The sequence below is a fragment of the Quercus robur genome, chromosome 1, assembly GCF_932294415.1.
Source record: "Quercus robur chromosome 1, dhQueRobu3.1, whole genome shotgun sequence".
Lineage (NCBI taxonomy): Eukaryota > Viridiplantae > Streptophyta > Magnoliopsida > Fagales > Fagaceae > Quercus > Quercus robur.
Genome location: NC_065534.1, coordinates 20,480,863 through 20,552,951, shown reverse-complemented (window position 1 = coordinate 20,552,951; position 72,089 = coordinate 20,480,863). Strand labels below are relative to the sequence as shown.

At 39.1% G+C, this 72,089-nt stretch overlaps 3 protein-coding genes across 3 annotated transcripts; 2 read left to right on the top strand and 1 right to left on the bottom strand.

Moving 5' to 3' along the window:
* Positions 1-23,288: 23,288 nt before the first annotated feature.
* LOC126724951 (E3 ubiquitin-protein ligase PUB24-like) lies at positions 23,289-24,760 on the top strand. Its single transcript, XM_050429400.1, has one exon. The coding sequence runs from the start codon at positions 23,417-23,419 to the stop codon at positions 24,650-24,652; it is 1,236 nt and encodes a 411-aa protein (XP_050285357.1). The 5' UTR covers positions 23,289-23,416; the 3' UTR covers positions 24,653-24,760.
* A 21,160-nt stretch (positions 24,761-45,920) lies between these two features.
* On the top strand, positions 45,921-50,326 carry LOC126730847 (uncharacterized). Its single transcript, XM_050435006.1, has 7 exons — positions 45,921-45,929; positions 46,713-46,964; positions 48,388-48,500; positions 48,666-48,732; positions 49,299-49,430; positions 49,617-49,722; positions 50,026-50,326. The coding sequence occupies exons 1-6, from the start codon at positions 45,921-45,923 to the stop codon at positions 49,719-49,721; spliced, it is 678 nt and encodes a 225-aa protein (XP_050290963.1). The 3' UTR covers position 49,722; positions 50,026-50,326.
* A 19,372-nt stretch (positions 50,327-69,698) lies between these two features.
* LOC126724950 (E3 ubiquitin-protein ligase PUB23-like) lies at positions 69,699-71,465 on the bottom strand. The gene has a single exon (XM_050429384.1). The coding sequence runs from the start codon at positions 71,189-71,191 to the stop codon at positions 69,977-69,979; it is 1,215 nt and encodes a 404-aa protein (XP_050285341.1). The 5' UTR covers positions 71,192-71,465; the 3' UTR covers positions 69,699-69,976.
* Between the last annotated feature and the right edge of the window lie 624 nt (positions 71,466-72,089).

Below are 72,089 nucleotides of genomic sequence, written 5' to 3'. Positions count from 1 at the left end.
AGTAATCCTTGCGTAAATAGGCCTCAAAAGTTTCAAAACTTTGTATTATTCATTAGCTGCACTTTGTTGTGCTACAGGCCATGGTCAATTGAGGAATCCTGGTTTTTCTATTTTCATCTATATTGATTGTTGTTCTAGTAGTAATAGCTTTCCATAAGTGAGAGACCCAAATATTCTTGGAAAAATTACTATTTATCTCCTTGTGTAGCCAAATTTCAATTTACCTAAACTTTTAGAAACTGACAATAAACCTCCTTGTGTTTTTGAATAAATTGAACCTATCAACTCTTTCATTTAAACTAGATTTAGTTGTGACAAACAACTTAATTAGCCAATAATAAAGTAGTGACGTTTGAACTTATAAAATCATCATCATAAACTATCTTTCATATATCTTCTTAAGAACTACGACATCTATTCTTATATGAGGATATTTTTATGAACCGCCACATAATGAGTTCGATGAGATTCCTCGAATCAAGTTTGAAGGAAAACTTTGTCCACACAAACAAGGTAGATGATCAGATGCCATCTGAGGATGGTCCAAATTGTAGCGTCTAACAACATTTACATTTGGGGTCTGTTTGGAAATAGCTTATCTAATTTTTTGCTAAAAGTGTGCTGAAGTATACTTAGACTTTGAAAATTTTTGAAAAAGAGAAAAAAAAGAGGAAAAAAAATGAGATTTTAAAAAACTGTACATAAACGCTAAAGGTAAAAACTTAAAACTGATGCCAAACTCATCTTTAACGTGTCTCTTTGCCAGCCAACACCTGTTACTTTCTCATTTAGGAATCCCAAATTCCAAATAGCAATAGCAACAAGAACTAAAACAAGGAAAACATATTAGCATTCCTAAAAAGCGCGGGTCTTCCTTGATTTTGTTCGCATTCTTCACGGGTTTTGCTGTGATGGTCTACAAGCAATAAACTTGTAATCAGTCATGTTATTGTGACCCTTTTGTTTTTCAGGCTTCCATCTTGTGTTCTACGTCAAGGTTTTGTGCTCTACGTCAAGTGCTTGTTTTGCTTTTGATGTTTTGGTCTTTGATTTTGTGTTCCACAGATCTTGTTTCTTTGTGTTGTGGTTTTAGTTTTGTGATTGCATGTGTAATTTTGGGGCTTTTCGCAAATCAAGTTTTACTCTTGTAAACTTTATTTTCTTTACAAGTTTTTTGTTCTTTCTTTGGGAAGTTTATTACATTTCTAGCCAATTTATGCTTGGCTGCTTCGAGAGGTGTTAAGTGCAAATTTAGGCAGAGGGCGTGTTGACCATAATTCTCCAATTTGCTTGACGGACCCAAATCTGACTGCGATCACCAGTTTGGGTCAGATAGTTGTTCTCATATGATGAATTTAAAGCACAACCAATCTGTGGGGGCAAGGAATATAATGTACTTTAAAGCACAACCAATCTGTGAATTTAAAGCAAAATTAATAGGTTATTGAAATAGTGAGAATTTATCTGTATCAGATGAAGTGGGAAAAGAATATAATGTACTTTGTCCTATTGGCCTACATCTGTAGCCCGATAATGCTTGACTGGCGGTCATTGTTTCAAGAAAGCATAGGGAAGATTGAAGATCTTGTGTAATTTGATCTAGAGAGGAGCAATGGTAGAATTATTGTCAAGACTCCGTAGGTAGCATTGGAGGAAGGTAATTGCTAATGGTCAACAAGCTTGGCAGGACAATTCTTGGACAAAACTTTAGAGGAACTAGGTGAAATATTTCCCATTTTATTTTGTTAGTTAAGAGTTGTACTTGTTAAAGATATCAATCTAAGGTTTAACCTCGGAGAAATGTCCTACTACGAGTTTGTTGTAATACGGGGTCCTAAATAATAAATGAAAGCTCGGATTTGTGTTAAAACACAAGAGCTTATTCAAACCCCCCATAAAAAATTTTAGCTAGATCGCTTTTACTCTTAACTTAAACTAAGTGCGAAATAAGAGTAAATAAAAGTAAAGCACAAGAGTAAGGGAAGAGATGCAAACACAAATAACACCAAGACATGTTATCGAAGAGGAAACTGAAAAACTTGGCAAAAAACCTCTCTGTGACCCTCCAAGTCGAAATTGATCCACTAGAAAATAAAGTTGGAGTACATGAATAACAAAAGACCCTCCAAGCCTAGTCTACTCAATGTACTTGAACCCTCCAAGCTCCTGTTACCAACGAACTTCTCAGAGTTATGTCTTCTTTAACTTTTTGAATCCCGCAATACGCCCGATTGCATCCACCAAGCCTCACCGGCTTCTTTTGGCATCTCCCCAAGCTTTCCAAGCTCCAAAACACTCTCTACACTCTAAAAAGGTGTGAGTTGTGTTTAGGTATGTTGAGGGCCATTTGTGGAAGCCCAGCAAACAGAAGAGCCCAACGATGAGGGCCACAAAGAATTGACAAGATGAATAGCAAAAAAGCCCATTAGGCCCAAGCGGCAGGAATAATGGGTCACTGGCCCAACAAATATATAAATGGGTCTTGAAAAGGTAAGCGGGCTCAAAGAAGTCAAGAAAGAAAGAAATAGCATCCCATGGGCAGAGTATGAGTTAGAAAAGTGAGAAAGGGCCGCCGCAGGCCTAAAGTAGTGCAAACTAAGAGAGTAAGAGCTTTATGGCAGGCTCATGAATCCCAAAGATAAGGATAAGGTTATTGGGCCGAGGAAGCCCAATGAAGTTAGTAAAAAGCCCATGGGAGTGTGGAATTAGCAAATGGGCCGAGGAAGCCCAAAGAAAGCAATCGAGCTGTGGATGCCCAGAGGGAAGCCCAAAGGGACATAGGAGCCCATGAGTAGAAAGCAAAACAGTGCCCATAATAGGCCATTGAGAAAAGGGATAAACGGTTGGCCCAAAAGGAGGTCCAGTAGGATTAAGTTATTACGGCAGGAATAACAATTCAACGTAGCAGGCAATAGAGAAAATCAAAAGTGGGCCAAGGAAATGTGAAACCCATTATCATACGAGGCCCAGCTCCTGAATGGAGCGAAAAACTAAAGGAAAACCCACATGAAAGGCCAGGAAAGGCAAATGGAGAGTCTCCAGGTCACGGCAGACGCATAAGTAGCAGGCAGACTCTTGGACAAACTTGAAAGGGAAGTACGCGTAAGGCCCAAGCACCACCAGCCTGTACCCAGCCAATATAGGATATGGTGGGGCCATGGCGCAGAGGTAAGAGGTAAAGGGGGTGTGGTTTGGTGGTGGGGAGAGGGGAAAAGATCTATTTACGGCTCCTGCCCAAGCCTCTTTTGGGAGGTACGTCCTGCTGGGATGATAGACCACCCAAAAGAGGCAAGTTTGAGGGGGAACCGTTGATGCATGCTCTGAGAGTAGAGAGAGAAAGCATTTATACCGTGACAGGAAAGAAGTGCTACGGCAGGGGGAGAACTAAAACCTGCCTCTGTCTGGCAAGGGTGAGTGGCACACACCTCTGGTGGTCGGCAAGTACGCCCAGACCAGACAGAGGCGGTTAAGGGGCAAAATGGTAAAACCATGGTCGCGGCAGACACTATAAAAAGGCTCTTGTCGTGCCCTGTAAAGGGGGATCGAAAACAGAGCATATTTTCGGAAGAAAAGGAAAAAACAGAGCAAGAGGAAAAGAAAAAAGATTAGAAAGAAAACAGAAAAGAAAAGAAAGAAAAACTAAGAAAAAGGAGAGTTAGTTCAATAGGGCATGCACCCATAGATCAGTTTCTCTCTCTCCCCTTTCAAATCTTACCTTCTTCCAGAAGTGCAAACAAGGACTTTTTTCTTTTGGGCAACAACTATTCAGGTCCGACTCCCTCAAAGCCATTAATCCCCATGGCAGGATTCTTTTCCTGAGGGGGTTATTTGCATTGAGAAGAGGTGTTCTCTCCTCTTTGGCTTTGCTGCGGCAGACTAAGTTTAAAACTTAATTTATGCCCATTTAAATTAGCCAGTATTATTTTCTTTGTTCTTCTCTATGATTGATATCATTATGACTATAATCATGCTTTATTAATAGGAAATACATAGCCGTTTATTTAAATAAGTCAAAATACTCTGTATAGTTCTTATTGTATCTGTCTGCCGTAACTTGTCTGCAACAGTTCTGTTTGCCGTAAACTCGCTCCTGGCAGACAAGGCATAAGTTTGTGCACAAAAAGGCCCAAGTTGAGTTACAATTGGACCGGCCCCAGCTCCCTTACTTAAAAACACTAGGCCCTATCACTGCAGAAGGCAGCCCAACCCATTACCGTAGGAGGCAGCCCAATATATCATATCATACAAAAAAGGCCCTTACATTAAATTGGCGACTTCACTGGGAAGTTGGGAAGCAGACAGGGGTAAAGGAAAAGAAAACAGAGCCCCTCGCGAACAATGCCACCCAAGTCCAGGACGACACGGAATATGAGTGTCGTACTCTCACATGCAAAATCCAGGCCGACGACGCCTCACCAAGAGCAACTTAACCAAATGGAAGGTGCCAACAGAACGGGGGCTGATCCTCAGCCTCAGACAAGAGTCCCTGTGGACAATGTTAACACCTTTGTCGAAGTATTGCAATCATTGCAGCACTCGCAGCAACAAATGATGGAAGAGATCCGTCAACTGAAGGCAGACAAAACAAAAGAGAAAGGCAGCCAGCATGACCCGGATCATGCGGCAGACAGAGAAGAGACATTGGCAGGAGGTGTCCCGCGGAACGCAGGACAGCGTTTCATCACCACGGCTGAGGTAGCGGCTCTCTTGGAGTAAGAGAGAGCTAGAATACCAAAGGAGAGATTTTAGGCATGGAGACCTCCCTATCCTCTAAAAGTACTCAGCAAGCCGTATCCCAAGAGGTATGAACCAAGGGCCTTTGCCCAGTACGATGGCAGGAAGGGAAGTGCAGTAGAGCACGTGAGCAAATTCATTGACACCCTTGGCCCTTACGCAGCAGACGAAGACTTATGTCTGCAGGAGTTTTCAAAGTCACTATGTGACTGGGCATACACCTGGTATATTGGTTTAAAACCAGGGTCAATCCCAACCTGGGATGACATGGTGAACGTATTTTGCACTAAATACTTTCACGAGGAAGAAACGGTGACGCTTGCAACTCTACAGGCGACGAAGCAAAGGAATGGAGAGGATTTAATGGAGTACATCAAACGATTCAGGGACATAGCACTTGATTGCTATGATCACTGTGAGGAGAGGACGTTGGTAGAAATGTGCATGACCAATATGATTCGGGAGTTCAGAGCTGTCCTGGAGAATCTGGAGATTTCCCAATTTGCACAGCTATTACAAAAAGCTAGAAAGACAGCTCAGTTCGTGAAATCCAGTTCAGATAAGAGGAACGCACCGCAGGCTATGGCGGTGTCCACCAGAAACCAGAGAAGGAAAACAGAGGGGAGGGAGTATGATACACCCCCACCCCTACCATACACTCCTAAGGAGCTGGAAGTGCTACTTGACAAATGGATAGCGGACGGGATCTTTAAACCCAACCAGGTTTCTAGAGAGCCTATGGAGGAAGAAAGGAGAGATCCTCGCTTCTGCCGCTTGCACAACTATGTACAACACCCTACCGCAGAATGCTGGGCGCTTTGCAGGCTGGTGCACCGCAGGATCAAAGAAGGCACATTAGAGCTAACCCAGTAGGAAGTCCAAAGAAACCCACTCCCTAACCACAAGGGAAAGGGTGTAGCAGCAGTAGTGATATGTGCAGACCCGGGAGAAGACGAGGAAGAAAACTTGGCCCTGCCTGCCGCGACGATTACGACTCTTCAGCAGAGTGCCAAGTTCAAAAATCTACTTGACCAGTTGGGACTTACAGCAAAAAAAAGAAAAATAGCTACAAAGGCTTTGGTAAGCATCGCCTCAGGAGCAGGGGTGGAATGCCTGTCAGGGGAGATGCCAAAAGACAGGGCCCTCCTGCAGGAATCAACATAAATCACATTTAGCAGTGAAGATATGGAAGTGGGGCACCCAGATCATAGGAGGCCTCTCTATTTAGCAGCATCTATCAATCAAATCCCCATTAAGAGGGCCCTGGTGGATATAGGTGCTTCCGTAAATCTCATTCCATTGAGCACCCTGCAAGCCGCAGGAATTTCAGAGAAAAAGATCCAAGGATGCCCGATGGAAGTAACGGGATTCGGTGGGAGAGGTGAGTACACCGCAGGCCACATTCAGTTATGGTTAAAAGTAGGCCCTATAGCCTCTCTAGCTCGCTTCCACGTGGTCAGAACGGAAGTATCTTACCATGTGCTTTTGGGAAGGCCTTGGTTACACAAACACCGACTAGTCCCGTCCACCTATCACCAATGTGTGAAGGGAAGATTGAATGGCAGGATGATACGCATAGCGGCGAACCCTTCGCCGTTCAAGCAGGCAGAAGCCCACTTGGTGGAAACCATGTTTTATGATCAATGGGCTCCATCTGGAGAAAATGTGGTCGCAAAGCCACGAGGCACCTTTGTGCCTAGGTGGGAAGATGTTCAAGATGACCCAGAACCTGATTTAAGAGAGCTACTGGCGAGAAAGAAGAAAAGGAAAGAAGCGCCTGCCGCAGAGCCAGACGAAGTACCTCAGTGCGTCAAGGTCCGGGGCCTTGATGGTAAGATTGTCTATAAACTATGAAGGTGTGTGGGGCCCACGGGTGAGATGCAAGTGGGTCCCACCCAAAAAGGGCAACATAAGAGTTTGGCGTGTTGCGTTGCTGAAGGAAGTTTGGGAAAAGAAGAAGAAAAGGATGAGGCAGTTATGACAGAAAAGGACATCCAGGTTATGGCAGACGAAGAATTGGAAGAGGTCGAGTTAGGGTCTAACCCGCAAGAACCAAGGCCCATCTCAATTAGTGCAAGCCTGACAGAAAAGGAGAAGTCAGAGCTCATACTGTTACTAAAAGAATTCAAAGACGTTTTTGCTTGGGATTATAATGAAATGTCAGGGCTCGATCCCGAGCTTATTGCGCATACGTTGAATGTAGACCCAGAGGCTAAACTGGTGGCTCAGCCTGCCAGGATATTTCACACAGAAATAGAAGGGCAAATAGTCAAAGAAGTACAGAAGTTGCTAGCCGCAGGATTCATCAAGCCTATCCAGCATCCCCGCTGGCTATCCAACATAGTACCAGTAAAAAAGAAAAACGGGCAGATAAGATGCTGTGTAGATTTCAGGAATCTCAACAAAGCTTGTCCAAAAGATGAATTTCCACTGCCAAACATGGATTTACTGATAGATTCTGCGGCAGGAAACGCCATGTTCTCATTCATGGACAGTTTCAGTGGGTACAATCAAATCAAGATGGCACTAAAGGATGCGGAGAAAACTACCTTCAGAACACCCATGGGCAATTTCTATTATACTGTGATACCCTTCGGGTTGAAAAATGCGGGCGCAACTTATCAACGAGTAATGACGGCCATATTTCACGACATGATGCACCAGGAGCTAGAAGACTATGTGGATGACATAGTGGTTAAGTCAAGGAAAAGGGAAGAACACTTTCGGGTGTTAAAAAGAGTATTTGAAAGATGCAGAGCTTTTAAGTTAAGAATGAATCCCCTCAAGTGCGCATTTGGAGTATCCTCTGGGAAATTTTTGGGTTTCCTGGTTCACAGCAGAGGCATAGACGTGGATCCGGCCAAAGCCACGGCCATAGCAACTATGAGACCTCCTGCCACAGTAAAAGAATTGAAGAGCTTCTTAGGGAAAGTCTCATATATCCGGAGATTCATCCCTGGGTTGGCATCAATTACCTTTGCTTTCACCAAGTTGCTTAAGAAGGGGCAAAGTTTTGAATGGGGGGAAGCGCAGCAGACGGCCTTCAAGAGGCTGCAGCAGATAATGATGAAGCTCCCCACGGTGCAGGCCCCTATTCACAAAAAACCATTGCTACTCTATCTGGCCACCAACTTGTACGCCATTGGCGCACTAATCACTCAAGAAGACGGAGGTGGTACTGAGCAGCCAATATACTATATCAGTCGCGCCTTAAAAGATGCAGAAACTCGTTACCCAAGGGCAGAGAGAGCGTGCCTAGCCATTGTGTACGCTTCGCAGAGGTTGCATCACTATTTCTTGGCATACGAAGTGTGGCTGATGACTAAGTCACATGCCATTAAAGCTCTGTTACAACAGCCGATTCTCTCCGACAGGATATCCCAGTGGTTGCTACAATTATCACAATACGACTTGAGAATGGGGACACCTAGGGCAGTGAAAAGTCAGGCTATAGCGGATTTATTGGCGCAGTTTCCAGGAGAGAAAGAATTCCTGCTGGATGATGAAGTTCTAGGGGAAGTAGCTGTGACAGAGGAGGTCAGGGAACAGTGGGTAATGAAATTTGATGGGTCTTCTACTACCCACTCCGGAGGGGTGGGTGTAGTTCTGTATCATGAAGAAGACAAGGCAATGGCACTGTCATTTAAGTTGGAATTCCCCTGTTCAAACAAAACAGCAGAATACGAGGCCTATCTAACTGGGCTTGCCACAGCTCTCGAAATGGGAGTCAAACATTTAAAGGTACTAGGAGACTCCAACTTGGTCGTCTGCCAGGCCAATGGAAGTTTTTTCTTGAAGTAGCCCAGCCTAGCTCCGTACAGAGCAATGGCCCAAAAGATGGAAGAGAAATTCTCAACCTTTGAGATGGAACATGCCCCGAGAAACGAAAATCGATTTGTGGAAGCTTTGGCCGCATCGGGTTCGCAAATAATCTTTGAAGAGAGTAGCACTAATATAGAAGTCAGCAAGAGGGAAGAATCCATCATTGAGGTGTTGAAGGAAAAGTTCCGGGAGGAACAGGGCGAAGGGGATTGGCGAATCCCCATAAAAGAAACCTTGGTGAAGGGAGATGACGCGGCAGAATTGAAGATGTTAAAAGACTATGCCCTAGTGAAAGAAGAGTTGTACCGCAGGATGCCAGGTGGGATTTTATCCAGATGCGTGGACCAGGAGGAAGCTCAAAGAAAATTGAAGGAAATACATGACAAGACTTGCGGGTCCTGTGGTGAAGTTAGTCTCTACCGCAGACTCCAGAGGGTAGGCTTTTATTGGCCAAGCATGGGTAAGGATGCAGATCAAGTCCAAACCCAGTGTGAGACCTGCCAGCTTGCGGCAGACAGGGAGGAGAGTTATGCTGTGTTCATCAGCGAGGACTAGAGAAGCCCTTTCGTGCAGTACCTGGCAGAAGGCGTCCTGCCACAACGGCACAGTGAAAGGTACAAGCTTAAAAGGTTGGCAACACGTTACTTCTTGCATAACACAGTCCTTTTCAAAAAAGGATATGATGGAGACCCTTTGAGGTGTTTGGGTCCTAAAGAGGCTAAAGAAATGATAAAAGAAGTACATTCCGGGGAATGTGGTGAACATAAGGGGAAGAAAAAGCTTTACAGGTGCCTTTGCAGATGGGCTACTATTGGCCAACCATGAAGAAAGATGTTGTAAAGAAGTGTCACAGTTGTTAGGTACAAGCCAACTTAATTCATACCCATCCACAAGGCTTACACAGCATGGTCACCCCATGGCCCTTCCACACTTGGGGGCTAGATTTGGTAGGGCCAATCAACCCGTCATCACGTGGGTACATATGGATATTGGTAGCTACAGAATATTTTACCAAGTGGGCGGAAGCAGTACCACTCCGCAAGGCCACAGGAGGAACAGTGGCAAACTTCATCAAAGAAAATATAATTGTAAGGTTTGGGGTGCCCCACAAGATCATCAGCGACAATGGCACACCGTTTGTCAACAATGATGTGAGGAGAATGTTAGAGTTCTACCAAGTCAAGCACCACAAGTCATCACCCTATTACCCTCAAGGGAACGGGCAGGCAGAGGCAACAAATAAAGTTCTCATAAAGATCATCAGAAAGATGAGCCAAGAGTACGCGGGAGGATGGGCAATGCACCTGCCAAATGCTCTCTGGGCATACAGAAAATCACCAAAGTCAGCCACAGGCTTTTCACCCTTTTCCTTAGTCTACGGAACTGAAGTAGTGAGTCCGGCAGAAATAATGACACCGTCCCTAAGGGTGATGCAGATGCAAGAAAAAGAAAATGAGGGAGAAGTCTTCATGGTAGAAAGGTTTGAAGACCTGGAAGAACTTGATGAAAAGAGGGAAGAAGCCCAGGAACGCAGCCGGAGATACAGGCAGAAGATGACTGAAGCCTACGGTAGGATGACCAAGGAAAGAGTGTTTGCGGAAGGACAATTGGTGTTAAAAGTGGCAGACTACGTCAGGCGAGGTCTGGCAGGACCATCCAAGTTTGCACCTAAATGGGAGGGGCCCCTTGTGATAAGAGAAGCGCATCAAAGTGGGTATTATCGCCTAACTCAAATGGGCGGCAAGGACTTGATGGACCCCATCAATGAAAAATGGCTGAAGCGTTATTTTGTTTAGAGAAGAAAGTTGTGTGGTTGACCCCCTTTCCTTAGTTGTTTGTCTATGTTTCCTTTACTAAACTTTTTCTTTTGTTCCTCCAAGTGATTATGTCACAAAAGAAATTGTAACGTGCTTTCATGAGTATGTAATGAAAAAGTACGAAGTATTAGCATCATGTCATAGCAATAGTAAAGAAAAAGTAGCAAAGTGTAGCATTATTACAAACTCAAACTGTGGCAAACACAAGCCAAGTAACTACGGCAGGAAACATAAAAGTGTTCTGTATGACATAACAAAAACAGAGAAACAAAGAAAAGGAAAGGAAACAGTGCTCTCATCAATGAAGTCCAGTAATGAGACTCTGATCTCCAAAGCAACTGAGTCCACCAACGCCGGAAAGAAGACGTTCACGGCGACCCTCCAAATCAGCCACCTCCTTCTTCAAAAGCTCAATGCGAGCGTCTATGGCCTCAATAGCTGGCTGGACTCTCCTCATGAAAAGGGCCAGGGCAATCTCACGTAGATGCTCAAGAATAAACTCCACAGCGAATCACACACTGATGAGCTCCTGTATCGCAGCCCTCCACTGCAGGATCTTCCCGGCAGAAACAGAGTCGATGAAGTTATGCTCGATGTCATTCAGCACACATCCCAGCATCTGCAAGAAATGCTCCCTAGAAGAGCGACCAAGGCGGAACTCCAGCATAAAATTGCTGTGACGACTGTAGAGCATCACCAAATGTGAGACGCAGTCCTCAGGGACTCTAAAGCCGTAAAAGTCTACGTAGGGAGGACCGGAAACCTAGAAGTCTACCGGACCAAGGTCGTTAACCTCCGGCTGGTCAAAACGGACAAAGAAAGATGCAGCATCATTCGGGACGGCGGCAGAACTACTACCCGCCTCAAACTGAGAAGGGATAGTAGGAAGTGGACCTGCAACAAAAAAGGAGGGGAACGCAAGGCAAAATGAAAAAAAAAAAAAAAAAAATGGCACGGGAAGAAAAGACTTGCAAAAGAAAAAAGGATGAAATAGGAAGAGAAAGAAAGAGTGCCAAAATTACCAAGAATAGGGGCTACGGGTGTAGCAGAAACGGGTACTGCAGGCACAGAAGAAACAGGGGTAGTAGGTACGGCTAAAACAGGTACTGAAGGTACGACAGGAATAGGTGATACGAGTGCGGCAGGAGCAGTCATTCCCACACTTGCTGCAATTTCTGGTCCCTCAGAAGTCTCTGCAAATGGGGAGATAAGTATGCAAATGAAACGCAAATGCAGAAAGGAGATAAGGGGAAAGGAAGATACATACCTATGAGGTCAGGATCAGGCGAAGCACTCTCCTCTTCATCAGAGTCAGAAATTCTCTTTTTCAACACGGGTACATCATCAGGATCCTCGAAAATGTCATCGGATCATTCTGAAGATAAGTCCGGATCAGGACCATGGGTAGCGGAGCCGGGTATAAAGGAAGGAGTAACAACAAGCGAAGCACTACCCTTCGCAGCCTAGGAAATAGCTGCAAAAGAATCACTAGTCGAAATCACTAGCGACAGAACGGAAGAAGTAGTTTTGGCTTGAACAGCGGCAGGAGGAATGGCTCCCCCTGAAGGAGTGGGTCTCTCAGCAGGCAAGGGTGTAGTCTCACCAACCCCTTCAACATGAGTACCCTCTCTAGGTACCGGCTCGGCAGAAGGGGTGGGAGTTTTGGCAGGAGTTTTGTGTGCAGCAGGAGGGGCAGGCGTCGCTAATACCGCCTCGGCTCCATCAAAAAAGCCTTCCATAGGCACACCCATGGAAGTGAAAATCTCCTCGGCAGTGGGGCGATATATGGATAGAGGCTTAGGCTCCTCCTAAAAAGAAAATTTTGTGTTAAGAAAAAAAAAAAAAAAAAAAAAAAAAAAAAAAAAAAAAAAAAAAAAAGAAGAAGCAAAAGACCCGTGGCAGATGTGTGCGAAAAAGAAGGAAAAAAGAAGTGGAGAAAAGGGACTCACCTCAGACTCAGGATCATCAAGCAAAATGGGGCGGGTAATTGATGAGTCTTCTTTGTGCTTAGACTAAAAGGACAGAGGCAGAAGAAATTGGCAAGTTAGCTACAAGACAATTAAGAAATTTTGTCGAAAAAGGAAAAAATGGGAGAAATGACTTACCCTCCGTTCAGTGGCAGATGCAGGGCGAGGAGTAGTTTTCCTTTTGCTGCCACGAGTCCTGCTAGCCAACGGAGCACCTGCAGGAGGCAGTGGTGTGGCAGACTTGGTTTTGCCGGCAAACTTGGGTTTGGCAGGCACTTTCTTGCTCGGTACAGAGAGATTGATTACCTTAACTTTTTTCTCCCAACCAGGGGGATAGTCACCAGCGTGCCAAAACCATCCATTTTTCACTGCGTCCCATTCAAAAATGGCTGACCGACTCTGTTTTCTAGCATACACCAAAACGGATTTAGAGGGAAGCAGCAGGCGAGGGTTAACTGAAACAACCATGCTTAACCCTTCAGGAGGAATAAGGGAGAAGCCACGACTCCCCGCTAACTCAGCCACAAATGAATCCATCACTGCATGCCAGTAGCCGTGCATAGGAAAAGTGCAGACACCCTCCCTTAGCGAACCGGGGACCGTAACGGCGTTGAAACGCTTCTTCCAAAAGTCAAAGGCAGTCTGCCGCAGGAAAGGATGGACTGAAGTAGGAGCTCCCATGAGGGAAGAAATGTCGTCAGGGATGTCTTGATCCAGTCCAAACTGCCTCCTCACCCGGTTGGCAGGATAGTGAACAAATCTAATGCCTTCATCGGCTAGATAGGGCAGCCATCCGGCATTGGTAGCGGCAAAATAGGTAATCCCAGTTTCATCAAAGCTGACCAATGGGGTCGTAGTCCCAATGGTGTCAACAAACGAACCCATGACAGAGTCCGCACAAGTATAATCAGCACTCAAATTTCTATAGGCTCTCCAAGAGAAACCCACACCTTCATCAAAGGATTCAACCATAGAAAAGCCAATCGGCTTCAAACCAGACCAACGAAAAGCAAGCAGGAAATCAGATTCAAACCTGCCACAAAAATCGGTGATCACTCTCGAACAACTCTGGTACTTCTCTCTGGCAAACCGAGCAGGTCTACATTTCGTCAAGTATTGAGCACAACGCTTAAACAACCACTGTTGAAGTATAGTGCAATGAACGGAAGAAGTGACAATGTGGCAGGACCCGGCCTGATTCTCATCATTACGGAGGATATCTAACTGAACATATAAGTGCCCCAGGAACATAGGAGCCAGCGGCAGGCTCACCCCTGCAAATATTTTGATAGCCAAACGAAAATACAAAGGTTTTATGGCATAGTGGGGATGGGACCCAAAAACAAACTTGCAAAGCCAAAATGCAATAAAAGTCGTATGGCGGGCAGCAGCAAAGAACTTAGAGGAAGAACTCACCCAGTAGGACAACTTGGCGTTTCCGGTCATCCTTTTCCTTAGTTCAACCTTAATGGCCTCTTTCTCAGGAGAAAGCTCTCAAGCGGTAGGATCGGTATCGCCGAGAATGGGCAAAAGCAACTGGTTAGCCACATCTCGAGAGTCATGGTGAGTTCGCCGCACGAGAAGAAGAAGGTGTGGGTGGTGGTGCACCATCGCCGGACCAAATGACGAAGGTTATAGAGGTCCCGAAAGTTCGACAAACAACAAGACGAGACTATGGCCTTCAAAACGCCGGCTCGCTGCAATAAACCCATGAAACCTGTGTCGGAAAGCTCGCTGTCAACCCATTCCTTCCAACCCGAGGATGTGCCGGACCCAAACTCAAAATGAAGGGGCACAGGAAGCGAAACACCTTGGCGAATAGATAGATCGGGGATTGAAGAGGCCAAAGGAGCCCAAGAAACGTCGGGGTCTCGCCGGACAAGGGTAATCAATACACGGCCTGGCGGCGGGGGTACATACTCGCCCGGGATTTTTGGGAAATGAGGGTTGATTTCATACCAAGGGTTGATTAAGGGAGCGCACTCGCTGTCAGGGTCGCGCTCCGTCTCCTCCTTAGCAGACCGCTCCGAATTGGAACGTTCCACCTCCTTGGGAACGGCAGGAGAATCGGAGGCAACCGCCTTCCCTTTGCGGAGGGAAGAGCTTTGACTTTTCACCGGAGACATGGTGAGGAAGTTTAGTCGGAGAAAGTGGGTATGGTTGTCTGAAAGGAATAAGGAGAGTAAGAGACGGAAAGTGTGTGTTTTGGGAGAGGAAGGAGTTTGTGATTAAAGTGCAGAAGGATTCCTCCTTAAATACCCAGGTCATTAATATCAGCACGAAAGGAGGTGACGGGTCAACCATTAGAAGGGAATGGAGTTAATGAAGCGGCGGCTCTGTTTTGAAAATAACTGCCAAACTGGGAAATTCGAAGAGACAACCCTGTTCGCGGCAGGAAGGAGAATATATGTATGAATAAGAAGGGGTCCACAACTTAAAAAAGACTCGCGAAAAAAGAGAAGAAGAAAAAAAGATGAGAGAAAGGCAGAAGCGCCTTATCATTCACATATGAATCGCAGGAACGTTTCATATGTTCAGGGGGCTAAATGTTGAGGGCCATTTGTGGAAGCCCAGCAAACAGAAAAGCCCAACGATGAGGGCCATAAAGAATTGACAAGATGAATAGCAAAAAAGCCCATTAGGCCCAAGCAGCTGGAATAATGGATCACTGGCCCGACAAATATATAAATGAGTCTTGAAAAGGCAAGCGGGCTCAAAGAAGCCAGGAAAGAAAGAAATAGCATCCCATGGGCAGAGTATGAGTTAGAAAAGTGAGAAAGGGCCGCCGCAGGCCCAAAGCAATGCAAACTAAGAGAGTAAGGAGTTTATGGCAGGCCTATGAATCCCAAAGATAAGGATAAGGTTATTGGGCCGGGGAAGCCCAATGAAGTTAGTAAAAAGCCCATGGGAGTGTGGAATTAGCAAACGGGCCGAGGAAGCCCAAAGAAAGCAATCAGGCCGTGGATGCCCAGAGGGAAGCCCAAAGGGACATAGGAGCCCATGAGTAGAAAGCAAAACAGTGCCCATAATAGGCCACTGAGAAAAGGGATAAACGGTTGGCCCAAAAGGAGGTCCAGCAGGATTAAGTTATTATGGCAGGAATAACAATTCAACGTGGCAGGCAATAGAGAAAATCAAAAGTGGGCCAAGGAAATGTGAAACCCATTATCATACGAGGCCCAGCTCCTGAATGGAGTGAAAAACTAAAGGAAAACCCACATGAAAGGCCAGGAAAGGCAGACGGAGAGTCTCCAGGTCACGGCAGACGCACGAGCAACAGGCAGACTCTTGGACAAACTTGAAAGGGAAGCACGCGCAAGGCCCAGGCACCACCAGCCTGTACCCAGCCAATATAGGACATGGTGGGGCCATGGGCCAGAGGTAAGAGGTAAAGGGGGTGTGGTTTGGTGGTGGGGAGAGGGGAAAAGATCTATTTACGGCTCCTGCCCAAGCCTCGTTTGGGAGGTACGTCCTGCTGGGATGATAGACCACCCAAAAAAGGCAAGTTTGAGGGGGAACCGTTGGTGCATGCTCTGAGAGTAGAGAGGGAAAACATTTATACCGTGGCAGGAAAGAAGTGCTACGGCAAGGGGAGAACTGAAACCTGCCTCTGTTTGGTAAGGGTGAGTGGCACACACCTCTGGTGGTCGGCAAGTACGCCCAGACCAGACAGAGGCGGTTAAGGGGCAAAATGGTAAAACCATGGTTGCGGCAGGCACTATAAAAAGGCTCTTGTCGTGCCCTGTAAAGGGGGATCGAAAACAGAGCATATTTTCGGAAGAAAAGGAAAAAACAGAGCAAGAGGAAAAGAAAAAAGATAAGAAAGAAAACAGAAAAGAAAAGAAAGAAAAACTAAGAAAAATGAGAGTTAGTTCAATAGGGCATGCACCCATAGATCGGTTTCTCTCTCTCCCCCTTCAAATCTTACCTTCTTCCAGAAGCGCAAACAAGGACTTTTTTCTTTTGGGCAACAACCATTCAGGTCCGACTCCCTCAAAGCCATTAATCCCCACGGCAGGATCCTTTTCCTGAGGGGGTTATTTGCATTGAGAAGAGGCATTCTCTCCTCTTTGGCTTTGCTGCGGCAGACTTAGCTTAAAACTTAATTTATGCCCATTTAAATTAGCCAGTATTATTTTCTTCGTTCTTCTCTATGATTGATATCATTATGACTGTAATCATGCTTTATTAGTAGGAAATACATAGCCGTTTATTTAAATAAGTCAAAATACTCTGTTTTAGTTATTATTGTATCTGCCTGCCATAACTTGTCAGCAACAGTTCTGCTTGCCGTAAACTCGCTCTTGGCAGACAAGGCATAAGTTTGTGCACAAACCGGCCTAAGTTGAGTTACAATTGGACCGACCCCAACTCCCTTACTCAAAAACACTAGGGTCTATCACTGCAGAAGGCAGCCCAGCCCATTACCGCAGGAGGCAGTCCAATATATCATATCATACAAAAAAGGCCCGTACAAGGTACAAATCTCTTCTCAAGGTATGGCAATGGGAGAGGGAAGGAGAAAATGATACAATAATTTCTCACTAAGGATGAGTAGCTCTCTCTCTAAAAAATGGGTGTGTTGTATTGTAGAAAACCTATCTAGGATTTTTCTCTCTGAATAGCCTCTCATACTTTTGTGGATAATTAGGGTATATATAGTATGAGTGAAAAGTAAGAAAGTCAGATTTAAAATCTTCCAAGTAGAGAGTTTTGCAGGTATCTCACAGGTTGGCCCTTCTTGTGAGACACTTGTGAAACTGACAGCTTAGCACGACTCTTCAACTTTCAGCATGTGCTTCTCATGTGACTTTTTTGTGGGTAGGCTTCTCGTGAGACACTTGTTCATCCACTTGTTCGTCCAATACATGCTCGATTCTTCACCAACGTAATACTAAACCCAATACAATAAAATCTCACAAAATACAAGGAACCAAATTAAAGAAATTACAACACTTTTTGTCATGGAATAAACCCAATATAAGACATAGTTGTAAATCAAAACTTTACAATAAAGATATACCCATCAATAACTTTTCTTCGTAGATGTAAGCTATCAAGCCAAATCATGCTAACTTCCTGTCTTTCTCTTGTAGCAAGAGTCTTGCACCACTTTGTTTCTATAAAATTTAATTTTCTTATTTTTATTTTCACATGGTTTCATAACTATATTTTATTAGTTTGTCCAACTAACTATAGGGCTATGAATGAATCAAATATGAAAAAGTCTGACTTAGCTTAGGATAAAACTTATTTATGTTCATTTGCTTAGCAAAAAAGCCAAGTTCAAGTCCAAGTTTAGACTTGATTATTAAATGAGTTAAGTTCAAACATAATAATAAATATTCGAAACAAATCTACTATAATCAAATTTAACATTTTTCTTGACTTATTTGACTTTCTAGATAAAAGTTCGAAAAAATTCTACTACCCATATCTAAAATTCTAAACTTCGATTTTGGACTCCAAATTTGAATCCTGTTTTGAGTTTGAATATCCAAACATTATACTCAAATATCTTAGAGAGATTTTCATGAATAGAAATATTGCGATATAATTTTTTTAAAATGTTTTATGTCAATTTTGAGATGCATATATAGCAATTTGAAAATTATAATTCTTGGCTTATTCTATCTTGATTAATGTCAAATATAATACTGGGCCTTTTATTTAATCGTAGCTTGAAATTTGTATTTCAATAGGATTTGCACTTTGCTGTGTAATTCAAAGCAACGTTTATTTTCCATGTGTGTATTAAAAATACTTGTATTCTCAAAAGAGCAACGTGTATTTTTTTTTTTTTAGTGCAAGAGCAACCTGTATTATATCTTAATTAATGTGGAGATAAAAAAAGACTTTGATTAATTAATAACTTAAGATGAAAATCAAAGTCAGATAAACAACATTGGATCAAGGTCACTTAATAAATTAACTTAAGTTTATTAAAGATCTTCAAACAAATTAAGATTTCATATGTTAACAAAATAAGTAGGGCAAATGGGCATAGCCGCATAGGTACCATTTCTGTTTTTCATGAGTTTTAGCTCCAATGAGTAACAAGTATTATAAATTAATTGATGTGGAGATAAAACAAAGTAGACTTTGATTAATAAATAGCTTAAGTTGAAAATCAAAGTCAGGTAACCGCATTGGACTAAATTCACTTAATAAATTAACCTAAGACTATTCAAGATCTTCAAACAAGTTAGATTTCATATGTTGACATAGGATAGGTAACATTTTTTTTAATGAGTTTTAGCTCCAACGAAAGAGGGAAGAAAATATTCAGTTTATTATTGACCGTGTAATGCCTTTGGAGGAAGAGGCATGCGTTATCATAAAAAAATAAAATAAAATAAAATAAAAAAAAAAAAAAAAACTGTGTGCTATGCCTTTAAAATATTTCCATAATAATGATGCTGGTTTGAAAAAAAGAGAGAATAATCATGATCAAGATGGAGAAATCCCACAACGATCGTCTTTATAATGATTTTCAATTAAAGCTCAAATTAATAGTAAAAAAAATGTTATAATCAAAGAGATTTTTGCAGGCTCTAAGAGCCGTGATTTATGAGTGGTGGAGTTATGGACCCATATGGACTCGTTATTTTTACTCCATCCAAGGATGGAGCTAGAACTTAGATTTAGGGAAGCGACTTTGCTATTAGTTGTGTACGGCGGTTTTGGCCTCTAACTCTACTGTTGTTTAGCCGCGGAGATTTTTTTTTATTATTATTTTTTTTGTCGTTGATGTGTAAGAACAAAATTATTTCGTTTAAAATTTGTTATATGGCCAGATTATTTGTTTTTGGTAAAATTGGTTAATTAGGCTTAAGTTTTTTTAGTTTTATTATTAGTAATTTTTGTTGTTGGGCTAATTTTTTTGGGTTTGTCTATTTTATTTTAGATTTATAAATTTTTTTATGGTCTTTAAAATGAGAAAACTGCTAGAGTTACAAACTTTTTTACAAATTGCTAATGTAATTAGTAGTTATTGGTAAGTAAAAAAATAATATAAGTTGTGGGTCTAAATGCGAACCAATAAGAATTTACTACTTTAATAATTTGTGAAAATGTTGTAGAAAATTTTGTGACTATAACAATACTCTTAAAAAAATCATTGATATTATTAAATGGGCAAAATGTAATTTTATAAAATAAAATTGCCCCCAAATCCTACCATTGCTTCGTCCCTGACTCCACTACACATAACTTAATAAGATTATATATCAGGTTTTGTGGTGAAAAGAGGTAATTTTAATAAGGTTGCAAATTATGTGAGTCAATTGTGAGAACAGATTAGAGATTAGATTCTCTTTTTTTTTTTTTTTTTGGTATATCTAGAAGACGTGATTATTGCAATGAGAGAAAGGATCATGTTTCATGAGAGACATATTCATCTTGTTGAAATCTAGAGCTGCTGCTATGGTCAAAATTAATGACAAGTGCAAAGCGGATTAGCCGGCACCTTTAACTATTCTCTGCTTTACTTCTTCTCCTCTTATCTGCTTCATAAGTCATTACACACAACAAGAAAGTAAATTATATGCTAATAATCATTTTTATTATAAACTCTTACCCATAAAGAAAGTCGTGGTATCTTTCATAGAATATCGGTTTGATTCTAATTTACACGTATATATAAAGCATTATTGCTAGGCGACATTTCACTGAAGGTCCTATCAATATCATTGGTACGTGCAAAAATTATTATGTTGAAAAGTAGAGTTGATTACACAAACTCTAAATATATATTAGACTCCAAATTAATTACGTTAAGTGAAATTCGTATCTGCGAGATTAGTACAAAGAAGAGGTCAATTGATTGTCCAACTCATAGTTGTCAAATTGTGAATTGTATCGTGAATTAATTTTTTATTTTTTATTTTTTTGTATCGTGTATCGTATCGAATCGTGTATCGTAAGATACACAAATACCTAATAAAATTATAAAATAATTATAGATATACATATATAAAAGGTATATTCATTATAAATTCAAAATATATTCAACTAATAACCAATTTAATCATTACTTATGTAATAAAATTTAACAAAGCTAACTAAATAAATCAAATTAACTTATGTTTATAACACGCGCATTCAAATTGATTAAACTCAGAAGTAATACATGATATATGAACCAAAATAATAATATCTTTTTGTCATCTTGGCTAATCAACTCCATCTAAGTTATTGTTATCATCATATTCAGCATCTTGTAAAATTATTTTTCCGTAGACATTTTCTTTATTATTATCAACATTTACTTTCTTTCTTTTTTTGGTTTTTTTATTCTAATAATTTTTTCTTTATATTTTTTCTTGGCATTCTAGCTTTTTAGACTCAAAATAATAATAACAAAATAAAAAATAATTATATTTTCATTTAATACATTATTAATAGCATAGAAAATAAATTTGCACATATAAAAGTGAGTGTTTTGAGTAAAGTCTAAATTTTGTAGGAGAAAGAGAAGGGAGGAAAAAAACTCATGGACTTGCTATTTCATTAGACTCAATTAAGTTTCCCAATAATTATATGTTAACAAAGTCTAACAACTTGTTTAAATCAAATAAAATCACAAATTAAAAAAAAAAAAAAAAAAACCCATTTTAAACCCACATGTCTATGTATCGTACGATACGTATGATTCACCGATACGATATAATTCATATGATACGCACCTATGTATCGGACGATTTATGAACACTTACAATACGAAATTTTTTGTACACGATACGATACGTATCGCGTATCATACGATACTGACAATTATAGTCCAACTAATTTTCTTATTTGAAGTTCGAATCTCGGTTTTTGCACTTACGAGATTCGAATTCGTGCAAACAAGAGGTAAATTAATTGTCCAGTTAATTTTCAAATCTGAAGTTCGAATCTTGGTTTGCCTTTTCCCTTTGCAGTTTGTAGCAACAAAACACGCTTCGATTGACTCCCACTTTTGCACTTCGACATTAATCTGTTCCACGAGCCCGATACAAGTATAAGCCCACAAAAATACATAAAAACAATGAAATTTTGAGCCCCAAAATACAATCAAAATTTGTCATGGAATTAGCCATCACTATAAGACTAAACAAATATAATAAGCAAAAAAAAATTTGAACCCAAATTAGCTAAATTATTTGTTTTAACTTAATCTTGAAACATAATATTGAACTGAAATTAATTTTCTAAGGTTAATATAAAATGATTTAGTTAATTACCTTAAAAACAATGAACTATGAATAAACTATTTTATAGGGCCCTTCCAAAATAAAACGAAGAAGTCACCTTAGACTAGATATGTTTGGACGAACTCATTTGGTTTATTATAAACAGTCTTTTAAACCTCACTTTATCTAATTACATTCTATTTTTACAGATCTTGTAACTAAATAAAATAAACCAATGAAAAATAAATTCATTTATTAGAAAGTTTTTTGGGTCAAGAGTAATTTTTATTTATTTATTTTGCCTAAATAGAGTAATTGTACCTTTGGTATAACTTATTTTTTTATTGAGCACTTGGTCAACGTTGCTTATCAGTTATGGCTATATGACAACTTAAAATTTTATTTTTCCTAGCTACTTGTTTTGTTTCATAGAAATCATTACAAATTCTAATAAAATCATCATTCATCCCTTGAATTTCACCTGACGTAGTCGGCAGGGTATTATAAGTCAGAAAAACACAGTAAAGAAAAGGCTTGAGGCTCAAGCACATGAAAATTAGTTCACAGCATCCTCTAATAAAAAATAGAGTAGTTCAATGAATAGATTAGTCAGGCAAATGGGTTTTGGTTTGGTAGTTTTGTTACAACCAGATGCCACCCCCAAACAAAGCCAGTCCCGCCTACAAAATTAGCCAGATTCTCCGGTCTCTTTAGTTGAAAAGTCTGAAAATTCCAAAGGCTATTGTATTTGTGGGCCATTCTCTCATTAAGGGTCCGTTTGGATACAGCTGAAAACTGAAACTGAAAACTGAAAAACACTGTAGCGAAATAATTTTTAAATGTGTGAATAGTATCGTGGGACCCATTTTTAATGAAAAAGTTGCTGAAAAGTGAAATTTGTGGGTCCGTAAACAGTACACGATGTGCTGTGATTGGTCAAAAAATTTGAAAAGTCAAAATTTGCGGCTACTGTTCATTGAACAGTGCATGAACAGTAGCCACAACACCCAAAACGCGTGAAAAAAAAAAAAAAAAAAAAAAAAAACGTAAACGCAGACGCAGAAGTTTTCATCCCAATCCAAACGCAACCTAAATTTACAAATAACGGTCTGATGTTTGGACCAAAAATACTAAATTATAAATTATACCCTTAAAGTTTGAAAGTGTTAGAATCTTTACTCTATGAAGTTTTATTTATTTTGTATTAACAATCTCTCCATCCATATTTTTTGTTAAGTGTCACATAAACTTGTCACACATATTTAGTTTATCTAGTAAAATGATATTACGTCATTTTTGTAGTCTAAGAAAATTAAATAATTAAAAATAATGTAAAACATGAATGGAAGAGTTGCTAATGCAAACAAAATAAAACTTTAGGACTTAAATCTAAACTCTAAAATTTTAGAATGTAAAATTTAAACACTCTTAAACTTTAACTTAAGAGTATAATTTGCAATTTAACTTATAAAAATATAAACTCAGAAAAAGGGATTAAAAAAACATGTGGGACCATCACATTTGACCATCATAACAATGTGTTCCAAGTGGGTTTTGGTGGGAAGTTGGAAGACTAGTCTTACCCCATGCAATTGCCAATGTGATTTTCATTGTTTCTCGTGGGGTTGACCATCCAAGTAGCAACAAGAAAGTATGACCAGTAAAACAAAGTGTACAAAGAACTTGTCTGACGTTGTCACTGTGTTTACTTTCAAACGTCCAACTTCAAACACTGCCATTAAATAATAGCCGCTTTCTCTTACCATTGCAAACGTATCAGATAGTCTTTATTTTCTTTCCCCAATCTTCAACTATTATCCTCCATTATTCTCAAACTTTTTTCTCCATATAGCTTTAAAATTTTCCTATTCTTTAATCAAAGTTGCAATAAACTTGTAAGATGGAAGAAATTGAGATACCTCAATACTTCATTTGTCCCATATCTTTACAAATCATGAAAGACCCAGTTACAGCAGTGACAGGCATCACATATGAGCGTGAAAGCATCGAGCAGTGGTTGATATCAGCAAAGCGCAACACAACCACGTGCCCTGTCACAAACCAGCCATTGCATAGAGACTCAGACTTGACGCCAAATCACACGCTGCGTCGGCTAATCCAGGCGTGGTGCACAGCTAATGCAACAAAGGGTGTTGATCGAATTCCCACACCGAAAGCTTCTCTCGACAGAACCCATGTACTGAAACTTGTGCGAGAGCTTAGAGTTGGTCATTTGTATGTAAACGCATTGAAGAAAATGGAAGCCCTGGCAACAGAGAATCAACGCAACAAGTTGTGCATGGCTGAGGCTGGTGTGGCTAAGGAGTTGTGCTTGTTAATCATGAAATGTTTTAGAGAAGGGAGTACAATTGGCCTTAAAGAAGCTCTTAGAATTCTTCATCTTATATGGGGTTCAATTCCGAAACCGGAGGTTAAGATTCTTGTTAATGAAAACTGTGATTTTATCGACTCGTTGACATGGGCTTTGAACTGTGAAATTGATAATCATGTTCTTGTGAAAATAGAAGCAATGTTAGTTCTGGAAAAGGCAATTAAAGCTACAAATTCAAGTCGATTGGAGCGGCTAAGGCTTGAATTCTTCAAAACCATTATAATGGTATTAAGAGGAAAAGTACTTTCTCAACAAGCTATCAAATCAGCCTTGCTTGTGCTAATAGAAGCATGCCCTTTGCGCAGAAACAGGTTCAAAATAGTGGAAGCCGGTGCAGTTTTCCAGCTAATTGAACTCGAACTTGAAAAAGCTCATGAAAAGAACATCACTGAGCTAATCTTTAATGTTTTGGCACAATTATGCTCAATCGCTGATGGGAGAGAACAGCTTCTAAGACATGCAGGAAGCATAGCAGTGTTGTCTAAAAGAATCCTCAGAGTTTCTCCAGCCACAGACGACCGAGCTCTTCATATACTTTCATTGATTGCAAAATTCTCCGCAAGAAATGATGTTATTCAAGAAATGTTGAGGGTTGGAACTGTGACAAAGCTTTGCATGGTGATGCAAGCAGATTGTGCAACATATCTAAAAGAAAAGGCAAGAGGGATACTTAAGTTACACTCTGTTGTGTGGAATAATTCTCCATGTATTGCTGTATATCTGTTAACGAGGGAGCAGAGGTAATAAATATTTGGGAACTTTTTTTAGACTTTTCTTCTTGGTTTTACCATTATCTTTTTCTTTGTATCTGTATCCAAGCAACTGCATACTATAGCAATTGTTGACCTTTAATTGGGGTGTCAATTTTCTTCTTCTTCTTCTACTCTTTTTTTGTTTGTTTTTTGTTCTTACTTTCAAATTATCTTCTTGCAACTAAGCACCGACCATTAACATAGATATGGGAAGAGTCGAATTCCTCATATTTAAATCATGTGATGTGAGTTTCAATCAACGTGTGAAAAGGGAAACTTCGTATAGGAACAAAAAGAGAGAAAATTAAAAGGGCCCTGCGTACGAATTCTATAGCATAAAAACCCTTCAACAGGGAGCGATAGTGTTTTTCTTCTATTTTTTTTACACTTTTCTGGAAGAATAATGCATATCTTGAATTTGTGGTCGTTCTATTAAATAGGTTATATATATGACCACTAAACACACTTGTAAGAAAATTTTGGTAGCAGTAATACACTAAGCATATTGTTGGAAACTAGTATAGTGACATCTCTATAACTGCCTCATTATGTCCTAACTCATTTGGTCACATTAGACTAAGTGTTGTTTGTGTTCAGCTTTTTCATTTAACTTTTAGCTTTTTTGACTAATGCAACCGTTTTTTAAAACCTTTTTTTTCCCTCACTTTGTAAAGAATAAGTATATTTTAGCCTATTTTCAACAAAATGCAATTGGCAAAAAGCCAAATAAGCTAATGTTAAACGCATACTTGTAAGTATCTCTAATCCTTCTTTAGTCTAATATCTCAAAGTTACACTCCATAACTACAATTATGTTGCAACATCTATGCTGCACAACCTACTAGCATTAGGCTCGACAAATGAATTGGGTTGGGTCTGGTTAATCGGATTACGTGAAGTAGGAAGGTCCTAACTTCTTGTTTCCTATGGTGACAAGGTTAGATGATAATGGAGTTGACTAGTTAAGTTGTAGATTGAGGTTTCCAAACGCTGTTACAACAAATAGATACAGTTAATTTTCATACAGTTATAGAGGTGCAAAGCCTTTTTAAATAAAGTTTTGATGTTGATTTATAATGTTAATTTTACTCATTTAGTCATATTGCACTAATACCAAAAGTTAAATGCCTAAAAAATTGTCACATGATATATAGACATATTATGATTAGTGTTTATAAAATCACTTAAAGGCTCATTAAAAGTGTTGGCTAATGGCCGGGCTCAAACAGATGCTTAATTACCCAAATTATTTCAAATAGTTAGATTGCCTTTGTATCGACTAATTATTGATAATCTCCTTATAGCCTTTGAAACTTTACACCATATGAAAAATATACACATAGGCAAATTGAATCAAACATGTTGATTTGAGTAAGCCATTCGAAAAAGTAGAATGAGCATTTCTAGAGAAGATGATGCTAATTGCTAAAACATGGGGTTTCTTGATAAGTGGATGGCCTTGATTATGAAGTGCATTTCATCAGACTCTCTTATTCCCACCTCCTTAATTAAAAAGGATGCAAATTTCCATCCAAGGAATTGCATTATGGCAATGCCCTTTCCCCTTGTTTTCGTTGTGTAGAGGGTCTCATGGCTCTACTGAGGCATGCATAGTCAGAGGGAAAACCAAGTGGAGTATCGATCCAAGAATTACACATACTTTTTTGTTGATGATTGTTCTTTTCTACTTAGCTACTATGTAGGAGTGTTAAAGGATACAATAAATCTATAGATCTATGAAGACTCATTAGGCCAAAAAATTAAATGTAACAAATTTGTCTTTTACAACTTCTTTTTCTTTTTCAACAAAAATACAACAAATTAAAGAGATACATGAGACAATTAAGGCAGCATTTTGTATCCCAATTATAAAATAGCATAAGAAGAATCTAGGCTAAACATCACAATGGGAAGATGAAAAAGACAAACATTCTTAGAAATTAAAGAAAAAGTACGGAAGAAATTGTAAAGGTGAAAGGAAAAGTTACCATCTCAAGTGAGATGTGAATTGTCAAAAGCTAAAAGATATGAAGGCGGGCTTAGGGATATTAGATCTCTTAATACGGATTAGCAAAATAAGAGTGGAGGCTACTACAAAACCATATATATTAGTCACTCTCTTACCGAGTTTTCAAGTCAAGATACTTTTTTCCACATTACTCTTTTTTGGAAGCCAAATTGAATACAAAGGGCTCGAATGACTGGTGAATCATTTTATGAAGTAAGAATGTCTTGATGAGTGGCTTGATTGATGCTAATTTGATTGGTTGGAGATCTAATTTCATAAAGATAGTTTTTAAGTCTCATGAGACTGAGACGAGCAAATTAAAAAAATTCTACTTAGTAAAAGGAGGAGAAAATAAGGATTAGTTTGGGTGAAAGCTATAATTAGGGATATCCATATATAGGTAATTTTGGTTTTGATTTACTGCCAACTTATCACTTGATCCGATCACGTCGAGTTGGGAAGAAAATAAATTATTATTGTTTGAGCAGATTAACAGATTTGATGATTAGATCGACCGGATTCTTGGTTGAAATTGAGAACCAAGTCCTTCTACGATTCTCTTATTAGTCTAGTTTTTAAAACTATGTTAAAAACATTAAATTGTGCCAATAGAATTACAAAACTTTTGACTTGATGTTAGAATCTAGTCCAATAGAAGAGGATGAAATGGAACCCTTGGATCTAAACCCACAAAAGGCTGAAATGGTACTTAGACAACACGAATATAGCTAGACGGATTACCAGGAACTTTGTTTCTTACTAAATAATAAATATAACATACATAAAACAAGTTGTTGGATCTACTCAGCCTTAATAATTGAGAGGGTAGAAAAGTAGACAGTAACATCTTTTAATTGTAAACCACATGGCTAGAAATATTTTCAGCGAGAGATCAAATGCTTTAATCGTATGCAACTACGCTGTATCTAATTGGCTGCTCAAACTGGCTGCTTTGACTGTTCTACCTAACTTATGAAAAGTCAAATGAAAAAAGCCTTAATTTTATTTATATCTTGTTTGATTGACTTATGACTACGATGGGTTTTGGTTTATATATACTTTTTTTTTTTTGGTGTGGATTAATAAATAAGATATAGTTCCCAAAAAATCGAGAGACTAGATAGGCCCCGTCCATCATTGCTACTTGGATCGGCAGGCTTCTCTTATCAATAAAAATATACATTAATCTACTCATGACACATCTCAATAAACTTTCAAATCATATTATTTTCTCTCTTTCGTCTAAACTCATGCATCAAAAGATAATTAAAAAATTAAAGAAAATCCTTTAATCAAATCAATACCAGCACTCAAGGAATATAATAATGGTTTTATTCATGTTGACGAAGATGCAACATTTGAAAAATCTTTTGTCTCTATTAGCCGTTCAAATATTTCTCTAGACAAAAATAATACACTGTTGACTCCGCTGATTGTTTGCTGTCCTACCCAAATGGAAGTGGATACCAATTTTGCAATTTTGGAAGAAAAGGACAAAAATGTAAAAAAAAAAAATTCTTTTTTTTTCTATTGGCTTCAGGTTTGTTTATTTTTTATTTATTTTATAGAAGAAGGCTGTAATTTTATTAAAAAAACTTAAGAAATGTCAGTCATGTTAGCTATGATTAGTGAATACAGTATTGAGATATGGAGGAACATTCTTCATCCACACCGAAAACCTACTAAAATGTCTTGCATGTCTAGCAATGTCATGAGCCGCTGAGTTGCCTTGTTGTTTGGTATGAGAATATTAATAAGCATAAAAAGAGACTGCTAACAATTTAGATTCTTCAATCAAATGGCCGTAGGCAGCAAAGGAAGCCTCCTCACTCTTCAAAGCATTGATAATTAACTCGATCTGTATCTCCCTCTAAAATGAGAGAAGATAGGCCAATGTATTTAGCAAAAATTAAAGCCTTGACAGCTGCCAAGGCTTCAATAGCAGCCACGCAGTTAAGAAGAGAAATCTTTCCAGCCATGGAAGCAATTACTTGACCTCCCTCGTCTCTGATCACCACACCTATGCTAGCCTCATTGTCATCTTTCAAAATTGCACCATCAAAATTAACCTTAAAGAAATTGTTTGGGGGAGGTTTCCACTTGACCCTTTAAGAAACTCAGCATCTAAAGCTTTGAGAGGAAAAACTCGAAGAAAATTCTCATTAGTTGCAATCACATCAAGAATGAATTCAATAATTAACAACATTTTCCTTGATCTTATTATATATTTCCATTTCTTTAAAGGTCAGCTTGAAAAGACTTTTTAAGACATATGAGTTATCCCGTTTGAAAAAATTCACTTAGCTATAGTTGAAGATTTGACACTTATAATTTCTATATATCAACAAAGTTTTCTCCCACATGATGTGATTGGATACACATAGCATCCTAAATTCTAAAAATCCACATCTTGTTAGCACTATATTATGGCATTGTACTACACACTAGATTCATGAGAATTTATAACAGAGAACCCTAACTCTTGGTTAGAAACATCACCACATTTATGCTTACAAAGGTAAAGTTCCTCCTAATTAATGCTCCTATTATACTGGCTTTCACAATATGTTGAATTCCATTAAGAGTATAAACTCATAATTCACAATGTAACTATTATCTCTTTTTAAGACAAAGGAGTTATAATACCTTAGGTTCACGTGACATGCATATATATTTGACAAATTTACACTTGGCTTAATTTCTAAGTTGAGACGTAGCATAATTCCTAAATTAGTTTATAATCACTAATGCCATATTTTGAGATTAGTTGACCTCTCTAAAACATAAAAAAATTTGTATCTAATTCTTTAGAACCACATATAGCCATCCTTATCCACATATAAATATAATGGCTGCATGGCAATACCCATGTGTTGCCATTTTGATCCACCTAGGTGCTTGGCAACACACGTGCTCTAAGGATAATCTTTCCATGCGTTCTTATAATTTTGGGGTCCCTTGCATACTCTAGACTTTTCTCTTTTAAGGTGGGAAGATCGACAACAATGAACTCGAGGACCTCAAGCTACTTAGATTTCACAACCAAATTGGATAAAAGCCAGTTCCTTGGTGTAAACCAAGAATTATGTTGTGAAGAGAATCTCAAACCATGCGACAAACCATAGCATGGTTGAATAATGGGTGTGGTCTCAACATCAACTTATTTTGATGTCGAGGCTTCCTTGTTACTGATCTTGAAGTCCTTAGTGTCAATATGTCTTCATCACTCTACTTCATTCGAGCCAAGAAACTCACACTGTTGTAATTCAAGATTATTTTGATGATAAAACTCATGGCTTATTCCTTGTCTAGAGCCAAAAGTGAAAGTGTAACTTGCATGAAAATGCCAACCTTGACACAATGACACATACTGTAACATTAGTATACGTTTTTAGACTCCTTAAATACAAATAGATTAACCTAGTTATTTAGACAAGTGTTTAACTTAGGTAAATTATACAGATTTAGGTTAACACAGATAAATCATATCATTGAAATAGTGCGGAAAATAAATACCACAACGATATAATAGCCCAGGAAAATCAAACTGACAAAAAACCTGGAGATGATTTAACCTAGCTATCCTCAAGGTAAAACAGATCCACTATGAAAGAATTGAAATTTATACAATAACGACTTAGACCACTAATATCCTATTGCTATCTCGAGTAGGAAACTTACTACCACGACCACGTGACAACTTCGAGTTTACGGAATACTTCTTTCTTAGATTCACAGCAACCACAAATACTCCCACTTGTGTTTCTTTAAGCTCTTTATGCAGCAACTGAAACGATCACCAAGCTCTCGACATCAATCTTGAAATTGGAAACCCTAAGTATGTATGAAGGCAAACACCTCTAGATTTCACAAGAGATTCATACACACTGCATAAACAACAACCATAAAACGTGGCTAGAGTTTTTCCTTTTATACTAAAGGCAAAATATAAAACCCTACACGTCAAAAGAGCTTGGACTAAGTTGGAAAATTTTGCAAAAAAACAATCTGTACAAGTTTCAATCGATCGAGTTTAATTTTCGATCGATCAAGCCTGACAGATTTACACAATAAATCCTACAGTACACTTGATTCCAACTTTACACATAAACATACTTTGAGCAAGTCTAAAACAAGACTAAACGTTTTGATCATAATTTGCTAACATTACAAAATGAAGTTCTAAATATATTTAAATCTAAAGTCTTAAAACCCAACTGTGGGGGTAAAGTTCGCTAGTCAACGTTGGGCCAAAGTACCTGTACTAGGCCCAACCACAACAAGAAGCGAAGACACGGGCGGAAGACCCCCCCCCCCCAGCCCAATCATGTTGGGCCGGGCTTGCTTAGGGGCGTCCGAGGAGGAATACCTCCTCGGACGCACCAAATGGGAGTCCGATTCACTCCCTTTACATGGCGCAAGGCCAACCAATATCTAGGAAGAGAGCATGACGTTCGGGGGGGGGGGGCAACCACAACGGCCGCATTAAATGCCAAGGAGCAACTTTTCCAGCCGCATTAATGTGGAAAGGACAGGAGAACAGGATTATCTTGGCCAGTGCAACTCACAGAAAAGAAGTAGAGGCCCAGATGATTAACAAGTGTAGGGTCATTATCGTAGGAATGATGCTATATAAGAGAAGAAAATTCTCATGGTCAGGGGATCGCAGGCCAGAGGAAGAAAAACAGAGAAAAAGAGAAAGGAGTTGGAGAAAAAAGCAGAAGATACAGCCCCACGGACTGTTATCCCAAAGGCTTAGAGGAATATCCCCACGTCCAACTGGTTGCATGGCTTGTTCGTAACTACGTTCACGCTGTCAAGACCTAGTTCTGTAACCTACTCTCTACAAATTCATTGTTGAGGGACTTTTGGGCCAGAATCGCTCGCCTGTTGGGCCTGAGCCCCAAAAATCGCCCCTACAATTGGCGCCGTCTGTGGGGAGAACTTGTGTCTCGACAAGTGAAACAGTAAGGGATGGAAGGATCAGGTCCGCGCCAAACTGGACGTGCAGAATCTCAACGACAGGACAACTTTATAAACCTCGAACGAGCAAAGGACCAAGATAATCAATGAGAGGGCAGTGTGAACACCTCTCACACGAGTAGAAGCCGCTCAAAAGGGAAGGATCACGCGTCCCACCAGCACAACGAGCGGAGGGCTCTACAACAAGAGATTGATGATTTGAAGAAGAAGCTGCGTCGAGCCCAGCGAAAACGTCCTTCGCCCGTTTCGGACACTAGCAGTGGTGAGGATGGTGAATACAAACGAAGGTCGAGAACCCCTCCGAGCGAGACGTTCTCCTATGAGGAAAAACGGCCTCACAAACGCGGTCGCAAAAGCCTGTCCTACCAAGGCCTGGTCAATGACGCCATAAGCAAGGCCCTGGACCGAATCTCCTAGTCGCCATTTACCCATAGAATAGAGAGGGCGGTGCTTCCTCAGCGGTTCAATCAGCCGGCGTTTGCCCTATACAATGGTCGAACTGACCCAGTGGAGCATGTGAGCCAATTCAACCAAAGGATGGCCGTCCACTCTAGGGACGAAGCGTTAATGTGTAAGGTGTTTCCATCCAGCCTGGGACCCCTGACAATGAGATGGTTTGATGCCCTCCCACCGAATTCCATAGATTCCTTTAAACAGCTGACGCAGGCTTTTGGTTCCCGTTTCATCACCAGCACTAGAGCCCCTCGATTCCCTCTTATCCTTATCCATGCGAGAATGAGAAACGCTGAAGGCCTACTCGGACAGATATTGGGAAATGTACAACGAGATAGAAGGGAACTACGATGACGTCGCCATCAGTACATTCAAAAGGGGCCTGCCGATAGAGCACGGCTTGAGAAAGTCTCTCACTGGGAAGCCAGTTACCAGCGTGTAACAACTCATGGACAGGATAGCCAAGTACAAAAGGGTCGAGGAGGACCAGCAAATTGGGAAGGGAAAGGCGAAGGTTGTCCCTCAGGAGAGGAGGGACTTCAGGTCGGACCGCTTCAGCAGCAGTAACAAGCTGAGAAGAGATTATATGGAACAATCTGGATCTACTGGGGCTCAGGTAGTCCACGCTGTGTTCCGAGAACCATTACACGAGATCCTGGAGAAAGTAAAGCGCGAACCTTTCTTTCAGTGGCCGAACAGGATGGCAGGCGACCCCTCAAAACGCAATCAGAATCTATACTATGCGTATCATCAAGAGCCCGGTCACGCCACTGACGAATGCAGGAACCTGAAGAACTATTTGGATCAGCTTGTTCGAGAAGGAAAGCTAAGGCATCTGTTGCACCGCCCTGAGCAGTCGAATGTCGAAACCAGACAAAGCGCATTGAGGCCACCCATAGGCACGATAAATGTCATTCTTGCCGCACCTGGGAGAACCGGTTCCGGCCCGTTCAGAGTGATGTTAGTAGGTGGGTTCCCGACAGAGCCAGGCGAAAGAGGATCCACGAGAGCCAGAGCGAGGGCCCCGCCATTAATCGGGTTCACGGAGGAGGATAAAGAAGTAACTATTCAACCCTATGAAGATGCCCTAGTTGTGACGCTCAGAATAGGGGGTTATGACGTGAAGAGGGTGTTAGTTGATCAGGGTAGCACCGTGGAGGTAATGTACCCAGACCTGTATAAGGGGCTGAACTTGAAGCAGGAAGACCTGTCGCCATACGATTCACCCCTGCTTAGCTTTGAGGGAAAAGTCGTCATCCCGAAAGGCATGATTAGGTTGCCTGTGCAAACAGACTCAGAAGTAGTGGAAGTGGACTTCATCGTGGTAGACGCATACTCCCCCTACACAGCTATTGTGGCACGGCCATGGCTTCATGCACTAGGGGCTGTGTCGTCAACCCTGCACCAGAAAGTGAAATATCCATCAGAAGGTCGAATCAAAGAGATAGTAGGGAATCAAGGAATGGCCAGGCAATGCATGGTGTCGGCAATTTCTCGACGACCAAGCGGCGGACCTTCCATTTCAGCCGGGAATAGCTTATAGCAATCAAGGACCCCGGTCCTAACTACGGGTAATAGAGGACCGGCCATGGAGGTGAGTTGCGAGGAGCTGGAGAAAGTGCTCGTCGGATCAGACCCCGAGAAGTTTTTCCAAATTGGCAAGGAATTACCAGCATAGGAGAAGTCGACGCTAATTAATTTTCTTCGACGAAATGAGGACGTATTCGCCTGGGATCCTTACGAAGCCCCCGGGGTTGACTCAGACCTAATACGCCATCACCTTAACGTTAATCTGGCTGTTACACCGAAGAAGCAGCCTCCCCGGCGCCCGTCAAAGGAGCATGCGGACGCTGTGAGAGAGGAAGTCGCAAAATTGAAGAGAGCTGGGGCTATCAAGGAAGTATTTTACCTCGAATGGTTGGCGAACACCGTCGTGGTGAAGAAGAAGAGCGGGAAATGGCGGGTCTGCGTGGACTTCACGGACTTAAACAAGGCATGCCTGAAGGATCCTTTCCCGATGCCGCGAATAGACCGACTGGTAGATGCAACTGTCGGGCATCCCCGAATGAGTTTTTTGGACGCTTTCCAGGGCTACCATCAGATATCCTTGGCCACCGAAGACCAGGAAAAAATTGCTTTCGTCACCCCAGTTGGCAACTATCATTACAAGGTGATGCCCTTTGGCCTGAAGAATGCCAGGTCTACCTATCAAAGGATGATGACTAGGATGTTTGAGAAACAGATGGGAAAAACTATCGAGGTGTATATAGACGATATGGTAGTAAAGAGTAAATTGGTGGCCGACCACATCAGAGACCTCGACGAAGTGTTTCAAATCCTGAGAAGGTACAAGCTGCGACTGAACGCATCCAAATGCTCATTTGGGGTAGGATCGGGGAAATTCCTGGGCTACATGGTAACCCACCGGGGAATCGAGGTTAACCCTGACCAAATAAGAGCCATTCATAGCATGCAACCTCCTCGGAATCCCAAAGAGGTCCAGAAGCTTACCGGCATGATAGCAGCTTTGAACCGTTTCATCTCCCGCTTAGCGGACAGATGCAGACCTTTTTTCCTCCTATTGCACAAGTGGAAGGGTTTCGAGTGGACTGAAGAGTGTGATTTAGCCTTCCAACAGCTCAAGGAATACCTCTCCCGACCACCAATCATGTCCAGTCCCGACGCCGATGAGGTGTTGTATGCATACATAGCGGTCGCCGCTCATGCAGTGAGCCTAGTGCTAATCCTAGAGGATAACGGCACGCAGCGGCCCGTGTATTACGTAAGCAAATCGCTACAGGAGGCGGAGACCCGGTACCTCCCCCTCGAAAAGGCAATATTGGCCGTCGTGCAAGCTACAAAGAAGCTCCCCCACTATTTTCAGGCACATACAGTAGTTGTGCTAACCCAACTTCCACTGAAATCAGTCCTCCGTAACGCCGACTACACAGGAAGAATAGCTAAATGGGGAACCATCCTGAGCTCTTTCGACATTAGATACATGCCTCGCACCGCCATAAAGGGTCAGGTCCTCGCCGATCTGGTAGCTGAATTCGCGGAGCCCACCTTAGAAGGGGTGGAAGTGTCGGGATCGCTGAGTGCCGATAGGAGATTGGTCGGCATGATTTCTTTGCAAGAACACGATAAGTGGAGAGCATACATCGATGGTGCAGCAAACCACAGGGGCTCCGGGGTGGGACTCGTTCTAATCTCTCCCGAAGGTATAACCTTGGAAAAGTCGTTGAGACTGGAATTCCCGGCAACGAATAACGAAGCCGAGTATGAGGCACTGTTGGAGGGGATGTCAATGATCCGGAAGTTGGGTGGGAAATGCGCGAGCATATTCTCGGATTCGAGACTCATAGTGGGGCAAGTAAGTGGGGAATTAGAGGCGAAGGATGAAAGAATGCGAGGGTACCTTGCCCGAGCTAAACACCTGCAAGCCCATTTCGATGACTTCCGTTTAACGCATATACCCAGAAGTGGGAATACCCATGCTGATTCTCTGGCAACACTGGCCACCTCCTCGGCTCAGCCCCTTCCGCGGGTTATTTTAGTTGAGGATCTCTGCCGCCCAACGGAAGAGGAGCCCAACGGTATTCGGGTACACAACGTCGGGGAGGGACCAAGCTGGATGGACCCTCTTGTCCGGTTCTTGAAGCACGACTCCTTACCAGACGATAAGGTTGAGGCTGACAAAATCAGGAGAAGAGCTCCCCGATTTTGGTTGTCCGAGGACTCCAAACTTTACAGACGCTCATTCTCAGGGCCATACTTACTGTGTGTGCACCCAGGGGCTACGGAACTCATTCTGGAGGAGTTGCATGAGGGGATTTGCGGAAGCCATACGGGGGGCCGGTCCCTCTCCCACAGGGCCATGACGGTGGGTTACTGGTGGCCGAGCATGCATAAGGAGGTTTTGGAATATGTGAAGAAGTGTGACCAATGCCAAAGGTTTGCTCCGAATATACATCAACCGGGCGGAGTATTTAACCCGTTGTCCAGCCCTTGGCCATTCGCACAATGGGGCCTAGACATACTAGGGCCATTCCCCAAAGCTGCCGGGAACAAGAAGTTTCTTCTCGTCGGCACCGATTATTTCACGAAATGGGTCGAAGCTGAAGCGCTGGCAAACATCAGGGATGTCGATGTCAAGAAGTTTATCTGGAAAAATATTGTCACCAGGTTCGGGACCCCACACACCCTGATCTCAAACAATGGCCTCCAATTTGACAGCAAGGCTTTTAGGGAATATTGCAGTGAACTGGGGATTGTCAACCGATACTCTACACCAGCCTACCCGCAGGGTAACGGACAAGCGGAGGCCATCAACAAAACCATAGTGAATGGACTGAAGAAGAGGTTGGACGACGCGAAAGGGAGGTGGGTTGAAGAGCTAGCCCATGTCTTGTGGACGTACCGCACCACGCCTCGCAGGTCCACGAGAGAAACCCCCTTTTCGTTGACCTACGGGGCCAAGGCCGTCATCCCATTAGAGATAAACTTTCCCTCCCAGAGGACTACTGCATTCAACCCCATTGCCAACGACGGACTTCTGGAAAAAAGCCTGGACCTCCTCGAAGAGAGAAGGGAAAGCGCGATGGTGCACCTCGCCTACTATCAGCAAAAGCTCAAACGGGGCTATGACGCCAAGGTGAAGTCGAGGCCCTTGACGCCCGGGGATCTAGTGCTGAGGAAAGTTCTAGGCACCGCGAGGAACCCTGCATGGGGGAAGCTTGGACCAAACTGGGAGGGCCCATACCGTATCACATCCGTGGCCGGCATTGGAGCGTATTTTTTGGAGGACTTGGATGAACGTGTAGTGCCATGTCCGTGGAATGTAAATAACCTGAAAAGGTACTTTTATTAATGAAAGACACTATATTTGATGCCGTGTTACTGTGCAACTATTCGGGGTAAGCGTTAAACAAAACCCAAGTCCTGCATGGCTCCCCGAACCACAGACTTGGGAGAAATCAGCTTCGTAGCCGTTTTTGCGCAATTATGAGTTATCGCTATTCTAACGATCTCATTCATTTATACTTAACTTTCAACAGTAAAATGGAAAAACCAATATCCATTCATGATGAAAACAAAATGGAATAATGCAACGATATCTGAAATGAAGTAACTTTTGTTATTTAATCTTCAAAGTAGCTTGATTCACAAACATTAGCAATGACTAAACAAAACAAAGCACAAAAAGCAAAACAAATGAATTCCTATACTACGTCCCTAAGAGCCTTGAGTCGGAGCAGGCTGATCATCCGCTGCTGGGTTCTCTGGGGCAACCTCCTGGGCCTGCGCAAGGATCTCGCTGATGCGAAGACTGTCCTCGGGCGACTGGCCCTGCGTGGCTTGCTCCGTGCCCCCAGCCTCGGGAACGGAGGAGTCTGTTGGAAGAGGCTTAGTGGAGACGACCTCGTCAGGAATCTCGCATATTTCCTCAGGGAAAAAGATGTTCTCAGCTTTCCTGAGATCAGAATCTGCTGGGACGGCTGCCCGATCCAGGGCTACACCCCAGGACGTGGTGACGTATTCCCTGCAGACGGTGGCAACTTCCTCGGCCAGTCTCTCCTCAGTATCATGGACTCCACGTTCATATGAAGCCGCCACGGCCTTCTCTGCAGCTTCCCTGGACAAGCGAGCTTCCTCCTTGGTCCTTGCAAGCTCAGCCTTAAGCTCTGAAACCGTCTGTTGCTCCGCTGTCAGCTTCTCCTCAGAGTGGCGGAGCTGTTTGCGCAGCTCGTCAGCTTGCTTTTCAGCATTTTTTAGGCCAGCTTCTGCACTCGCATTGGCCTTCTTCACCTCCTTTAGTTCATTGGTCTGACGATCAAAATCTCGTTTGAGATCGCCAGCAGCCCTCTCAGCTGCAAAACGGGACTGAGCCTCCCTATGCATGTCCTCACGAGCCTTTTTGGCCCACTCCTCAGCAACATAAATTTGTTGAGTGACCTGCGCTCGGACGAAAATGGAAACACTATTAAAACATGACGATAAGGGGGTACACAGTATAGAGACAAGATAGAAGATTCCACTTACCATGGCCATGTCCCTCTTCAGTGACATGAAAAGTTCTGGCTGACGAGTCTTCCTGAGACCCTCCATGTCACGGGGCAGGAGAAGAGGCTACTGTAGGGCCTCGACCAAGAATGAGGCCTGCTCTCGTTGGGATTCCCACAGGGTCGCATCCCAGGGGATTGGGGCACCCTCTAACTCTATCCGAGGGGACCATGTCCGTTGTCCCCTAGTAATGGCTGCCTCGTCTCGGCTCTCAGTGGACCTTGTCCTTTTCTCTCGGGGCTCTTTCGTCTCCTTGCCCTTCTTTTTAGGTCCGGCCTTTTCACGGGCAACCTCTCCCTCCTCCGTCTCTTCTATGGGCCTTTTTCGCCTTAAGTTAGGCATGGGCTGCAGCGCCGCATCCGACAAGGGAGGGAGAGGAGGAACGGGAGCTTTAGGGGCAGTCTGTCCCTTCGAGACGTCCCTGGAGGACTGCCCCTTGGACCTGTTAGATAGAAGGCCCCTGAGGCCAGTCCTTGGCTGGAGATCCATTCCTTCTTCTTCTTCTGTGTCTTCACTGATATCAGGTTGTGCGATGACTAAACCAGTACCAGGAGCCGCTGAGGCGCGATCTAAATCAGCGTCAGAGTCGGAGAGCTCTACTACTTTGACCGACGCCTCCCCTTCCTCGAAAAATCGAAACTGGTCTATCTGATCCTCTAAGGATGAATACGAAGAATTGGCCTCCTCCTCCGGGATAACTACTGGGGGAAAGGCGCGTTGGGGAGGTAACTGAATAGGAGGCAAGTCTGTTGCAGCGAGAAACCCTGGTAAGATACGTCAATGCGTGCCAATCTCGGACTACCAACCCTTATAGCTTGTCCGGCTTCCACCAGGGATCGAGTGAGTGGAATGTAGTCCAAAATCAAAGGAGCCGACCGTAGTTGTCCGTCCTCGCTAACGAAAATCTCGGACCTCAGGAGGTAATTCAGAGCCTGGATGTTGACCAAACTCAGCCGAGGGGATGTACGCCCTTTGTCTATAAAGGCCGTTAAAAGGGTCATGTTAGTTCGAGGAGACATACAACCAAACCAACAAGTTTAAAATAAAAGAAAAAGGGGGGGGGGGGGGGGGCAGAGCTCAAAACTAAGGTCCTTCCCACGGAATCTAGCTCTATGACACCCCACCTGGCGTTCCCGCCCTAGTCGGACAGTGAGGGCCGTCATGCCATGGTCCGGAGACGATCAAATGGTCGTCCTTCAAGCCTTTGCTGGACTTCGGAAGGCAGGATATTAACCTCACTTCGTCAGTCCTGGACTTTAGATAGTATGAGTCGCCGAGCTTATGGCATTCATAAAGATGAACCACGTCGTGCCATGAAAGGCCGAGGTTCATCTGATCGTTCAGGGCGTCGACACACCCCAGGATCCGGAACAGGTTCGCAGTACATTGGTGGGGGGCCAATCTATGATCACATAGGTAATCCCTAGTTATTCTCCCCATTGGAATCGTCATTCCTCCTTCCACGAAGGCTATCATTGGAATTGGGACTTCCCCTGTTTTCCTCTTGAGCAAAATATCCTCCAGATGGCAATACTCTAAACCTACCTCTGGTGGAATACGATACTTCGCCCTGAAACCCGCCATACCGGCCGGAGAATCTACCATTTTCTCAAGCCTACCCATCCCCTCTAATCCTAAAACAACTTGAAGGCAGTTTGAATAATGGAGAATAACGAAGAAGAAGCGCGCACTTACGAGTAAGAAGCTCGAAGAAGTCTTCAAGAGAATGGCAGCGAAAGTGAGAACAGACTGAAGGAGAGAGCTCTGAGACGTTCTGAATATTGGAGTGCTCGTCAAAAATGAGAGACGAACGCCTTCAAAACCTGTTATACTTGGAAGAAGTTGAACAGACGTCTAGAGCGAGTGAAACGCTGTCCACCGTAGATCCGGTCTCCAACCGTTGGATTGGATGAGTGTAAAACCTCAAAAGCTGCAGTTACTTTCCCCCGGGTCATTAAACGCCCTCAGCATTAATGAGGCACGTGAGGGCATACCCCCCCCCCCTTTACACGTGTAAAGCAGGAATTCACCACGAACTGTCCAGTGAGTATCAAAATCCCGCCTTTCCTCCTCGGACCCAGAAGAAAGGCCGGAATTTTGAGGGGCTATTGTGGGGGTAAAGTTCGCCAGTCAACGTTGGGCCAAAGTACCTGTACTAGGCCCAACCACAACAAGAAGCGAAGACACGAGCGGAAGACCCCCCCCCAGCCCAATCATGTTGGGCCGGGCTTGCTTAGGGGCGTCCGAGGAGGAATACCTCCTCGGACGCACCAAATGGGAGTCCAATTCACTCCCTTTACATGGCGCAAGGCCAACCAATATCTAGGAAGAGAGCATGACGTTCGGGGGGGGGGGGGGGGCAACCACAACTGCCGCATTAAATGCCAAGGAGCAACTTTTCCAGCCGCATTAATGTGGAAAGGACAGGAGAACAGGATTATCTTGGCCAGTGCAACTCATAGAAAAGAAGGAGAATGTCCTATGGGACAGGCACTCAAGTAGAGGCCCAGATGATTAACAAGTGTAGGGTCATTATCGTAGGAAGGATGCTATATAAGAGAAGAAAATTCTCATGGTCAGGGGATCGTAGGCCAGAGGAAGAAAAACAGAGAAAAAGAGAAAGGAGTTGGAGAAAAAAGCAGAAGATACAGCCCCACGGACTGTTATCCCAAAGGCTTAGAGGAATATCCCCACGTCCAACTGGTTGCATGGCTTGTTCGTAACTACGTTCACGCTGTCAAGACCTAGTTCTGTAACCTACTCTCTACAAATTCATTGTTGAGGGACTTTTGGGCCAGAATCGCTCGCCTGTTGGGCCTGAGCCCCAAAAACCGCCCCTACACCAACAATTAGATTAAATAGGAAATTAAAGGCATATAGTGTGGTCACATCGCCTTATCTTCTTCACTCAGTTGTCTGATTAGGTATTATTATTATTGTTTAATTCATTTATTTGTTAATCGAGTACTATTAGGATTTAGGAGAACATACAGCAACATTTATATTCCACTGTAAGGTTGGGAAGATATTTTACAGCGAGAGGGATTTGTCAGTAAAATGACACGTTCTGCGCCTTCGGCATCGTTGCAACGACTAGTAAAATGACACGTTCCATTATCGATTTCACTTGTTTTGGGTACGAAGCTTTGCTGCTACCATGTTAGTGTTAATTGTGATAGCACTGTTGAATACAATAAGCTAAACGGCAGTGTAGCACTACAGCCTTTTATTAAAAGATGATAAAAACGGCACTGTAGGCAAGATTTAAGAGAAGAAAGCAAAATTGTGTTGTACTAGGCAATAGTGATGTTGCATTAAAATAATAATAATAAAAAAAAAAAATAAAAAAATAAAAAAATAAAAAGAAGAAGCAATAGTGATAAACAGTAAAATGCACCCTGAGAAAGGACAAGGCTTATGTCTAGTGCATCAGTGCATTGGACAAATTGAGATGTGGACACATGTCCAAAATTGAATACGTGTCTATCATTCTGTTTGTTTTGATGTAAAATATTTTTAGAAAAATATTTTCCCATTTTAGCATGTTTGTTTTGTAGTAAAATCACTACAAAAAAACTGAGCTATTGCGGCGGGCCTATTGCAACGGGTGCAAAAACCGCCGCTATATGTTGCCCATTGCGGCGCATTTTTGACCCGCTGCTGTACATGAGATCTATTGCGGCGTTCTATATGCCCGCCGCAATAGCTATAGTATTTTGCGGCGTTCTACAGTGGCGGGCCAACGACCCGCCGCAATAGACCTGTTTTAGCGGCATTCAGCATAGATATAGCGGCGGGTTAATGACCCGCCGCAATAGCTCAAGTATTTTGCGGCGTACTATAGCGGCGGGCCAATGACCCGCCGCAATAGACCTGTTTTAGCAGCATTAAGCTTACATATAGCGGCGGGTCAATAAGTTAAATTTCCTTTTTGGCATGCACGTTAAGAACATATGTACTCCTTTTTGCGGCGGGTTGGACCGCCGCAATAGACATTTAAATTTCCCCCTATTTTTTCATCTTCCCAGTTAAAGATCAAATAGTAAATTACACCCGATTGGCATGAAAATTGGCATGCACGTTAAGAACATATAGAAAATGTGATCCAACGGTTGGATTTTCAAATTTTGAATTCAACAATAAGTTATTGGTTGGTGTAACATTTTTTAGAGTTACATCAAGTGTAACTAGAACCCAACAATATATTTCTTAATTCGATCTGAATTTTGACAAATTTACCGTTAGATTACATTATCTTTATATATTTTTCATGCATACAAAATTTCAAGGTGATCAAAGATAAATAGTCACACCATCAATCAATTATTTAAATTCAAGTTTTTGTAATTTCAAATAACGCATAAAAGATGAGTTTAAAGATCAAATGGTAAATTATACCCGATTGGCATGAAAATTGGCATGTATGTTCAAAATAAATAGAAATTGTGATCCAACGGTTGGATTTTTAAAATATGAACCCAACAATAAGTTATTGGTTGGTGTAACATTTTTTAGAGTTACATTAGGTGTAACTTGAACCCAACGTTATATTTCTTAATTCGATGTGAATTTTGACAAATCTACCGTTAGATTACATTATCTTCATATATTTTTCAAGCATACAAAATTTCAAGGTGATCAAAAATTCATAGTCATGTCATCAATCAATTGTTTAAATTCAAGTTTTTGTAATTTAAAATAACGCATAAAAGATGAATTTAAAAATCAAATGGTAAATTACACCCGATTGGCATGAAAATTAGCATGCATGTTAAGAACATATAGAAAATATGATCCAACGATTGGATTTTCAAAATATGAATTCAACAATAAGTTATTGGTTGGTGTAACATTTTTTAGAGTTACATCAAGTGTAACTTAAACCCAATGCTATATTTCTTAATTCGATGTGATTTGACAAATCTACCGTTAGATTACATTATCTTCATTTTTTTTTAAGCACACAAAATTTTAAGGTGATCAAAGATTAATAATTATGCCATCAATCAATTGTTTAAATTCAAGTTTTTGTAATTTAAAATAACGCATAAAAGATGAGTTTAAAGATCAAATGGTAAATTACACCCGATTGGCATAAAAATTGGCATGCATGTTAAGAATAAATATAAAATGTGATCCAACGGTTGGATTTTAAAAATATGAATTCAACAATAAGTTATTGGTTGGTGTAACATTTTTTTAGAGTTACATCAAGTGTAACTTGAACCCAACCTTATATTTCTTAATTTGATGTGAATTTTGACAAATCTACCGTTAGATTATATTATCTTCATATATTTATCGTGCTTAAAAAATTTCAAGGTGATCAAAAATTAATAGTCATGTTATCAATCAATTGTTTAAATTCAAGTTTTCATAGTTTAAAATAACGCATAAAAGATGAGTTTAAAACGGTAAATTACATCCAATTGACAAGAAAATTGGCATGCATGTTAAAAACATATAGGAAATGTGATCCAACGGTTGGATTTTAAAAATATGAATTCAACAATAAGTTATTGATTGGTGTAATACTTTTTAGAGTTACATCAAGTGTAACTTGAACCCAACCCTATATTTCTTAATTCAATGTGAATTTTGACAAATCTACCGTTATATTACATTTTCTTCATATATTTTTCAAGCATAAAAAATTTAAAGGTGATCAAAAATTAATAGTCATGTCATCAATCAATTGTTTAAATTCAAGTTTTTGTAATTTAAAATAACGCATAAAAAGATGAGTTTAAAGATCAAATGGTAACTTACACCCGATTGACATGAAAATTAGCATGCATGTTAAGAACATATAGAAAATGTAATCCAACGGTTGGATTTTCAAAATATGAATTCAAAAATAAGTTATTGGATGGTGTAACATTTTTTAGAGTTACATCAAGTGTAACTTGAACCCAACGCTATATTTCTTAATTTGATGTGAATTTTGACAAATCTACCGTTAAATTACATTATCTTCATATATTTTTTACGAATACAAAATTTTAAGGTGATCAAAGATTAATAGTTATGTCATCAATCAATTGTTTAAATTCAAGTTTTTGTAATTTAAAATAACGCATAAAAGATGAGTTTAAAGATCAAATGATAAATTACACCCGATTGGTATGAAAATTGGCATGCATGTTAAGAACAAATATAAAATATGATCCAACGGTTGAATTTTAAAAATATGAATTCAACAATAAGTTATTGGTTGGTGTAATATTTTTTAGAGTTACATCAAGTGTAACTTGAACCCAACCCAATATTTCTTAATTCAATATGAATTTTGACAAGTCTACCGTTAGATTACATTATCTTCATATATTTTTCAAGCATACAAAATTTCAAGGTGATCAAAGATTAATAGTCATGTCATCAATCAATTATTTAAATTCCAGTTTTTGTAATTTAAAATAACGCATAAAAAGATGAGTTTAAAGATCAAATGATAAATTACACCCAATTGGCCTGAAAATTGGCATGCATGTTAAGAACAAATATAAAATGTGATCCAACGGTTGGATTTTAAAAATATGAATTCAACAATAAGTTATTGGTTGGTATAATATTTTTTAGAGTTACATCAAGTGTAACTTGAATCCAACCCAATATTTCTTAATTCAATATGAATTTTGACAAGTCTACCGTTAAATTACATTATCTTCATATATTTTCCAAGCATAAAAAATTTCAAGGTGATCAAAGATTAATAGTCATGTCATCAATCAATTATTTAAATTCAAGTTTTTGTAATTTAAAATAACGCATAAAAGATGAGTTTAAAGATCAAATGGTAAATTACATCCGATTGGCATGAAAATTGGCATGCATGTTAAGAACAAATAGAAAATGTGATCCAACGGTTATATTTTCAAAATGTGAATTCAACAATAAGTTATTGGTTGGTGTAACATTTTTTAGAGTTACATCAAGTGTAACTTGAACCCAACCTTATATTTTTTAATTTGATGTGAATTTTGACAAATCTACCATTAGATTACATTATCTTCATATATTTTTCATACTTAAAAATTTTCAAGGTGATCAAAGATTAATAGTCATGTCATCAATCAATTGTTTAAATTCAAGTTTTCGTAGTTTATAATAATGCATAAAAGATGAGTTTAAAGATAAAAGGGTAAATTACATCCGATTGGCAAGAAAATTGGCATGCATGTTAAGAACATATAGAAAATGTGATCTAACGGTTGGATTTTCAAAATATGAATTCAAAAATAAGTTATTTGTTGGTGTGACATTTTTTAGAGTTACATCAAGTATAACATGAACCCAACCCCACATTTCTTAATTCGATGTGAATTTTGACAAAATTACCGTTAGATTACATTATCTTCATATATTTTTCATGCTTACAAAATTTCAAGGTGATCAAAGATTAATAGCCATGTCATCAATCAATTGTTTAAATTTAAGTTTTTGTAGTTTAAAATAACGCATAAAAGATGAGTTTAGAGATTAAATGGTAAATTAGATCTAATTGGCATGAAAATTGGCATTCATGTTAAGAACATATAGAAAATGTGATCCAACGGTTGGATTTTCAAAATATGAATTCAACAATAAGTTATTGGTTGGTGTAACATTTTTTAGAGTTATATCACGTGTAACTTGAACCCAACCCTATATTTCTTAATTCGATGTGAATTTTGACAAATCTACCATTAGATTACATTATCTTCATATATTTTTCATACTTACAAAATTTCAAGGTGATTAAAGATTAATCGTTATGTCATCAGTAAATTCTTTAAATTCAAATTTTTGTAGTTTAAAATAACGCATAAAAGATGAGTTTAAAGATCAAATGGTAAATTACATCCGATTGGCATGAAAATTAGCATGCATGTTAAAAACATATAGAAAATGTGAACCAACGGTTGGATTTTTAAAATATGAATTCAACAATAAGTTATTGGTTGGTGTAACTTTTTTTTTTTTTCTCTCTCTCTCTCTGAGCTATCAATTTTGGGTGATGGGTTTTGTTGTGTTGGTCATTTGGGTTAATGGGTATGTGGGTTTCTCTTGGGGGCATCTTGGTCTTTTTTTTAGGTTTAGGGGGGGGGGGGGGGTGGTATTTTTTGGTCATTCTCTTTGCTTTTTTTTTTTTTTAATTAAAATCACATTTTATGTGGTTGTAATTTGAAGGGTGTATCAGTTATTTTTTTATTAATATATATTAATAACAGCATCATTTTAAGTTTTACTAAAATAATTTAAAAAAAATTAATCAAGAAATTTATTTATATATATATATATTTGATAAACTATATATATGTAAGCCCAACTTGAATAAAAAAAAAACAAAAAAATAAATAATTTATTCTGGACTTATATATATTATTATGGGTAAAATACGTTAAATAAATCTATGTTGCCTTAGTGGTAAGCACGTGTCTTTTTCAAGTTCCCGTCCCAGGTTCTAACCTTTAAAACAGCTTTTTTTAATTTTTTAAGTTTCTATTATCAAAACTACGTCGTTTTGAATTTATATAAAACGAAACATCTAAAACTAAAACCCTAGCATCTCTTTCTCATTCAGCCGCCCCATCCTCTCTCTCTCTTCACACACAGCCTCCATCACTCCATCTCACGCTCTCAGATCAGATCACGCACTCAACGTCTCTCACTCTCACGTCTCAAGATCTCTCACTCTCCACGACGCCAATTGTCGCCGCCGCCGAGCTCAGATCCACAATTCTCTTGTTTTTTCTGCTCTTCGTCTCTTTATCTCACTCCTTCTACCTTCCTGGCGTTGCTCCTAGCGATTTCTAAAGTATGTTCCCTTATATTTCAAACCCACTTCTCAAAATCTGTGCTTTATTTCATTCTTTCACCTCTCATTGCTTGCTTTCTTCTATAGGATTTTTTTTTTTTGTGGGGTTTCTTTATTTTCTATGTTTTTGTTGTATTGTTTGAGTTCTCTTTGCTTTATGTGGAGTAGTATTGGATCTGGGTTTTTGAGTTTGATATAATTTTATATTGTTGTCGATCTGTGGGATTGTTTTTGAGCTGTTTTTGGATTATGGGTTTTGTTCGGATCTGGGTTTTTTTTTTTTTTTTTTTTTTGACGTTTTGATTGGTATTGTTGTGTTGTTCTAGTTTGTGGGTCTAGGAAATGATGGATTGGTTTGATCTATGTGTATGTTTGGGTTGCACATAGAGAGCAGATTTGACAAGCTAAAGCCTACTGTTACGTCTCCATTGCGGCAACCTTTTCTTCCCTGAACTTTCTAATCGTAAAAAAAAAAAAAAAAAAGTCCTGCCTTATTATTGATGAAGCTATACATTTCTCATTGTTGATAATTTGTGCGATTGACATTGGCATAATTTGCTTTTTGGTTGGCTAAAACGGGTCTATCAGAAGGGATCCTCTTTAAAGCAAGTAAAGGAATGCCTTTGTCTGTAGTGTCCTTTCTCTATTTTCACATTAGATAATATTGATTATATTAATATATAAATGTAATACAAAAAAAACATGCTAAGAAATCTACCATTACTTTTGACTACTTGTAAAATTTGATGATGTAATACATTTGATGATGTATTATTAAGCATGTGTATGTATATATTCAAGAAATTATGATTGATGATTTTTTTTTCTTTTTTCAATAATAAATTTTTATTTCATATTTACAAAATGAAATGAATGATTTAGATTCATAGAATAAACCAAAATAAAATATAAAAAATAACATTGAATTGCATTAAAAAGTATTGTTTTAAAAATAAAAACAATTAAGTTACCAGATTTGCATTTTAGGAGAGTGTAATTTTGATTGATAAAAATAAAAATTGTTTCCTTTTCTCAGTAATAAAATTTTCATTTTAGATTCATAAAATGAAATAGTAAATAGTCTAGATTCATAAAATGAACTAAAATAAAATAAAAAAAAGAACATTGAATTGCCTTAGAAACTATTCTAAAACTATCTGTTTAGAGTTCCATTTTATCCTTGTAGAGACTAAACTGGAGGAACTCTATTGTAAACGTTAAGTTATATAAAGTTGACTATTGAAAAATGTAATATCATTAAAAAAATAAAGATTATTATTGAAAATACATAATGACTGTTTCAAAACTAGTTTTTATTCATCAATTTCAATATTTCTTATAAAACTAAATGATTAATGGTGGTGATAATATGTCTTTTTAATTAATATGATTAATGGTGGTGGTTGCAATATGCCTTTTGCAGTATGATTTCAGTGGAAGACGTGATTTAGTAAAATTCATAAAGGAAATTCATGCACACGGTTTATATGCATGCCTCAGGATTGGACCCTTCATTGAGAGCGAATTGTCTTATGGGTAAAGCCACTTCTTTTTTCTTCTTTCTTTTGATACCTCTCCTTATTATACTATATATAAAATATTTACTTCTCACATATAGAAAGCTCGATAATGTAAATTATTTTGTACAATTAGTGCATGAAATTTAATTTGCAACTAAGCATTTTTTGGTGCTGGGCATAGGGGTCTGCCATTGTGGTTACATGACATTCCAGGCATTGTCTACCGTTCTGATAATGAACCATTCAAGGTAATGACTTTTAATTTCCCAAATTCAATACAAGTTGTGATTTTCAACAAGAATATTTATCATTCTCATATTTATCTAATCGGTTTTTTCAGACTTGTGTTTCCTATATTGCACGGATGCTTCTAGAAAAAAGAATCATATTTGTATTAGATACAATACCAATGCAACTTGATATATCATCTAAAGTTTGTAAACTTATGCATCAAATACATCCTAAACTCTTAGATATGTTCCTCTTTGGTTGGTTGTTATTGTTTTGATCATCTAAGTATAGGAAGGAAGAGCATGGTGGAAGCTTAGTTACCTGATTATTCTGTGGATTATTTATGTTCCTCTGAGAATAAACTGTATGAGAAAAGTAATAGCATGAATATAATTGGTTGATTTAGATCATTTTGCATTACTACTTTGTATAAAAATGAATTAGCAAAACTGTCACGGGATTATCATTTCATAGAGAAATAGGCAAGTTTGATGCTTAATTATGCATTTTAAGCAAAACAATTGTATTACAAAGTGTCAATCCTTTCAAAGTCTAAGAGGAAATTCATTTTCAAAATATCCAGCTACCTCAGATGCAGCACAAGGTACAGTCAACCAGACAGCGTGAGTATGATGGAGCACATACAAGATATCTTGAGCCTTTAAGCCCCAGCTCCCTCTCCCTCCTTAATCATCTCCGACTTTATATCCCTGAGGTAATTACCCATTATTTTCACCGTATCTTCTCTAAAAGGCTATATATATATATATATAGATTTTTTTATTTATTTATCAATATATATATATATATAGATTTTTGGTGTTAAATTTTGGGTATAGGAGCTTTGGGATTTGTAAGGGTTTATATTGTGTTGTAACAGGTTTAATTTTGTTCGATATAGGCCGAAGGTTTCATCGGCACTTTTCTTCAATTACAACACCTCGATGGGACTACCATATCGGGTTTTGGTAGATACCAACTTCATCAATTTCTCTATCCAGAATAAAGTGAGTGATTAGTAGTTTTATTCCATTTTATTTTAAATGGGTTTGGTTCATAAAAATGCATAGTTTGAGAGAAATTTTTATTGTTCATGACTTATTGAATGTGTGTAATTACCAATTGAGAAGGAAAAAAAATCTAAGAATGAGATAGAAATCCTTATTCAATTCTAGAGCTTGTTCTCTTCCCATTAATGCATTGAAGGATATGTTTTGGAAGCATGGATAAAAATAATAACTTTATGTATTTTGACTTGGTAACTTTGCATTATAATCTTAATTTATGCAATTTCTTTTATTGTTGTGTAGTTGGACTTGGAGAAGGGAATGATGGACTGCCTATATGCAAAATGTGAGTTTAGAATCACTGGTTTCTTCAATTTAATGTGAATATTAATTTGCTGCAAGAATTGTTGTGCTGTGTTGATGAGGTATCCTAAGTTTAACATAGTTGTTAATGTGGTTTTATAACAAGCATTGAGTGCCATGTATCATTGGCAAACACTTAAATATGTGTTGGTTGCTTAATGATATTTATCAAAATATTACTCTTGGTTGTGTGGATGTCCATAAGAATGCTTAAGGAATAAAATGAGGATCTTTTTTTAAATTATGATTTTATTGAATCCGCCTAGCTTGTGGATTGAAGGCACTCCTTCTGTGTACAAATGACTACATCTTTTCTTTTGTTAATTTTATGATAATAGTTATAGACATTGTTATGTAGTTGATAATATATTTTTATGTTAATATAATGTTAGTTTTGAGACAATTGTGGTATTATTTGGTTAAATTTGTTAAAATTATTACAGGATTATCTGTAATAGAAATGTGGTTTTAAAACCCACGGAAAGAAAGAAAAAAAAAAAAATACCTATAGCGGCGGGCAAAAACCGCCGCTAAAGGTGAACATTTTATGTTTTAAATGATTCCCTATAGCGGCGCTTATCACCCGCCGCTAAAGGTCGAAAACATATAGCGGCGTTTCTAACTGCCGCAACAAGTGCAATTAGTTTGTTTTGATTAATTGCCTATAGCGGCGCCGTTTGCCCGCTGCTAAAGGTAGACACCAATAGCGGCGGGCATGACCCCGCCGCTAAAAGTCAATCCCACGAATTCTGAACACGTATGGCGGCGGTTTTATGCCCGCCGCAATAAACCTTCACCCGCCGCTAAAAGGTACATCTATAGCGGCGTTTTTTGTGACTGCCGCAATCGACCTATAGCGGCACTGCAACACTGACGGGACGGCCCGCCGCAATAGCACCCGCCACTATAGGTCAAATGTACCTTTAGTGGCGCTTTTTTGGGCTTTAGCGGCGGTTTTGGCCCGCCGCAATAGCCCAGTTTTCTTGTAGTGAATACTTAATCAAAAATAAAATATTTTTGGTCAACTAAATCAACCAAGACAAATTTGTGTAAAATATTTTACATTTGCTCTCCCCCCCTCTTACTTGATTCTTCAACTTCCTCAGTCCTCAATCCCTCTCAATTTTTGCTCTCCCTCTCCCACAACTACTATCCCTTCTTACTCTCAAGTTCTCCGTCCTCTCTCTTCTTTTCTCTCTGGCAGTCCATTGGGACTCCTACTAGTGAGTGGTGAGGCGGTCAACGTTGATCTTTCAAGCAGTCCATTTCTTTCAAGCTGCATCTCTCAGATCTAGATAGGTGGGTTATTGGTAGAGGGTCTGGTTTTGGTGGCTAGGTATGGCGTTGCTGTGTTTAGTTTTGAGTTTTGAGTTTGTTAGGTGGGTTCTGGTGTTCGGTTTTGGTGGCTAGGTATGGCATTGTTGGGTTTAGTTTTGAGTTTGGTGGTTGGGTATGGTGTTGGGTGATCGATGGTTCATCGGTTCAATGGTGGTGCATTGGGGTTGGGTTCCAGTGTTGATGGTGGCCGATTGGGGTGGGTTTATCATTGATCTTGGATTTTTTTTTTTTTTTTATTCTTCTCATTGTTGTGGTGGTGTGGGTGGCTATTGTGGTGATTTGAAGCGTTGGGTTTTGGTGGCAAAAGCAATGATGGCTTTTTTTCTTTATTTTTCTTCCTAATCTGGTATCTGGATTTGGTACCGTTGGTGGTGGTTTGTGCTTACATCCGGTGTTGGTCTATGCTTGCATCAAGTGGTGGTTGGTGGTGGCTGATTTGTACTTGGATTTTCAAGTGCTTAAGACAATTCAAACACTTGAAAATGTTTTACTGAAAATATTTTACTGTAAAATTTTTTACTTGTAAAATATTTTACATTTGTAAATATTTTTCTTCGAAACAAACGGAGCGTATATCTCAACATATCCAGTGCACTGATGCACTGGATATAGAATTTGTTACAAATTCTGTTATATCCAAACCCATTGAGTAATAGAATTTATTACAAATTTTGTATGATTACCATGGGTAAGATATTTAAGAGTTAGCTTGTTATATACTCTCTAATTTTTAGTATTAGCCTCTATGTTGCTATCTATATAATATCTAAAAATTGAAATATAGCATTTATTATTGCTACGCTTTTGTTAAACCTCGTAGTGGCCATGTTATCATTTTTTTTATCATTTCTTCAAAAAATATGTATATAAATATAAATGTATGTAATAATAATGCATTATACATTAATTTATTCATCTTCTATTGAGCCACGAAGTGGCCATGTCATCATTTCTTCAAAAGATATGTATATAAATATTAATATATGCAACAATAATGCATTATTGCTTTAGTTATTTTCAAAACTAATTATAACTTATCAATTATGATATGACCATCACTTTTCACTATTATGACTTTTCACATTCTTGAACCAAAACGTAACTTATAATAAAAAAATACATTTAATACAAATACCATGGGCAGAAACACCGTTTATTTATTTTTTGTTTATACTCACTTGAAGAAGAAAAAAATCACATTTCACCATTGTATTCATATTCGTATGCTATTATAGTATTTAAAGCCAAGTTAAAGGGTCCATTTTCGCTCTTATTTAGAGAATCATATGTCATTTTCATAAACTTCAAAAGATTGAGATAATAATGCTCCTAATAGCAAAAGGCTTTTTTTCACCTTTATTTTTCTTTTTATATAAAATATTACATGTAAATGATTTTCCTAATATGCTTTTTTGTAATGTACCAACTTTCTCTACACGGTCCCAAATTCAACTTGAATAAATCTTTCAACAGGCACATAAAATCATAGATGAATTCATAATAATTTAGTTAAAAATATTAATGTGATAACAAATTTGATTAATGTTACTTCAATAACAAACCACTTCCATTCCATTGGAATACATTACTTATCATAGATTAAGAATTGGTTTTATATCACTTTATTATATAATTATTATTAATTTTTTTTTTTGAGATATGTTTACTAATTAAGCTTTGGCATTCAGTCCAATTAAGCCAATTTGGTCCATTCTGGTCTAATTTAGTCCACTTTGGTCTATTTTGTCTAATTTGGTCAATTTTGGTCCAGTTCAATCCACTTGGGTGCATTTAGTCTATTTTGGTTCACTGCAGTGTACTTACTTAAGAATGGGAAATGACAGGCTTGAGTTGAGAGTACTATTAATTATTTAAGTAATTTCAAATGTAATTATATGTTAAAATTTTATTATCATGATTGTGAGGATGAGGATCCCTAATCCAATTTAGAAGGGCTGCCAAGATTATTTCCAAGGATACACCTTGGACCTTGGGGATGAGCATTAGCTATGTGAGGCACATGAAGTTAAAGTATCATAAAGGGAAGAAAGCAAACTCGGCACAAATTACAAGAAGGATGAAGGGAGAAGAGTGTAGAAGCCATCCCCTCCGCATTAAATACACAAGACAACCACTCCCCTGGCTACATTAATAAGGAAATGATCATGAACAGTGGTAGCACAGCTAAGATTGCAAGGTAGAAGCTTACTAGTATATTTCAGATGAGACAGAAGTCCTAGGAATGCAATCTCAGCCCTCCAAATGTAGGATTAAGATGATTTGTGTTTGAATATAAAAGAAAAATGAAGATCCATATGTGGGGGAGGGAAACAAAAGAAGAAGGAGAAGACCTTGTAATGAGGAACCGAAATATTTATACAAGTGAGAAAGAAACACACATATATAAAAATAGACCTTCCTTGGGCCTGATCGTGGAGCCTCTTTTCTTCATAATTTATTGTCTTAATCATTTCATTGACTTATTATCTCATTGTGATTAACTTTAACTTGTTAAGTGATCAATATCCAACCCATTCTCTAACAAATCTATTGTGGTGGGCTTATAGGGCCATTATCCGAGTCATTTTTGGGCCATGGATCAAATTGCGCCCTTACAGTGATAATCCCCTTAAAAGAATGAGAAATTTGAATAATAAATTTGAAACTTAAAAATTTTAGATGTATCAACATAGAAGAATATGGACTACTTCAAAAAAGAATAATTAATATCAATTAAAAAACACCAAAAATGATAAAATTATATATTTGTAAAAATAAAGAAATATAAATTACTTTTAGAAACTTTTTAATTTTTAGGAAGAACAAATTATCTACAATAAAATTTAGAGAATATATTATGGACAAAATCTAGCTACAAACTTAATTGCAGCCTAAGACTATAACTTCACTTAATATATTTTTATAGGATATGAAATTTGATAAATCCAATATTGGATTATATTTTCTTCTTATATCCCCTGTGTGAACAAAATTTCTAAAAAATCAAAGATCAATAGCTATGTCATCAATTAAATATTTAAATTTTAAGTTTTTGTAGTTTTTATAAATTATGTATAAAAAATAAGTTTATGGATCAAATAGTAAATAACATCCAACTGACACGAAATTTGACATGTGTTAATAACATAAAAAAAAACATGCAATCCAACAATTACATTTTTAAAATATGTAACTGTAGGGACACGATTTGCGTTGGACCACGGTAGGGTTGGGTTCGCACGTAAATGGACCCGTGCAATATCATTTGTAGAGAGTGGGGTCGAAAGGCTAAGTCATGTCTACTCGGCTGTGGTTCTGTTAAGTTTTTTCTGCATGATTTAGAGGTGTTCACCCCTTTGGTCCTCTTCTTTCTGGAAGGGCCCCTTTTTTAGGTTGCAAATTTTCCTTTTATATTAGCATGCATTCAATTTCCTTCGTCCACGTGTAGGGTCGAACTTTCTTAGCCTGACACTTGTCCCATCAGTTTAAGACCTGAGTTGTTGGGAGTGGTTGAGTAGGCTAAAGAGACACGACTCTGTGAGAGGCAAAGCTCCGTCTAGGGCAGGTAGTTTGGGCAGCCTTTCCTAGATATTTTAGATTTCTTACAAGATTATCCCTATGCCGCTTTTACCCCTTTCTTTAGTGTAGCTCTGGGCTAGCCGAGGGCTGTACCCTCCTCGGCGGTTTCTATGGCCCATTGGTGCTTTGCGTTTATTGGGCTGGGACTACTATCCTCTTCGGCCTGGGCCTTAAGTATTCCTGTGAATAGGTGGATCTGGCCCATCTATTGTCGGGCCCCACAATAGCCCCTCAAAACCCTGCTATCCAACTCCTCGGTTGGAAAGGTGGGTTTTGATGATACCGAGACTCTATTGCGGCTCATTAAGTTCGGCCCTTAATCAGCGTCTGCGACTTTTCACCTCCCCAAGGAATGCGCCGGTCTACGAGGTATTTCCCTTGACTTACGCGTGATGCGTTTATTCCGTTTGGTTAACCGTAGTACGCTTTTAATGTCTTCCTTTTACGAGGCCTCTTAAATCTAGCGGTTATGGATAGCTTGGAGAAACGAAACGGTTTTGCATTTACTAGCAGATTTCTTAGAGGATCGGAGCGTGTCACGTACCCTCGTCTTTTTCCCTATATAAAGAGAGAAGATAAGAAGGTGATTCTCTCATATGCGAATCCCTTAGACCCTTCTCAGAATCCACTTCTTCCCTTTGGTTATTCCTCAGTCGATAACACGTCCCCCATAGTGATCAACCATGAATGAATCCCTCCTTTCCCAGAAACACCATACCTTAACGAAACTTGAGATGGCTCGGTCGGGGCAAGGGTGGTGGAGACTCAAGGTTTGTCTCCCCATTCTTTTAGCCAAAATCCGAAGCAGGGGCTCGTCACATCCTATTTCCGGTGTGGCCGAGTCAAAAACCTCCCTTGTCATCTCCATCTGCTCTCTCATGAGCATACCTAATATGGCTCCCCTTTTCCCTCTTTTGCTCCTTTTACTTTCTTTTCATTGCTTCCCTCTTCTTCTCCTCCTTCCCGCTCATGTCTTCCATCTTCTTTTTCCCTTACTTTTTTCAGCAACAAGAGCTTGCTGAAGTGCTTCCATGTGTTCCAATTCTTCTTCCTTGTCCTTCATTATTTTTGTATAAGGATCTTCTCCTGATGTGGACAGTACTGAGGCGTAGATTTCAGAAAGACTTTGAAGGTGAATTCAGAAGACACCTGATGGTTTAATTATTTGTGTTACGGATGTTGTTACTGTTTTAGCAGTTCATTTTTTGTATTGGCTCATTTAAGCCCTTCCTTGTAGGTTGTAACAATTTTTTATATTAATAAAGGTGATTGTTACTCTATTTCTTATGTCTTGTTTATATACTTTAACAAATGTGAATGCGCTGCTCGGCATAATAGTATAGCATTTCAATTAATAATAAATAAGGCCAAAGTAATCGTTGATAAAAAGATGCCACGATGACTTTAATAAAATAATTATTCAACGTAGCAATCCGACCAGTGTGGAACGAGACTTATCTGAAAATTAGCCGTGATGGGTATGAAATGCTCCGATTAGATATAAGAAGTAGCTATCCGAGGACGTGTTACCCACCGGATGAATGACCTCTTTAAGTTGACGATCATTAGGTTGTTCTGCCATCTCGATGATACGCGAGCCTTAACCTTTTCCCGTATTTAAGCCGAGAAGTTTCTTCATTTGGGCAGTTGATTTCCCGGGCAGCCTGAGTCCGAGGACTTTGCAAAACCTGGGTTTTGTTCAGGACTTATGCGTTTTATCTTATGTACTTGATTTTTCCTTTTAGTTTGAGCCCGAGGACCATGCAAGCCTTAGGTTCTGTCCGAGACCAATGTCCGCATTAGTACTTGGTTTTCCCTTTTGGCTTGGGTCCGAGGACCATGCAAGCCTTAGGTTCTGTCCGAGACCAATGTCCGCATTAGCACTTGGTTTTCCCTTTTAGCTTGAGTCCGAGGACCATGCAAGCCTTAGGTTCTGTCCGAGACCAATGTCCGCATTAGTACTTGGTTTTCCCTTTTGGCTTGGGTCCGAGGACCATGCAAGCCTTAGGTTCTGTCCGAGACCTTGAGTTCAAATTTTCCCTTCCTTTGAGCATTTCCCGAGGTGCTTAACAGTGGTTGTTCTCGGCCATGGTCATTGCTCGGCGTCGGCCAAAGTACCTGGGCCCTTACCCAAAGCGGGCCCGGGGCCACGAATCCACCTAGCCCCTGATTTAAGAGATATTTCTGCAACTTCTGGCCACGTGGTACTCTCTGATGTCACGGGGACCGAGGTGCACCTTTACGAGGCTCTTTAATCTTGTGGTTGCAGTTGATGTTGGAAGTTGAGCCAAGACTGTTTTGTCTGTAGCGTTTCTTGGGAAGCCACATGAGTTGACTGCCATCACCTTGTCTTTTCCAATAAATGGGAAGGAGAGAAAGTTGCTTTATATACGCACAAATCCTTCAGATTTTCTCCCACATCACAGCTTCCATATTCGGAGTTCTCCCTTCTTGGCATTACATGTTGAAAGTGAGGGTTGGGAAGAAAGAAATGTCTCCGCCGCAGAAGCACCGTGTCTTCATGAGGCTCATAACAGTAAGGTATGGACACAGGAAGCACAAGTTCAGGAGAGTTTTCCATCTCCACCGAGGGAGAACGGCGTCTCTCCCTCTTTTAGCCAAAATCCGAAGCAGTCTCTGTTCATGCCAACACTTTGGTATGGCAGAAGAAGAGTTTTCCTCCATCAGCGCCTCTGCTTTGCGGCAGGTGTATATTTAGAGAAAGTCCCATCACCTTCAACTCCCTGCACCTTTTCTTCAACGGTGTCAGGTTCAAGTTGGGTCTTTTTGGCTGCCTGAGTTATGGGCAGGTAAGGGTGCGGGGGAAGAATAAGGTCTCGGAGCTGTAGCCAACCTTTCCTCCGACATACCTCCTCGGCTTTCTACAGCTTTCTTGTATTTTTCTTTTTCTTGCTTATGTAGTACTCATGTAGTAAGCTTTGACGTAGGCTGATTCCAGCTTTTCATTGCACGATGTACTATTTCTTCATCGTAATAAAAATAGCAGTTTATATACTTGTTTTTGGGTATGGTTCCTTTGGCACATCACCTCGTGAATGAGTGTACTCCCCATATGTGCTTTCTCTCAGCGCTACTTAGGGCAGGAGCCCCTTGAAACACGATTCAACTCGTTCTAATTCGTTCTAACTTACCTATACTACCAGGCATAATAATAATTGACAATAAGTTAAATTCAGGAAACTAACCTAGGTATCGGTTGAACGTCCCGTGATATGTGCGGGAATGCTGTCCGAGAAACGATGAACTCCAAATAATTCATTGAAGGGGGTGACTGAGCATCGAGCGACTTTGATTATGTTTTTAGAAACATGTTACTCCATTTCATATCGGCCCTTTTTGTGTTGAGGGTCCGAGACTTGTATGCTTCCCTTTAAGTAGTTGGTTTCCCCAGAGGCTTGGGTCCGAGGACCATGCAAGGCCTTGGTTCTGTCCAAAACTTGTATTCTTCTTTTTAAGTAGTTGGTTTCCCCAGAGGCTTGAGTCCGAGGACCATGCAAGGCCTTGGTTCTGTCCAAAACTTGTATTCTTCTTTTTAAGTAGTTGGTTTCCCCAGAGGCTTGGGTCCGAGGACTATGCAAGGCCTTGGTTCTGTCCAAAACTTGTATTCTTCTTTTTAAGTAGTTGGTTTCCCCAGAGGCTTGGGTCCGAGGACCATGCAAGGCCTTGGTTCTGTCCAAAACTTGTATTCTTCTTTTTAAGTAGTTGGTTTCCCCAGAGGCTTGGGTCCGAGGACCATGCAAGGCCTTGGTTCTGTCCAAAACTTGTATGATTCTTTTTAAGTAGTTGGTTTCCCCAGAGGCTTGAGTCCGAGGACCATGCAAGGCCTTGGTTCTGTCCAAAACTTGTATTCTTCTTTTTAAGTAGTTGGTTTCCCCAGAGGCTTGGGTCCGAGGACCATGCAAGGCCTTGGTTCTGTCCAAAACTTGTATGATTCTTTTTAAGTAGTTGGTTTCCCCAGAGGCTTGGGTCCGAGGACCATGCAAGGCCTTAGTTCTGTCCAAAACTTGTATTCTTCTTTTTAAGTAGTTGGTTTCCCCAGAGGCTTGAGTCCGAGGACCATGCAAGGCCTTGGTTCTGTCCAAAACTTGTATTCTTCTTTTTAAGTAGTTGGTTTCCCCAGAGGCTTGAGTCCGAGGACCATGCAAGGCCTTGGTTCTGTCCAAAACTTGTATTCTTCTTTTTAAGTAGTTGGTTTCCCCAGAGGCTTGAGTCCGAGGACCATGCAAGGCCTTGGTTCTGTCCAAAACTTGTATTCTTCTTTTTAAGTAGTTGGTTTCCCCAGAGGCTTGGGTCCGAGGACCATGCAAGGCCTTGGTTCTGTCCAAAACTTGTATGATTCTTTTTAAGTAGTTGGTTTCCCCAGAGGCTTGAGTCCGAGGACCATGCAAGGCCTTGGTTCTGTCTAAAACTTGTATGATTCTTTTTAAGTAGTTGGTTTCCCCAGAGGCTTGAGTCCGAGGACCATGCAAGGCCTTGGTTCTGTCTAAAACTTGTATGATTCTTTTTAAGTAGTTGGTTTCCCCAGAGGCTTGAGTCCGAGGACCATGCAAGGCCTTGGTTCTGTCCAAAACTTGTATTCTTCTTTTTAAGTAGTTGGTTTCCCCAGAGGCTTGGGTCCGAGGACCATGCAAGGCCTTGGTTCTGTCCAAAACTTGTATTCTTCTTTTTAAGTAGTTGGTTTCCCCAGAGGCTTGAGTCCGAGGACCATGCAAGGCCTTGGTTCTGTCCAAAACTTGTATTCTTCTTTTTAAGTAGTTGGTTTCCCCAGAGGCTTGAGTCCGAGGACCATGCAAGGCCTTGGTTCTGTCCAAAACTTGTATTCTTCTTTTTAAGTAGTTGGTTTCCCCAGAGGCTTGGGTCCGAGGACCATGCAAGGCCTTGGTTCTGTCCAAAACTTGTATGATTCTTTTTAAGTAGTTGGTTTCCCCAGAGGCTTGGGTCCGAGGACCATGCAAGGCCTTGGTTCTGTCCAAAACTTGTATGATTCTTTTTAAGTAGTTGGTTTCCCCAGAGGCTTGAGTCCGAGGACCATGCAAGGCCTTGGTTCTGTCCAAAACTTGTATTCTTCTTTTTAAACAGTTTGTTTTCTGAAGGTTTAGCTCCTCAAATAAGGTGGGGGGAGCTGGCTTGGTGCTTGAAGCCCCTAGGCTTGTCCATGTCGTTGACAACGTGGAACGTAGCCCCTAGCAAGAGCTTATGTTGGAGTATCAGCAATATGTCGCCGGTGATATAGGCACCTTCATAGCCCCTTGTTCGAGAGAAGCTTAACTTCGCCACCTCTCGAGCTAACATGCAAGCCTTCCCACAGACGGCGCCAATTGTAGGGACACGATTTGCGTTGGACCACGGTAGGGTTGGGTTCGCACGTAAATGGACCCGTGCAATATCATTTGTAGAGAGTGGGGTCGAAAGGCTAAGTCATGTCTACTCGGCTGTGGTTCTGTTAAGTTTTTTCTGCATGATTTAGAGGTGTTCACCCCTTTGGTCCTCTTCTTTCTGGAAGGGCCCCTTTTTTAGGTTGCAAATTTTCCTTTTATATTAGCATGCATTCAATTTCCTTCGTCCACGTGTAGGGTCAAACTTTCTTAGCCTGACACTTGTCCCATCAGTTTAAGACCTGAGTTGTTGGGAGTGGTTGAGTAGGCTAAAGAGACACGACTCTGTGAGAGGCAAAGCTCCGTCTAGGGCAGGTAGTTTGGGCAGCCTTTCCTAGATATTTTAGATTTCTTACAAGATTATCCCTATGCCGCTTTTACCCCTTTCTTTAGTGTAGCTCTGGGCTAGCCGAGGGCTGTACCCTCCTCGGCGGTTTCTATGGCCCATTGGTGCTTTGCGTTTATTGGGCTGGGACTACTATCCTCTTCGGCCTGGGCCTTAAGTATTCCTGTGAATAGGTGGATCTGGCCCATCTATTGTCGGGCCCCACAGTAACCATGTTAATTTTTTTAATAAGATTTGTAGCAACTTTAGGCTAAAATCAAACTTTGTCACACAAAATAATTATATATTCTCATGCACCACTTGAGTTTACTACTAGTATATGTAAAATAGGGGCTTTTCATTCTTCTTTGTAGTATATACCCCAGCAAGGGCAGCAAAAGAGTAATGTTGTATTGCTTTTCTTTTTCTTTTTTTGGAGAAGGAGCTCAAGAGTATTAATGTTGTTGCGCACATCATTTACGTTTTGTTAGCTTAATTCATTAAATATCTCACACCAAAAAGAAAGAAAGAAAAAAAAATTGATTTTTTTTTATACCAACTAGGGAAGATACAGAGACTATAAGTTTGATAAAAAAAATTGAGTTTGATAATAAAGAGACTACAAGTTTCAATTTCTAAGGTGGGTGGGGTGTGTCAATGTGATAAAAATTGAGTTCTAAAATTTGAATCATGCATAAATCAAAAAGAAACCCATAAGTCTCTTGGAATTGTGGTTGCATTTAGTGTTCTTGTCCTTAAATAAGAGACCTGGGTTTAAATCTTGCCTACACTTAAAAAAAAAAATTAAAAAAAAAAAAAAAAAACTCATTCATGTCTTGGTCTAGATTCAAATCCTGCCAAAAAAAAAGAAAGTGTCTTGACCTAATTATATAGAGGAATCATTTAGAAGCAAATGCCATAAATTCCAAATTTCTATCATATATATAATTAAAATTGAGTTCTAAAATCTCATTAGTGCCTTGGCCTATTGGTATAGATTAATCCAACAAAAAAAAAAAAAAATCATATTATATTATATCCAATACTATGTAATAAAATTTGAGTTCTAAAAATCATGATTGCACTTAGTGTTCTTACTTTTGAACAAGTGACCTAAGTTCCAAACTGCCTACACTAAAAGAAAATCATTAATATCTTGATTTGATGATAGAGAGTATTCATTATAGAGCAAATGTTATCTGCTTCAAATTCTATGATATCTATAAGGAAAAAAAATTGTAGTATATATATCTTATCATATGTAATTAATTTGAGTAACTGAGTTATATGAAAAGACCGATTTCAACTCTAAAATGACTAAGCAGCAGATTTTTAGATTAAAATTATTAATTTACTAGATTATTTCATCAAACTTGCACAATATTATAAAGTAATAAACAGATAAAACAATAAACACATGATATAGTAACCAAGTGAAAAACCGATTAAAAAATGCTTCTAAGGAAGAAACCACCGTGAATGAAGGCTACCTCGATAAAACAATATATCAAGAGAATAAAACAATATATCAAGAGAATTTTATAGTCTAGATTAAAACCTTTAATTCTAGACTCTACCCAATAGATAAATTTATCGTAGAAATTTTTTATAGCTCCAGACTCTCTAGATTGTTTGATATATGAATATCTTCACAAATGATGCATCTATGTTCATGAATGGAACCTCTAACCAACTCCAAGAACCTCTCGCAGATTTGATTTACAGTGCTAACACAAGTCGTATACAACACAAGAATCTTTATATATTAGACTTGGTAGGGATTAAAGAGCATGACACCAACTTCAATTAAAACACATTAGATTCTGTTGGAAGATTTTAATATTAATCAATTAAAATTAATAAATATTACAACATAAATGTAAAGATATAGGAATAAATATGGAAGATGAGGAGTTAGTGAAAATGTTTAATCCCACATTGAAAATGAGAGACTGTTTTGTTCTTTTTAATTGTGGTGATTAATGGACTACTATGAATTGTCTCAAATATTGAGCTAGATACGTGCATAAGGGAGAGGTACAGGGTAGAAGTATAAAAAATGAAAATGAATCAGTCTCTTGGATCCTCCTACTTGACAACCCATTCAGAATAATTACCATATCTGTTGGTGAAAAATAGAGAGGTTCTTGGCAAGGAATGGTGTTTGTATCTTGATAGAGACAAGTCAAAGAAGGTCTACATCGGTTACAACGTTTAGTCAACCAAGAGCTTGAATCTCCTTAAAGAGAGTGAGTGCCGCTCCTCAGTCCAAATAGTATTGTGTAATTTTTCTCTTTAAATTAATAATATTCAGAAGTACTAATTAGTTTCTCGTTGTACTATTTCCATTATTATTGTGTTTTGTACCAACAATTTTAAGGAGATTCATTCACATGGAGCCTACACAAGAGAAACCAAATGAGCCTGTTGGAGATCTCAATAAGCCCTTTTGCTTTAAGGGAACCCATTTTAAGAGGTGGAAATGAAATTTCCTCTTCTACTTGAGTCTTCTCAAAGTTGCTTACATCCTCACTAACAAGAATCCATCAAAGGTTTCTACCGATGAGATGAGTGAGAAAAAATATAGTCTCCATAAAAAAAAATTAGATAAGTATACAAAAGATGAATATAATTGTCACTCTTATCTTTTGAATTTTCTTGCTTATCACTTCTATGATTATTATAATACAACTTATAATTATGCCAAGAAAATTTGGAAAACTTTACAAAGCAAGTATGATACCGAGGAAGTTGGTGCAAAGAAGTATGCTGCTAGTAGACTTTTCCGTTACCAAATGGTGGATGGAAAATTAGTGGTGGATCAAGCACTAGACTTCCAAATGATTGTGGCAGAATTGATATCCGAAGGCATAAAGATTGGAGACAATTTGGTGTAGCTGGCATAATTGATAAACTATCACAATCTTGGAGGGAGTTCCAAAAGAATTTTCGGCACAAACAAAAATAGACATCCTTGGAGACTCTGATCACATGCATCCATGTGGAGGAGGAGGCTAAGGGACAAGATGCACTCATGACACAAGAGAGCAATGGTAATTCCACCACAAAGGTAAACCTTATTTCAGCCAATAATAATATACCCAAAAATTATTTTCCTAGAAATTGTCAATTGAAGCCTAAAAAAAGAGTTTTCAAAAATAATAATATACCTCAAGGAAGGGGAAACCCGAATATAATTACAATAAAAACCAAGGACCCCCTTCACAAGATCAATTTAAAAGAACCTGTTTTGTCTGTGGCAAGAGTGGGCATATTGCTTGATTTTACAAATTTTGGAAATGTGAATCTATCCCACAGGCTAACATAAACGAAGAGCTTTTAGTGGCTATGATTACAAACATCAATATGGTACAATATGTTGAAGGGTGGTGGGTAGATTCTGGTACTAATAGGCACGTTTGCTATGACAAAAAGTGGTTCAAGTTATACACTCCTTTTGAAGAAGAAAAAACTATTATGCTTGGTGACTCTAGCAAAACCAAGGTTCTTAAGAGTGGTGAGGTTGATTTAAAATTCACTTCTGGACGTGTGCTAACATTGAAAGATGTACTTTACACTCCATCCATGAGAAATAATTTGATGTCAAGTTTTTTGCTTAACAAGGCTGGCTTCAAGCAAATTATGGAATTTGATAATTATGTAATCACTAAAAATGAATTATTTATGGGCAAGGGTTATGCTTGTGATGGAATGTTTAAAATGAATGTTAAGAATAATAAAGCATCTACTAGTTCAGTTTATATGCTTTCTTCTATTAATTTTTGGCATGCTTGTTTGTGTCATATAAATAGTAGATATGTGGGAATCATGAGTAGTTTATGATTAATTCCAATACTGTCAAAAGATTTTGAAAAATGTGAAACTTATAGTCAAGCTAAGATTACAAAAAGGCTTCATAAAAGTGTTGTAAGAAATACCGAATTACTTGAGTTAATTCACTCCGATTTATGTAAATTTGAGGGAATCTTAACTCGTGGGAGAAATAGATATATTATCACTTTTATTGATGATTTCTCAAAATATACAACTGTTTATTTGTTGAAAAATAAAAGTGATGCTTTTAAAAAATTTCAAGATTTTTTAAAAGAAGTTGAAAATCAATTCAGTAGAAAAATAAAAAGAATAAGAAGTGATGGAACCCGTGAGTATGAATCAAGTGCATTCAACTCATTTGTTCAGTTTTTGAGAATTATCCATGAAACTACTACACCATATTCACCTACTTCTAATGGTGTAGCTGAAAGAAAAAATAAAACTCTAATTGAGTTAACAAATGCTATGTTAATTGAATTTGGTGTACCTTTACGTTTTTGGGGTAAAACTATTTTAATTGCATGTCATGTTTTGAATAATGTGCCACATAAAAAGTCATATACCACACCTTTTGAGATGTGGAAAGGACATAAGCCAAATTTGGGATATTTGAGAGTATGGAGTTGTCTTGCTTATGTAAGGTTTACTGACCCTAAAATACCTAAATTAGGTATAAGAGCTACTACCTGTGTTTTTCTTGGTTATGCGATTAATAGTACAGCCTATAGATTTTTTGATCTTGAAAACAAAATAATTTTTGAATCTGGTGATGCAATTTTTCATGAAAAAAAATTTCCTTTTAAATTTAAAAATAGTAGGAGTGAAGAAAATATTTTATCACAACCTAGTTCTTTTACTTCACATTTACAAAATCAAGAAAATTTTGAAATGGAACCTAGAAGAAGTAAAAGAGCCAAAGTTGAAAAGGATTTTGGTCCTAATTATTATATTTTTAAAATTGAGGAAAATCCCCAAAATTTAAAAAAGGTTTTAACATCACCTGATGCTATATTTTGGAAAGAAGTTGTAAATGATGAGATAGAATCTCTAATTTCTAATAGAACTTGGAAATTGGTAGATCTTCCACCAAGTTGTAAGACCATGGGTTGTAAATGGGTCCTTAGAAAAAAGTTGAAACCGGATGGATCAATAGATAAGTTTAAAGCTAGACTTGTTGTAAAAGACTTTAAACAAAAGCTATTATTGATTTCTTTGATACATTTTCTCCGGTAACAAGAATTACATCTATTAGATTGTTAATTGCTATTGTTGCAATTTTTTATTTGAAATTTCATCAAATGGATGTAAAAACTACTTTTCTAAACGAGGACCTAGAGAAAGAGATTTATATGGATCAACCCGAAGGCTTTGTAGAGCCTGGACAAGAAAGTAAGGTATGTAAGCTAACTAAATCCCTATATGGCTTAAAACAAGTACCTAAACAATGGCATGAAAACTTTGATTCCTACATGATTGAGAATGGTTAAATCAAATGTGATAGGCCAAGAATGCATTGACCCCTTATGATGAATTAACAAATCAATTAGCCAAGTTAATTAATTAACTCAATTAATATGCAATACGTGTGGTAGCACAAACAAATCACCAAATAACTAAATGCAGCAGAAATTAAATTGACACGGTGATTTGTTTACGAATGGGGAAAACCTACACGGCAAAAACCCCACCGGATGATTTTTAGGTCACCACTCCCTAGAATTCACTATTATCACAACAAGCGGTTACAAGTAAAGGAATCTCAGTACCTTATACCAACCTACAATTGAACCCATACCTCAATACCCAATTAGACTTGTTCTGTAGTGACAATCTCTTCTTTTAATGCACGGCTCCCAGTACGTGACTAAACAATTCGATGCGTAGATCCCAGTACATGGCTTACTCACCAACTTGAGAAAGATGTTGGCTGCAAAGTTCTTCAGTACATCCACACAATGAAGATCACGAAACTCCTTAGTTACAAAACTCTACAGTGTACAAATATAGCAACTTCTTGAATAGGAAGATGAACTAGGGTATATGTCTCCGGTCACAATTTACTTGTGAAAAACTTTTGTATTGAGTTGCATCAACTGTGACGGCCCTTAAAAACAATTCTTATATACGTTTAAGGTTGTGAGAAAAGAAAACTCAAACATCTATTCACGGATTGGATTGAAATTAGTTCTAAAAAACTGAATTTCATAAACCTCGATAAATAGCTCATCTGTCGAGCTAGCTGTCGAGCATCGGGCTTTAACAGCTTTTTAAACCTCGATAGATACTAGCTGTCGAGCTAGCTATCGAGTTTTAAAATCCAATACTTCTTCACTTATTTCTTTGACAGACTTGCATGGTTTTAACACTTGATCTTGAAACCTTGTTCTTTATGTTGGGTTTTGTGAAGCCTAGTTTTGTTTGATTCGGTTCGACGACCCGACCCGAATAATATTGCGTGGTTTTTAATGGGAGATTTACTGAGACTTAGTCCATGAAGTGGAGGCTTGGTGATTAGGGTTTTATTGCAGTGTTGTTGCTGTGTTTTGTGAGAGAAAAAAAAAATTGTAGCTACACTTTGTACTTTTCCCTGATAATAGTGAAATCCCTGCAACTCTGTGGACGTAGGCAAATTGCCGAACCACGTAAATACTGTCTTGTGCGTGTGATTGTTTTTTTTTTTTGGCGTGTGTTTTCTCTATTTTTGTTTCTCATAGGTTGGGAATTCGGGTTAATTCCCTACACTTTGAAGTATTAAACACATTCTAGATCTACCCAATTACAAGTAAAGTACGTTTTGTCAAAGAATTAGCCAATTCTATATTGACATATGTTCCTAACATTGAATCACATATGTCCTAACAAAATGAATGTGATAAATGTATTTATTCTAAATCATGGAATAATTTACATGTTATTATTAACCTCTATGTGGATGATATGTTCATTTTTTGCTCAAATATGCATATTAAAAATGAGACGAAAAATATGCTTAAAAGCCATTTTGATATGAAAGATCTTGGTGAGGCTAATTTTATTTTGGGCATGAAAATTACAAAAGCATTTGATGGAATATATCTTGATCAATCACATTATGTTGAGAAAATATTGAGAAAATATAATTTTCATGATCACAAAAGTGTAGTTACTCATTTTGATTCTAGTGCTCATTTATTTCCTATGAATAATGATGATGAGATTTTTAATCAAAATGATTATGCCAGCATCATTGGTAGTTTGCATTATGCTATTGATTGTATTAGACTTAACATTGCATATGCAGTAGGAGTGCTTAGCAGATTTACTAGCAAGCCTAGTAAAAATCATTGGCTAGCTATTGAGCGAGTTATGAGATATTTAATTGGTACCAAAAACTATGGCTTATTTTATAAAAAGTACCATGCTGTGATTGAAGTTTTTAGTGATGCCGATTGGAATACTTTGTCAGGTGATTCTCTCTCTACCATTGATTATATTTTTACCTTAGATAGTGGTGCTATTTGTTAAAAGTCTAAAAGGCAAACAATAATTGTTTATTCAACAATGGAAGCTGAATTAATAGCATTAGCTTCAGCTAGTGAAAAGGCAAATTGGCTTAGAGATTTATTATATGAAATTCCACTTTGGGAAAGTCAATTCCACCTATATTAATTCATTGTGATAGCACTACCGCAGTTGGTAGAGTTAAAAATCGTTACTACAACGGTAAATCCAGACCTATAAGAAGAAAGCACAGTACCGTGCGATCTTATTTGAGTAGTGGCATCATAACTGTGGATTATATTAAATCTAGTGATAATATTGCAAATCCATTTACCAAGGCCTTGGCGGGTCTGGAATACATCGAGGGGGACGGGACTAAAGTCCATAGAATCATGAGCCATGTATGAGGGTACCCAACCCAAGGATCAGAGATCCTAAGAATTGGATTCAATGGGAAAAACAAATCATACGATGGTCATAAGAAATGCACTATTTATTTTTTTAATTATTTATTTTGTAAATAATTTTTTAATTATTCATCCCTATGATGTAAGTGCATTTATCCTGTAATGTGGAGAGGTTGAGTAAAATACTCTTAATGAAATTTGTAACTCATATAAGTAGGGTGTCAGAATTACAGGAGCACCCTTGACAAAATTTCACCTATGTGAGTGTGGGGGTAGGGCCGCTCCCTATGAGATTTTGACTTAATCTCAAATACACTCATAAAACTAGGATCAGCACACGGCCGTAAAGTGCTAGCTATAAAAACTTACGTCAACAGTTGGGTTGTTATGTGTAAGCAGTGATACTTAATTTCCCTAAAACAGTTCTAGTTCAAGTTGGAGACCACTACGACTCTAGAGTTGAGATCGTTATTTTACTAAGTGAAAGTTCAATGCAGAGCACACCTTCATGATGCATAGTGACCTGCCTTTGCCTGATAATCTCTCTTTAACTAAAAATTTTAATATTAAAATGAGTGAGGGATTGTTAGAACATTTTAATATTAATCAATTAAAATGAATAAATATTACAATATAAATGTAAAGATGTGGGAATGAGTATGGAAAATGAGGAGTTAGTGAAAATGTTTAATCCTACATTGAAAATGAGAGAGACTATTTTGTTCTTTTTAATTGTGGTGATTAATAGGCTAATATGAATTGTCTCAGATATTGGGTTAAATACGTGCACAAGGGGGAGGTGAAGGGTGGAGGTATAAAAAATGGACCATTTGAGCCTTTTCATTCTTCAGAAGCTCCTTATCTCACCATTAATTATATCCTGGGGGAGACAAGTTAGAGAAAGTCTGCACCGATTACAACGTTTAGCCAACCAAGGGCTTAAATCTAATAGTGTAGAGAGTGTCCAAATAGTGTTGTGTAATTTTTCTCTTTAAATTAATATTTAGAAGTACTATTCAGTTTCTTGTTGTGTTATTTTCATTATTATTGTGTTTTACACCAACAAATTCAAATTCAACATTTTTTGATTGATCGAACCACGATCAACAAGTTGTCAAAACCTAGATTTTGAATGATTGAATGACGGTCGAAATTCTAACAGATTGACTTGTTTAAGTTGCATCTTCACACCTGGTAAGACAGGGCAACATTGGTGTGATTGTGTGTATTTGTCCCTAATATGACACAATGATATTGGAGGGTGTAAATAAATATTTTGACATCCTTATTGAATTAAAACTCTAATTACAATTGATGTCTAATCTAATCTAATAAATATTATTTGAAAGAAAACAAACAAAACAGCGGAGACGCTTCTCAAAGAATAACAAAGCTATTACATTGAAAACATTTCTCTCTCTTTTTTGGACGCCACTTCAAATCCATATGTATATGATTCAAGAAATTCGCATGCAGCTTAATTTTCGTCTGCACGACTAATTTCCATTATGTACACGAAAGTAGCTATATTATCAAGAAGATGGATAAGATGAAACCAAATGAGCAGGAATACATGAAGAATTCTTCCAAACCTTAGAGTGCATTCTGAGGATCTCCCTAGCTTTCTCCTTGGTCTTTAAACTACTCTCAACTTGAAAAACCAAACACAACTTGGATACAACACCCACTTGTAACATTTCCTGAAGAACCCTAGAAGTGGCAGAAAACCTAGAAACTGAGGACAAAATTCTTACTGCCCTATCACTGGCCACATGAGAAACCCTTAGAATTTTCTTTGATACAATCGCCAGCCCCGCTCCATGCTTCAACAACTCCGCCCGCCCTTCTGCGCAACCACAAAGCTGGTCCAAAGCAACAAGCACAAGCTCACACACCCTCCTTTCTGATGCCTCAATAAGGAGCTCTATCAGGACTACAACTGCACCACCTTCGACAGCTTTGATTCGGTTTCTTCCCCATGGACAAAGCTCCACAAGAAGCTTCAATGCGGCCTTAGAGGCTTGCTGCGAGATTTGGTCTTGCAAAACGCGGACTATTTCAGAGAAGAATTCGGGTTTAACGTTGATCAATTGGATCGGACCAGCCGCTTCATAAACGGATTTCAATAACATGGTTGTGTATGCTCTAGATTGATAGTTTCCACGCTTCAAAACTTGCAACAGAGACTCCACAAATTCACCATCATTGTTTATGAGATTCTTGAGATCTGTTTCTGAGAATTTAAGATTAGAAAGAACATCAACAGCTGCTTCAGTTATCATTATATCATCGTTTCCATTCTCTCTTACTATGATTGAAGCCAAGAAATCAACTCCACCAGCTGCCTCTAAACACTTCTTGTTCCTTTCGCTTTCAAATGCAATGCTTTTAAGTCTTCTGAGGCAGTTGAGTTGCATATTTGGGAACTTCTTTGCCTCGTTGAGGATTTTGACGATCTGGGCTTTGTCCACTGGTGGCTTCGGGGTTGGAATGCGTTCAATACCTTGAGAAGCATTGAGGGTGCACCATGCTTGGATCAACCGGCGTAGAGTATGGTTCGGAATAAGAAGCTCCGTATCAAACAAAACTTGCTTTGTTACCGGACAAGTGTTGTTCTTGCAAGAAAACAACCATCTTTCAATGCTGTCCCGATCGTAGGTTATCCCAGTTGAGAGGGTGACCGGATCTCTAATAAGTTGCATTGAAATCGGGCAGAGAAAATGAGCAGGAACATCAATTTCTTCCATCTCAGACAAGCCTGGTTTGGATCTACAAAGTCAAGTATAATTCTGAGACAAAATAGGAGGTGGTTTTCAATAAAAGATGAGGATAATAATTATAAGCTGAAAGGTTTGGACAATAATGATAAATGGATTCAAAGAAATCAAAAGTACAAGAAATCACTTGCAAGAATTTATGTGACCTCAAATTGTGTCGCGGCTTTTATACCAAAAAGAGGTGATAAGCTATACAAAGCCGTTCATTACAGGAAAGTCAACACACGGAAATTGAAAGGCAGAGAGGGTGTGTGTGTATTTTAATAAATAGGACCTTTTCCAAAGTTTAGGAAGAAGAAAAGCTCAAATTAATAAATGGACTGAGACTTTACTGAGGAGATAATAAATGTATGCATGAATGAACGAATGGGCATATTGGGTGAGGTGTCGGTGTTGCAAAGAGTGCCAAGCGATTGGGTATTGAGCTATTGACTTTCTACTATCTCCAAAAACATTAATAGTAGTAGACTAGATAGCCATTGTTTATGGTTCTAGATCTTGAGGTTGCTGTAGCTGGTAGCCTGGTACCGACAGCTTCTCATGGGGCATATGGGGTTTCCACGCATTTCTTGGCTGCAGCTATATTTTTCTAATCATATTTAATTCAATAAAAGAGGTACTGGGTCAATTGAGAACGATTTGGTAACATGTATCACGTATGGAAGTTTGGAATCGGCTTATAAATTCTACTCTTAATTAATTTCATAAAAAAAATAAAAAAGTTACTGGGTCAATTGAGAGAAATTTGGTAACATGTATCACGTATATATGGGAGTTTGGAATTAGCTTAAAACTAGGACTTTCGTCTTTGACTAACTTGATTACCGTTACCTGTCATTATTGTTTACTTTAACTCACTTTTCAAATT

What these genes read in the sequence shown, in the direction of transcription:
- LOC126724951 (XM_050429400.1), top strand. Translation starts at nt 23,417, where the DNA reads ATGGAAGAAATTGAGATACCTCAATACTTCATTTGTCCCATATCTTTA.
- LOC126730847 (XM_050435006.1), top strand. An exon ending in TGCTCCTAGCGATTTCTAAA is followed by an intron (nt 46,965 to 48,387) that starts GTATGTTCCCTT and finishes TGCCTTTTGCAG; the next exon opens with TATGATTTCAGTGGAAGACG. An exon ending in CTGATAATGAACCATTCAAG is followed by an intron (nt 48,733 to 49,298) that starts GTAATGACTTTT and finishes CAAAATATCCAG; the next exon opens with CTACCTCAGATGCAGCACAA.
- LOC126724950 (XM_050429384.1), bottom strand. Translation starts at nt 71,191, where the DNA reads ATGGAAGAAATTGATGTTCCTGCTCATTTTCTCTGCCCGATTTCAATG.